General features: G+C 35.2%; 4 protein-coding genes and 1 long non-coding RNA gene across 5 annotated transcripts in view; 3 read left to right on the top strand and 2 right to left on the bottom strand.

Annotated features, from left to right (window-relative positions):
* LOC125654298 (serine protease 23-like) overlaps nucleotides 1–617 on the bottom strand; it is a 6,911-nt gene extending 6,294 nt beyond the window's left edge. Inside the window, exon 1 of the mRNA XM_048884174.2 lies at nucleotides 1–617. This exon is cut by the window's left edge and continues 300 nt beyond it. The gene's annotated coding sequence lies outside the window, so the exon portion shown is untranslated.
* An 11,686-nt stretch (nucleotides 618–12,303) lies between these two features.
* LOC125656400 (E3 ubiquitin-protein ligase MARCHF8-like) lies at nucleotides 12,304–22,647 on the top strand. Its single transcript, XM_048887004.2, has 4 exons — nucleotides 12,304–12,435; nucleotides 19,693–19,846; nucleotides 21,231–21,400; nucleotides 22,275–22,647. The coding sequence occupies exons 1-4, from the start codon at nucleotides 12,343–12,345 to the stop codon at nucleotides 22,632–22,634; spliced, it is 777 nt and encodes a 258-aa protein (XP_048742961.2). The 5' UTR covers nucleotides 12,304–12,342; the 3' UTR covers nucleotides 22,635–22,647.
* Nucleotides 22,648–32,720: 10,073 nt separating this feature from the next.
* Nucleotides 32,721–55,795, bottom strand: LOC125654299 (probable glutathione S-transferase 9). Its single transcript, XM_048884175.2, has 5 exons — nucleotides 54,377–55,795; nucleotides 51,060–51,152; nucleotides 42,852–42,967; nucleotides 35,569–35,673; nucleotides 32,721–34,417 (listed from the first exon to the last, which is right to left on the bottom strand). The coding sequence occupies exons 1-5, from the start codon at nucleotides 54,516–54,518 to the stop codon at nucleotides 34,253–34,255; spliced, it is 621 nt and encodes a 206-aa protein (XP_048740132.1). The 5' UTR covers nucleotides 54,519–55,795; the 3' UTR covers nucleotides 32,721–34,252.
* LOC130048277 (uncharacterized) lies at nucleotides 39,031–40,017 on the top strand. The gene is made up of 2 exons (XR_008797124.1): nucleotides 39,031–39,584; nucleotides 39,680–40,017. It is a non-coding gene; the product is annotated as an uncharacterized LOC130048277 (long non-coding RNA).
* A 797-nt stretch (nucleotides 55,796–56,592) lies between the features above and the next one.
* On the top strand, nucleotides 56,593–57,066 carry LOC130048722 (uncharacterized). Its single transcript, XM_056145762.1, has one exon. The coding sequence runs from the start codon at nucleotides 56,593–56,595 to the stop codon at nucleotides 57,064–57,066; it is 474 nt and encodes a 157-aa protein (XP_056001737.1).
* Nucleotides 57,067–72,089: the final 15,023 nt, after the last annotated feature.

The following is a 72,089-nucleotide window of genomic DNA, read 5'->3' as shown; positions in this document are numbered from 1 at the left end:
CAATTCTCAATACAATATCATATATACGTAGTAATGCAAAAGAGTTGATGCAGCATCATGGGCAAACAGTCTGTAAGTGGGTTTTTTAAAATGTAAAATATAAAACCTTATTAATATGAATGAGAGCAATATTGCATAAAATGTTAAGCACTAGATATTCTACTTTATTCAAATAGATTTTTCAATTTCTTTTAAAACGGTTTTTAAAAAATTAGACGTCTATAGTCATGAAAATGCCGAGAATAAACGTAATTAGTTGATATTAAACGTAAACAGCCGATGATAAACGTAAATAGTTGATATTAAACGTAAAATGCCGAGAATAAACGTAAATAGTTTATATTAAACGTAACTAGCCGAGAATAAACGTAAATAGTTGATAATAAAGGTAAATAGTTGATATTAAAAGTAAATAGTTGATGTTAAACGTAAATAGCAATCGAAATTGATGTTTTCTTATCCTTGCTATCTGCAGACCAAAAATTAGTTTTAGCTTTCACACGAAAGATTTTTTTTTAAAGGTTGAAAACGAGAAAATTGGGGGTTTGCATGAATTCATTGTAAGACTGACTTTTTCTTTTTTACAGTATTCATGTTCGAGACTTTGAATGACCGTGGTTAAACAATAATTTATTCATAAATAAGTGAATGGTAATAAGGCAGCAGGCACAGCCTATTATAGCCCTCTCCCTGCTTATCGGATGCTGTGAACTTGATATCTATTGATTAACCTGTTAATACTAAAGTTATACACGTACCCTCAAGTATAAATACATTTCCAATTTATGACAGCCATTTCCTCGTGAATTCGCTGCCGTTGTAAACACAATGTGCGTATGAATATATATATATATCCGACACTTTAAGAAAGTAGGGTGTTGTTGGGTTTTTGTGCTTTTATATATATATATATATATATATATATATATATATATATATAAAGCACTAAATAATCACAACTAGGTACTGAAAATTTTCGCCCCAGTCCGGGGTCGAACCAGCGACCTGCGGCACCCACCGCCTAGCAAGACTCAAACCAGTGCGTAAGTCCACTCGGCGACAACGACTTCCCTAAAAAAGGAAGTTTTGTTATGCTCCTAAAGCGCTACTTATACACACTGATGCAATCTCACACAGTCGCTGTGTCATTCAGTGTTTAAGATATTTTATAAGGAGAGTGGATCTCTCGATGCAATTCTATAGAATATTTAATGTAAAGCACAAACAAACAATTATAACACCCAACCTTACGTTTACCCCTAGGATCTAAGCGATACATGTGATAATCAATTAATTAATATATAAAGCACTAAATAATCACAACTAGGTACTGAAAATCCTCAGGTGAATGCAAATATTGAATACCATTAACCAATATTAGCATTCATCTGATTCTGGATGTTAAAATCCAGAAAGCGCTAGTGATTTAAATATATTTTGGAACTGCATATTTTCCTGCTTTTTTATTGAATTATATATATATATATATATATATATATATATATATATATATATATATATATATATATATATGCATATAGTATGTATATATATATAAAAATAAATTTTATTTCTGAAAATACATTAACTAAGGTATGAACTGCTCTGCACGCCGGTATCTTTCATGAAGCGCTAACGTGCATCAAGAATCAAGAATAGTGCATCAGCGTGAAGCGTTACAATTCATAATCTCAAGTATTTTCAAAAACGAAATTAATTTCTTAATTATACCTTCTCTTACCAAGTATCCATACCATATTTAGCCTGCGACTTTTGGTTCAAATTTTCTTTTCCTAAGTCGCTAAGGAAATACATTACTCACTGAGAATGATTTATGAAATGATTAAGGCAAAATTTCTTACATCAAAATACTATGATTTCTTAACATTTGTGGCATAACATTTCAATTTCGTAATTGACGTGTGATATACATATTTTGAAATTATGTGAAGAAACTACAAACAATTCTGCATTTTATGATAGCATATCCATAGAAATAATTTTGCAAATAATGTTACATTTATTTATATATTTTTTTCAAAGTGACATCATTTTATTGAAATACGTGTATATAGTGAAAAATGAAATGATAACTCACTTATATCCAAGTACTATATATCAAAAATTTAATTGTTGCTCAAGAAAATGAATATTCATATTCGTAACACATTTTCAGTTCAACAAATACAAACGTTTTTAAAAATCGGTGTCCTATTTGACAAAAATATCAACCAAATTGATAAATTCACAATATCTGAATTAGTTTCAAGTCTCTAGATCTACGATTGTATCATAGATTACCAAACTGAAATACATGTATGTGTCTTGGGTAAAAATACATGTATTGATAAAATATCAGGAAAAAAATTGAGAATGGTAAAATCGTGCAGATTTATAGCTTTTTTATGCCCCCCTTTGAAAAAGAGGGAGCATATTGTTTTGCAACTGTCGGTCGGTCGGTCTGTAGACCATGTGTTGTCCGCTCAATATCTTGAGAACCGTTCACTTGATGATAATGATATTTCATATGTGGGTTGGTTATGAGTAGAAGATGACCCCTAGTGTTTTTCAGGTCCAAAGGTCAAGGGTCAATCTACTCTGGACATAGGAATATAATGTCCGCTCAATATCTTGAGAACCCTTTGCTTGAAAAACATCAAACTTAGCACACTGGTACATCCTGAGGAGTAGATGACCCCTATTGATTTTGAGGTCATATGGTCAAGGGTCAAACTGGGCATAGGAATATACTGACCATTCAATGTCTAGAGAACCCTTTGCTTGACAAACATCAAACTTGGCAGACCAGTACATCTTCAGAAAAAAAAATGACCCCTATTGATTTTGAGGTCACATGGTCAAGGGTCAAACTGGACATAGGAATATACTGTCCGTTCAATATCTTGAGAACCCTTTGCTTGACAGACATCAAACTTGGTACACTGGTACAACTTCAGGAGAAGATGACTCCTATTGATTTTGAGGTCACATGGTCAAAGGTCAAGAGTCAAACAGGACATTGGAATATACTGTCTGCTCAATATCTTGAGAACCCTTTGCTTGAGAGACATCAAACTTGGTACACTGGTACGTATTTAGGAAAAGATGACCCCTATTGATTTTGAAGTCACATGGTCAAAGGTCAAGGGTCAACCTGGACATTGGAATATACTGTCCGCTCAATATCTTGAGAACCGTTTGTTTTACAGACATCAAACTTAGTACAGTGGTGTATATTCAGGAGGAGATGACTCCTATTGATTTTGAGGTCACATGGTCAAAGGTCAAACTGAACATAGTAATATGCTGTCCACTCAATATCTTGATAACCCTTTTGCTTGACAGACATCAAACTTAGTACACTGGTACATCTTCAGGAGATGATGACCCATATTGTTTTTGAGGTCAAAAGTCAATTGTTGAACTGGACATAGTGATATGCTGTCTCCTATATTTTAAGAATTATTTGCTTGATTGACACCAAACTTGGTAAACTGGTACAGCATAAGGAGTAGATGACCCCTATTGATTGTTAGGTTACATGGTCAATTCACTCTTAACATAGGAAGATATTGCCTGCTCAATATTTTGAATTGATGATACTACTATCAATTAAATGATGTGTATGTATAACCCTTTTCAATTTTGCACCATGGGGGGCATATGTGTTTTACAAACATCTCTTGTTTCATCAAAAAATTCTTTTATCACAAAATATAGCCCTTTCAAAGCCTTTTCTAGATTTGAATTGACACAAAAGTTTACAAGTAGATAAAATTAGTAGCAAATATTGTATTATGATGATGATAAGATATTGTATTGTGGTGATGATAAGATATTGTATTGTGATGATGATAAGATATTGTATTGTGATGATGATAAGATATTGTATTGTGATGATAAGATATTGTATTATGATAATGTGATGATGATAAGATATTGTATTGTGGTGATGATAAGATATTGTATTGTGATGATGATAAGATATTGTATTGTGATGATAATAAGATATTGTATTGTGATGATGTGATGATGATAAGATATTGTATTATGATGATGATAAGATATTGTATTGTGATGATGATGATAAGATATTGTATTGTGATGATGATAAGATATAGTATTGTGATGATGATAAGATATTGTATTGTGATGATGATAAGATGTTGTATTGTGATGATGATGATAAGATATTGTATTATGATGATGATAAGATATTGTATTGTGATGATGTGATGATGATGATAATATATTGTATTGTGATGATGATAAGATGTTGTATTGTGATGATGATGATAAGATATTGTATTGTGATGATGATAAGATATTGTATTGTGATGATCTGATGATGATAAGATATTGTATTGTGATGATCTAATGATGATAAGATATTGTATTGTGATGATGATAAGATGTTGTATTGTGTTGATGATAAGATATTGTATTGTGATGATCTGATGATGATAAGATATTGTATTGTGATGATGATAAGATGTTGTATTGTGATGATGATAAGATATTGTGTTGTGATGATGTGATGATGATAAGATATTGTATTGTGATGATCTGATGATGATAAGATATTGTATTGTGATGATGTGATGATGATAAGATATTGTATTGTGATGATCTGATGATGATAAGATATTGTATTGTGATGATGATAAGATATTGTATTGTGATGATCTGATGATGATAAGATATTGTATTGTGATGATGATAAGATATTGTATTTTGATGATGATAAGATGTTGTATTGTGAGGATGATAAGATATTGTATTGTGATGATGTGATGATGATAAGATATTGTGTTGTGATGATGTGATGATGATAAGATATTGTATTGTGATGATGTGATGATGATAAGATATTGTATTGTGATGATGTGATGATGATAAGATGTTGTATTGTGATGATGATAAGATATTGTATTGTGATGATCTGATGATGATAAGATATTGTATTATGATGATGATAAGATATTGTATTGTGATGATAATAAGATATTGTATTGTGATGATGATAAGATATTGTATTGTGATGATGATAAGATATTGTATTGTGATGATGATGATGATAAGATATTGTATTGTGATGATGATGATGATGATGTGATGATGATAAGATGTTGTATTGTGATGATGATAAGATATTGTATTGTGATGATGATGATGATAAGATATTGTATTGTGATGATGATGATGATGATGATGATAAGATATTGTATTGTGATGATGATAAGATATTGTATTGTGATGATCTGATGATGATAAGATATTGTATTATGATGATGATAAGATATTGTATTGTGATGATAATAAGATATTGTATTGTGATGATGTGATGATGATAAGATATTGTATTGTGATGATGATGATGATAAAATATTGTATTGTGATGATGATGATGATGATGATGATGATGATGATGATGATGATGATGATGATAAGATATTGTATTGTGATGATGATGATAAGATATTGTATTGTGATGATCTGATGAGGATCAGATATTAGTAGCTACTAACTACTCAGTTTCATCATCTTGGACAGCTCTAAAGCTGAGGAGACAATTTCTGTAAAGCGCACAGTAGCTTTGAAGAGCTTATCCGTGATATTGATTTACAGTTCTTTGTAATAAATATCTTAATTTTGTTCTTTTTTGTATTGAAATAGATTTTATTTCCCAGACCTAGTGTACATCAAGATTAACACCTGTACAGGGTATTACAGTTGCTGACTAAACTCCCTCTAAAACAAACATATTGGTTCGAAAACACTACGCAGGGTGTCATTTTGTAAATGTAAAAGTATTTATTTAGTCAGAATGAAAAAGCGATTTTCGTGAGCTAAATACATATTGTATGACTGTTGTTTTGTATAATATTGACTGGAATGGATAAAATAACGACACTCAGATAATCTTTACATTATTTAGAGTTGCAGATATCCCCAATTATACTTCAAGATATCCCCAATGAATTAGATTTAGCGCTTTAATATACAGTTAGCTGAAGAGAACACAAATCATAACTCCAATCTAATTAAAATCAGACTTCTTAGATCCGCGCCGTATATTCTGCGTAGGAAGATCTTACATAACCCTATTGTAGCGATTGTGAGCGTATTCTAGGATCTGATTTTAATTAGATTGATCATAACCCCATTGCAATGATACTAAAATAACTCTCTCTCTCTCTCTCTCTCTCTCTCTCTCTCTCTCTCTCTCTCTCTCTCTCTCTCTCTCTCATATAGCACTAATATCTTTGATTAGCAAACAAACACTCTCAAACTTCGCTATTGATAATCCGATAGCAATACCCGTATTCTGCAAAACATAACGACACGTAAATACATGTAGCCATGCGTATAGATTACCAAAAAAACAACAACAACAGAAGTTCAGATTTGTATAGAAAGAGTTTAATTTCTTATCAAACGATAGGTATCATCGTAATCATGGAGTATTTTATGTAATTAAGAAATGTAGAAGAGCCTATTTGCATTGAATTCGGCATCTTTGAGTAACCTTGTAATTTTCAATTTGAATACCATTGTGGTATAGGATGATGAATAGAATTCCCATGACAAGGATACAGCGAGGGACTGTTTATTTCTTAAGATGGGAGTTTCCTTACTCGAGTCCTTGGGTGTGTGGTTATCGTTCATATGATATACTGCACTGCTAGAAAATAACTTGTGTTCGCGAATACTTTAACCTGAGGATAATTCTGGTCACAACTCATCGTATTCAGAAACCATTAGCATTCACAGACCGGATCGTGATCTATATTCCTCAATAAGAGGTAGCAGCGAATCTTCGGATTTTTTGGCATGTAAATGAATAATACATGTAGTTGGTTGACTTGAGTAGATTTTGAAAATGGTCACCCATTGTTTGGGGAAAGGCAGGTTCACCGAGAGCAAAATGAAAATAACACTAAAAGTAAGAATGAAGATAAATGATAATGAAATACAAGGACCCACTGGCTGCACAAGGAAAAGGCGGCACTTTTGGTTGATTGGGATGTACGTTCATGAAATCTGAACAGTTGAAATCATGAATTTGAAATTTTTGTATAGGGAATCAGGCGGCGAGGATTTCTTGTACTATGTTTGCTCGAGGCTAACTAATTTAATTCAAATGAATTCAAAATGAGTTTTCAAAAAGTTTTTGTTAGTTTCTCATGAGTGTCTATTTCCTTTAGACGCCTATAAATGGCGTTTTATGTGCGTGCATCTCTAACCAATAAAAAAAATCCCTGTGAACTTTAAATACCAGTCTCTCAAAGATGCTTTTTAAACAAAATAGTATGGCTTGTTTGTTGAAATACTGAAATTGTCAGCATTTCAAAATTTAAATTCGATTTTAATACTTCTGGATATTCAATACTTTGAAATATATCTCTACAGCATAGTATGGTGTGGCAATGGTTCAGCAAAATGTACTGTAACTAGTTTTGAAAAATTCATTTATGAAAAAGATTTTTAATCGTAAAGCTATATCTTTTTAAAAAAAAAGATTTTATAATACCTTATAGGCAAATCTTTTATCCTAAAACAATTTTCTTGGAAATAAGACCTGGAGTCGTAATATTTTCATTCGTGAATTAGGCCCCAATTTCGTATTGTTAGCCTTTTTGCTGTTCATCAACTCTAGTCCCGTGGGGATCCGGGTTAGAATAGGTCTTCCGTATCCCTTGCTTATCGTAAGAGGCGACTAAATGGGACGATACTTCGGATGGGACCGTAAAAACAGCATGAGGCCCCGTGTCACAGCAGGTGTGGAAGATAAAGATCCCTCCCTGTTCAAAGGCCTAAAATTTGCAAGCCTTCACCGGCAATGGTGACGTCTCCATATGAGTGAAATATTCTCGTTAATGTTCATACTCTGAGTTAGTCTGAATGAATATATTCTAGTTTATAATAAAGTACAACTTTACATGAACAAGATGAACTGGTGCACTTATCACCATAAATGTTATCAAGCTTTAGTTTTATTAGTTTTTATTCACCAATTTTATATAATGTAACATCTATTTTTAAACATATTACAATTTAGAGATAAGGAAACATATATTAATCCTGCTTCTCATCAACTTTAAGTTTTGAATGAGGATTTTGCCCAGATGATGAGTGCTGAGTGCGTTAGAAATGAATTTTTTTCCAATATTTCAAAGATAAATGCTGAATACATGCACAATTTTTTAAAGCAGTTTTCATAAGTTACATTCCTTTAAAAATGATTTGCGTATTCATTGACCCAAACATTTCCAAAAGATCTTTTTAGTGCAATTTTGGCGATTTGATACCGATCCTCAACTTTATAGCTAGGAATAAGAAAGACTGACAGTCTTATATAGAGGTAAATTTACGAAAATAAGTACACCACTTAAGTATAGAAGGAACATTTTTGAGAAATGGATATCGTTCAGAATTGACAGTTAAAAGAGAAGGAAACTTAATAAGTGCGATATCCTGAATGGTATCTACGGTGATAGAGGGGTCAATTACGAATGAATCCAAAGGATAGGCCCGCCCTGGTGATTTTATCAATAACCTGGCGCGTAAATGTCCCGCGATAGTGTGTTGTAGTGTAGCCGGAAATTTCATTCATAAAATGATGCCATTTTATCTACTACTGTCTCCATTACACTCCGCATTGTGAGGTCGCTGCGGGCTTTCTTAATAAACGATGATTGATTGTGACATTATAGCACAAAATGCCGACACGGCATCAATAAACAGTATTTTGTGAAAGAGAGGATGTGTTTTTTCTTTAGAACATCTATACTGCCAGTAAGAAAAATTACTGCTGATGAATTCGAACGCGAGCTGCTTCAATGTACTGAATGCTCGATGCTGCATAACATGCATATTAACTTGCTGATCAAAGTTTTCTAAAATCGTGGGTGGTAGAAGGTAACAATCAAATTTTGTAGAACATCTTTTTAAAATCATTTATTTTCTTGTAAGTTTATGCAAAACACGCTTTTGAGTTTTGATATTTGAAACAACGTCAGATCATCCAAAGAACACCTAGCAAATGTGTAATTCTAAAGGTGTAAAATTACCCACTAGATTAAAGTACCATTGGTCTGGCACCAGGAAGTACTAGTAGTAGCGTCTGTTGCGTCATTATTTGTGTTCCTAATAGGAGGGGGATTTTCACAATCATTCTAATGTAAAACTTTAAATAACCCCATACTTGATACCTGATATTGTACCAAGAAATCGTTATGACCAACAACAACAACAAACAAAATAGCACGTGCATGTCCATACCCCACTAATGAGAAAATGTACTGTCTGCAAGTCTGACTGAGTAGAAGATGAATTCGATCCATTTTGTATTTGACTGTATAGTGTATAGCATATCAACACCTAAGAAAACCAATCATAGAGTCAATGAACATTATGTGCAAGAATTTTAGAAGCCTTTGTAATAGAGAGATGTTTATCTGGATTATGAGCAACAAATGTAACAATATTATATATATATATACATATATAGCTGTTCATTATTAAGAAAAGTTGATCTATCGTGAACTTGTAAGTTTTATTTCTTTATCTATCTTCTGGATAATCACTCTTTCTATATGATTTATATATATGAACTTTGTATTCTTTGTATGCCCTCTGGGCACAAAATTGGAAATAAATTACTTACTTACTTACCCCCCTTCCCACGATTAAATTCTTTCATTCACAATCATGTATACAATGAAAAATTTCGAAGTGAAATGTCCAAAGATAACCCCTTATTTATTTTTATTTTTTTTATTTATTTATTTATTTTTTTTATTTTTCATCTCTCAAAAACCATGGTCAAACTCGGTTGATAATGGTTTTCTGGAAGCGATTTTTTTCCGGAGGCAGCCAAGAATACCGATATAGTTGAACAAAATGGTGGCGCATATATGGCTTACAAAATTTTCTTTTGTCGATTTTGTCTTTTTTCCCCATACGTTTTACATATAGAGCCTTACTTCGCGGACTGGACATCTGGCCATCAAAGCTTTGCTCAGTATTAGCTTTTTCTCCAGAACTCGTATTAAAATTTCCATTGAAGGATTGACAAAGTTTCTGGAAAATCGTACCCTGTAGGCTACATGTATGTCAGACACGCATATAGGAGGGGGGGGGGGGGGTCTGAACCCACCACCCCAGGGTTAAGTAGAAAAATATCTGCCTATATGTATGCACTTCCTGTAAAATACTGAATGTTAGTCCATGGTTTCAAATGAACCCCATACCGGTAGCTCCATCAACATATCAGTAAATGAGTGAGATGAAAACAAAATGAATGCATTACTGTACTATTTAACTCCTGATCACGGGGTTTAATCCTGTTGTGGACGTTTTTATTTTCTCTGAAAATCGTCTTTGGAAAATTTCAATTGTGATCACATACTTTTAATCACACGAAAACTAGGCCTATCAGATTTTTTTTAAAAGTTTTTGTCAGATATATACATATGTACATGTAAGGGTTTCCATTCATAACGCTTCTAATTATACATATATTTATATTACAAATCGAATTTTCCTCTATAAACCAACCAATTCCAGCTGGCGACACAGTCCGTTCACATTGACTATGTCATGTCTATGTGTTGACGTACGTCACAATAACTACTGTAGCAGAGGCTAGGAGTTCGTTTTATGCAACAAAATAGAAGCAATGTATACAAACGGTGTTTTAGTAAATGAATATGAATATAAGAAATGAACATCACCTTTGAGCTGTTCATGGTCAATATGAACGGGTTTGGATTTGAGGCAAATTCTCTGTGAATCGCTAGCTCAAAAGTGATGTTCATTTCTTAAATATTTATATTACAAATCGCATTTTCTTCTATGAACCAGTCAATTTTAGCACAATCCGTTCATATTGACTATGAACGGATTATGAACTGATACCTTCACATTCACGGATTTTTCTTACGGATCCTTACGTATTCCACGAATCCGTAAAAGTACACGGATTGTTACGATTTAGACAGGGATACCGACGAGTGATTTACGAATACTTGCGCTCGTAATGACACTGAACAATCCGTAAAGCGATTGTAACCCGACGTGAATGAAATCGTAAATATCACTTAGGCATTCGTAATAATCCGTAAACAATTCGTAAACTATCCGTAACATATCGTAAACTAACTGCAAAGATTCGTAAAAAAAAAAACAAAAAAAAAACTTTTTACGAGTGTTTTACGGATTCTTACGAGCAGTTTACGTGTTCTTGCGATCAGTTTACGATACTTACGGATTGCTACATGTAAAGCTACTAAAGCACTCGTAATGACTTTGAACAATCCGTAAAGCGATTGTAACCCGACGTGAATGAAATAGTAAATATCACTTAGGCATTCGTAATAATCTGTAAACTATCCGTAACATAATTTACGGGTTATTTACGGAAAATGAAATCCGTGGACAATCGTGTTACAAACATCTCGCAAAGTTACACCCCGGATTAAGATTGTGAACTTACGTGGATCATCATCCCAATCTTGTGGTCTCCTAGCTCCAAAATACAGTTCACCGTGCAATGTTGATAAAAGGAAGGGTAAATGTGACATCATGTCTATGTTTTGACGTACTTCACAATACGACTGTGACATAAGTGGATCTTAAGAGTTCGTTTTATGCAAAATATTTCCTGACTTATTCAAGCAATGTAAACAAATGGTGATTTAGTAAATGAATATAGATATAAGAAATGAACAGCATTGGATCTGAGTAAAATTCTCTGTGAATCGCTAGCACGATTCACAGATTTTGCCTCAAATCCAAATCCGTTCATACTGACCATGAACAGTTCAAAAGTGCTGTTCATTTCCTAAATACATATCGAATAGTGATGTTCTATAGTAAATGGTTTAATTCCATTATAGAGAAGCCGTGAAATTTTATATAATAGATTTGAAATAATCCGCAAGGAACTCCATATTTAGGGAAATATCACTCTCCCGTGCCACGCTCGTACGCACACAAGTGTAGCCGAAATGTAACGGAATCATCCGGTGATTGCCGATCGCTCCTATGCAACATCATCCAATATTTCAGCTCTGTCTCCGATCATCTGGTTAAATATAATAAAAAAGAATTTTAAATTGTCGTGTTTATATCTTACGAATACTTTGAGTTTTTGTCGTTACAGAATAGTTTATACTGCAATAACTTGCTTGTTCTCAGTGGAAAATATCCCGACAAATTGCAACAAGTAAAAACGTCATATGGCGCATACTGCGTATTGTGACGTCACAAAAATAAGCGTTGTAAACTTTGAATTACAACAAAACATATTTATGTTCAAGAGCAAAAATGGGTTAGATGCATTGCAATATGGCTGACTATAATTCTGTTTCCCATGAAGTAGACAGTGTAGAACAGAAACCGGATGAACAAAGCGTTTCATTTACACAGGTAGGACTATTTATAAGTGTAACAGTATCAGAATTTCATATATTCACAAATGATGCCAACGGGTTAAAATTGATCAATTCTTTTAGCACTTACTGCATGGAATTGAATAACTAGAGCTGTGTTTTACGCATTTTGTATTATTATGATTATTGATAATATTTTGTTTGTAACATTGACAAATCAGTATTTAGCAAATGAGTGCCAGTTATATATATATATATATAGTTATATATATATACATGTATATTGCATTGAAACACACAGCATAGTGCCATGAATGAGTCACCAATCACGTTTTATGCTATAGATATTCTTTGTTTAAAACAATCATTCTGAAGTCATTTTTGCACTAACTTTTATGAAATCTAAAACTTTACAAAACATCTGGATATAGATCTAAATTCTGTTTATGACTTTTAAAACTTTGACAAACAATCGTAGAAATATGACTAATGAAATTGTGTATCTTTTTTTTTTTTTTTGTAAGAGTGGAACGAAAACTTTGAGTATGGAATTCTTACAGTCATGTAATATGTATATGGATGCCAAGGGGAAAATATGACAGTGAGGCCATAAACTGCAAATATTTGAGCTGTTAATGTCTAAAAGTTACTATAAATTGAATCTTGATAAGTTTAGGAAATGATTTAAATTGTTTTCAATGAATTATATAGTAAAATAAATAGAAGTTGACTCATTTATGGCACTACACTGTACAGTATGATGCGATAAACAATTTTAACTATATTTTCCATGCAAAACCTTTTTTTTTTAAACAAACAATTTTGTGAATAGGCCTATATATTTCGGAACAAAATTTTCTGATTAACACAGCAAAATATATTCAATGCATATCTCATAAAACCGTCAATAAACGCAATTGTAATGAATATTCACTGATGTTTTCTTTTCTTCCAAATAACTGCAATCAAGCCAAAATTATGTGGAGATGTATTCATTGGTTATTTATTTCTCAGGGGGTGAAAATATGTCTGCTTTGGTGAATAATTGCCTTCTTAAAATTGCAAAATTGCTCATAAGCAGCCATGTTTCTACTTCATATGAAAATAAATGGACATATTAATACGAATTATATATCATTTAAGGTTCTAACTTCAATTTGATATAAAATGTGTATCACTTACCCCTTTTGTATAATTTTTAAACATTATCTAAAATACCTGTACCATTTATTACGGAAAGTCGACAAGAGGGGCTACTCTGACAACCGTAGCGTCACAATTTTCGTGAAAACCATACATGATACTTTCACAATGAGTTACAGATACTATCAACTACAAAATATGTAAAAATCAAAACAAACAAAAAAAAAATTCATAGATTCATTAATTTTCAATTACCCATTAGAAATCGACATTACTCGTAATTTGTCCTTTTTAACTTTAAAATTCGATATCGTATTTTTTTTTTCGTATATCAAATGCAAAAAGGTCATTGTTTATTTTCATTACTAATATTAAACTTCTTTTTTTTTAAGGAAAACATTATGTTATGTAGATCTATCTATTTTATGAAAGGTGAAGATAACGAACAGTGATCAATCTCATAACTCCTATAAACAAAACAAAATAGATAGTTGGGCAAACACGGACCCCTGGACACGCCAGAGGTGGGAAAAGGTGCCTAGGAGGAGTAAACATCCCCTGTCGACCGGTCACACCCGACGTGAGCCCTATATCCTGATGTTATCCTTATGTAATGATAAATTTGTGTTGCTTATATTCTGTTGACACCTACAGACAAATCAAGTTTAAACGAATAAATCTTGAGTAAATTTTAAGTGCAAAAGGGTCATGTTTAAAACACTGTAGCTCAATAATAAGCATTGTGACCTCAGTTTTTCTTTGCAATTTCCTAACTCTCCTTCAACGTAGAAATCAAATATACACTTCCCAAAAAAAAATGGACATTACTACAAATCTCAGGTGCGAACATCCTTAATGATATGAATATTGCGCGCATCAATTCATCTTTGAAGATATCTTCAATTTATTTTCAATGGATCTCACTCATCGTTCGAGAATTCTTAGCTCACCTGAGCCGAAGGCTCAAGAGAGCTTTTCTGATCAAAATTTGTCCGTTGTCTGTCGTAGGTGTAAACTTTTCACATTTTCATCTTCTCCACAACCAATGGACCAATTTCAACCAAACTTGCCACAAAGCATCCTTGGGTGAAGGGCCTTCAAGTTTGTTCAAATGAAGGGCCATGTCCCATTGAAAGGGGAGATAATCACCAAAATGCAAAAATAGGTTGGGATCATTTAAAGATCTTCTTCTCAAGAACCACTGGGCCAGAGGAGCTGAAATTCACATGACAGCTCCCTGACATACTGCAGATTCAAGTTTTTAAAATCATGGCCCCGGGTTTAGGATGGGGCTACAATATGGGGATCAAAATTTTACATGCTAATATATAGAAAAAAATCTTTAAAAATCTTCTCAAGAACCATTGAGCCAAAGAAGTTTACATTTACGTGAACGCTTCCTGACATAGTGCAGATTCAAGTTCGTAAAACTCATTGCCCCCGGAGATGTAGGATGGGGCCACAATAGGGGATCAAAGTTTTACATGTAACTATATAAGGAAAACCTTTTAAAATCTTCTTCTCAAGACTCACTGGGCCTGGAAAGTAGAAATTTACATGAAAGCGTCTTGACATTGTGCAGATTCAAGTTTGTTTAAATGGGGTATGTTGGGGCCATAATAGGGGATCAAAGTATTACATATATAGATCTATATGGGAAATCTTTAAAAATCTTCTGAAGAATCACTGGGCCAGAAAAGATTACATTTACATGAAAGCTTAGTAACATAGTGCAGATTCAAGTTTGTTAATCATGGCCTCAAGGGGTAGGATGGGGCCACAATAGGGGATCAAAGTTTTACCTGCTAATATATAGAGAAAATCTTAACATAGGGGACCAAAGCGAATATATATGGAAAATCTTTAGATATGTGCCAAGGTGACTCAGGTGAGCGATGTGGCCCATGGGCCTCTTGTTCATTCATGTACCGAGACGTCAGCACTTATAGGTGAAGTGCCACAACGTTTGATCCATGCATGGCGCTTACGTCGGTAGCAGTGTGGCCGACGCCTATTGTAACACGGGGACTTCGTTTTAAAAGTCAAATTCATAGGACAGCAGTCCCGTGGGGATCCGGGTTAGAATAGATCCTCAGTATCCCTTACTTGTCGTAAGAGTCGACTAGATGGGGCGCTCCTTTGGATGAAACCGCAAAAACCGAGGTCCCATGTCACAACAAGTGTGTCACGATAAAGATCCCCTCCTTTTCAAGCGCTGAGCATAGGCCTAAATTTTGCAGCCCTTCACCGGTAATGGTGACGTCTCCATATGAGTGAAAAATTCTCGAGCAACAGCAGCTTTCACTTTTAATGTCAGACGCTGACGAAGGAGTTACCTTCATGTTAAGCGTCTTAGGTTTGAGGCGGCGCTAAGATCAAAAACCAACCACTGGGCTACCACGGCTGGTTCAAGGAAATAAAAATATTAAATTGAAAATGATTTTATTTCAGTTGTGACACACTATATTTTTAGATTGGTTGCTTGGCTTTCATCAAACTAATTGATATTGAATAAAGTGGTCGGCTGCTTTTCCGCGCCATATGACGACAGCTAACGACGTCACAAAACAAATTTCCAGACTGTTGCTGTATAGAGATATTTAACTTTAGGAAGGTGTATATTCATTCTATATAGATATACTATAACACCACAAGGGAAGGCATTCAAAACACCCACTTTAGCTTTAGGCGCTTTATTTCTATGTTAATGGATTCAGTAATTATTTAGAAAATGAACGTTATATAACAATTCCGCATTGTTACCTCGGGTCAGCGGTCAATCGGCGTTTAAACTTGGTCAAATGTCAGGCATATGACTTGCTTCAGTGACAATGCAGGAAAAGTCCAGAGATACTTGAATTGCTCTACTACTTTAATTAAAATTCAAAAGCGAGAACATTCTCTTACCAGAAGGCGCGTCATGCTAGCTTCCCCATCTCTGTCAACGCCTGAAAAACAATCGACAATCATTGGATGTTATGTGTACATAAATGTAACAAAGACGTTACAGTATCGGGGGCCTATTTAAAACAAATGCAGCTAAGATATACATGGCTAAGATATTCTACCACTATCAATTTCCATTTGTATTTTTAGTATCAGATTAGTAAGCCTTGAATGGTAACAACATTGAATTTGGTATGAAAATTAATCTGAAAATAAACACATACAAGGATTTGGTTGTAACCTTTTTACTCCATCCATATGCACGCATCCGGCGAATGATGCATCGATTCGATGCCATCTTTACCTTCGATACACTTAATATCCCAGTCAATGTGTCGAATGAATATGAGTTACCGTACCCATACTGGATTCCTAAGCTACACAAAAACCCTTACAAACAATGATACATTGCTGGATCCAGTAAGTGCTCTACCAAGCCCCTATCTTTGCTCCTCACGAAAATATTAACAGCTGTGAAGGAGAAATTTCAAACTTACTGTGCGACTACATATGCCAGAAGTAGTGTTAATTAAATGTGGATTCTAAAAAATTCTAAAGAACTTTTTAAAAACTTGAAATCGCAAAACTTTTCCCAAATCAATAACATCAAAACCTATGACTTTTCAACACTATACACGACCATTCCTCACGATGAATTAAAGACTAGACTTTTTGACATCATAGACAGTTGCTTCTTCAACAAAAATGGAAAAAGGAAATATTAATATCTAGTGATCAGTCATCCAAAAACTTTCTTTGTTAAACACCACTCTGATTCCACGCACAAGTACTCTGAAGTTGAAGCAAAACATATGCTAGAGTTCCTCATTGACAATATCTTCGTGGTCTTTGGTGATCAGGCCTTCCAACAGTCTGTTGGAATTCCCATAGGCACGAATTGTGCTTCTTTGTTAGCTGACCTGTTTCTATATTTATATGAAGCAGAATTTATTCAAAACCTTCTACGTGAGAAGAAAAAATCTCTTGCTGTGGCCTTCAATTCGACATTTCGATATATTGATAACGTTTTGTCTATTAACAATAATAACTTTCATTCATATGTTGATTTGATATAGGTAGCAGGGGGACAGTTTCGCACTATAGGCCCGGTCAACTTTTTCAAAAAATGGAATTACCCCGTATTTGAAGTGATATTACATGTGTAAAAATGTATACAATAATTTTAGGATGCATGTCAAATGTAGCTGAGTGCTTAGTAAAAATGTTGATATACAACATGTAGGTGTCACCATGATTCCTAGCATATAGATGGGTGCAAATACGAAACTAAGACACGTGGTCAGTTGCTGAAGAAATTCCGGTGAAAACATGCAGGGTCTAGCAAAAGGTCTGTAGCTGTGAGGGAAGGTGGATGGCCCCATATGAGAGGTAGATTTTTGAGAAGGGCAGATAGGGTTCTTGATTGTGCACAGTGTCTAAATCCCCATGTTTGGTACTGTGATGGTGTGGGGGTGGTTCGGATTAGCCCAAATGAGGGAAAATCAAAGCAAAAAAGGGGAACTTGCTCAGAGCATGTTTTGTGCACCAGCACCAGTATTTATAGATTACATGTAATTTAGGGTCATAATTTATTAACTACACTAATATGAAATACAAGTATTGACATAAAAGGGAAATATGATTTTTCATTAGTCTGTCATAATCTGACTTTGGTGTATACCCCCTATCCACATGTTTCAAAACCAAAGAAACTGTCCCCTGCCACCATATCCCTGTGAGCTCGAAATAAAGGACACCATAGAGTCGTTCACTTCTGCTTCATATTTAGATATTTTATTGAAAGTAGACATTAACAGCAAACTGACAACTCAACTGTATGACAATCGGGATGATTTCAGCTTCTCCATCGTCAACTTCCCATATTTATGTAGCAATATTCCATTATCACCTTCATATGGTGTTTATATATCTCAACTGATTCGATATGCAAGAACTTGTTCTGCGTATAGTGAGTTTTTAAATCGAGGTAAGCTACTGACAAACAAGTTGATGGTACAGGGGTTTCAACAGTCTCGATTGAAGTCAGCATTTCGCAAATTCTATGGTCGTTATAACGATCTAATACGTCAATACAACCTATCATTGGGTCAAATGCTGTCTGACGTGTTTCATACCGATTGTTAAGCCGTTCTTGGCACACTGATTTTCACTGCGGATAACTCCGTTTACCTGATCAGGATATGGGGCTCATGGCGGGTGTGACCGGTCGACAGGGGATGCTTACTCCTCCTAGGCACCTGATCCCACCTCTGGTGTGTCCAGGGGTCCGTGTTTGCCCAACTATCTATAACTCCTATATCTTATAGGAGTTATGAGATTGATCACTGTTCGTTATCTTCACCTTTCATCCATATGGAAATGCAGTACCTAGAATCCTGATCCAATGATCTTCTCGCTGTCTACGAAAAAGGGTACTTAAAGTTGGATTGTTTGTATGATAGTAATTTTTTTCTAGAATCCTGACCCTCATGAACAAGATGGTTGGTTGGTTGGTTGGATATTGTTTAAGATAATTTTTAACTCATATGGAGACGTCACCATTGCCGGTGAAGGTTTGCAAAATTTAGGCCTATGCTCGGCGCTTGGGAGAGATCTTTATCGTGCCACACCTGCTGTGACAGAGGACCTCGGTTTTTGCGGTCTCATCTGAAGGACCGCCCCATTTAGTCGCCCCAAACGACAAGCCAGGGGCACTGAGGACCTATTCTAACCCGGATCTGCACGTACAATAGAAGAAGAGAACACTGACACATTTTTTTGTTTTCAGTTAAAAACTCTCCGACCGCCAAAAAACTTTGTCAGTGTACTCTGTCGAAACAAAACCGGAATTTGTTAAAGTCATTATTAAAAGTTATAATTCAAGGACTTTGTACAAAGGCATTGACAGAGGTGTAAATGAAGCTTGTGTAACGCACCCTCTGGTGGGAGAATGAAGCAAGACTATTGACTGTTCTTTCACTAAATACGTCACTGTTCTACTGGGTCTCACATTTGACGGACTTATATATTGTAACCCTAATCACTCACCCGAATCTTCAGCATCATTAAAAATGCATAGCGACAACATTGACGTCATCGATTTGAAGATGTACTTTGATTTCCTGAGACCGGCAAAGTGACATACTACTAGCGACATGTATGTGCTTATTTCATTGTGGATAAATGTATAAAATATCTTTTTTAGGTTGGACTGTCGTCTTCCTTGACCTCCACAGCATCCGGTCCATTGCCCAATTTCATATCATCGGACAGCCAAGTCAATGTGTGTGCCGTTAGATCTTCCTCATCCTGTAGCGAAAATGTATGCAGAATTTGTCAATTATCCAACAAGAGTTCAGGTAGTCCATCAAATAATAAATACTCACCTGAGAATCTTGAGAACGTTGATTTTGGATTAGAAATGACGGATCATAAAACAATTTTTACCGTAAAAGTTCAATATTTACAAAACAGCATGCATTGGATTGTCGTACATACTTAGGACAGTGTGAGATATGAGAAGTCATTTGTTTCCCTTCCCTGGCAGTAGTGTGATGTGAATATATTTGAATCTACTCGTGTACAAGGTGAAACTTGGACATAATGTGTCCTTGTGGTTCTTTATAAGATTTAAAAATATTTTCCTTGACAAGGGATGCTTACTCCTCCTAGGCACCTGATCCCACCTCTGGTATATTCAGAGGTCCGTGTTTGCCCAACTCTCTATTTTGTATTGCTTATAAGAGTTATGAGATTGATCACTGTTCGTTATCTTCACCTTTCATTCCTATGTAAAACTGTAAACGTTTTTTAATTGTGATTTTAAATTGTGGCAACATCATGTGAACATACTTGAATCTACACTAAAATAGGGTACTTTTAATAATTAGACATTTCGTACCTCATCGGAAACCCACGGTCGGTCGCACTCCGTTAACCTCCCGTGGGACACAACGCCGATCTTTTCGCATAACTCATTAAAATGCATGCCCTTACGTGACCTATCGAGGACCAATTGGAATCGCCGTAAATATTCCCGGAACTCAAAGTGTCAGCATTATAAATGGCGGCGCCCATGAAAGTGTGTATGTTTTGTTGTATTCCACTACCAAAGCTAAATAGATGAAAACTCCAGATTTGGCACCCAAATTGGCTTATTATTTTGGCTATTCCTTCACTTTCACATGTGCCCCCCCCCCTTCGTCCAATTTTACACAGTCGATTTCTTCCGCAAATTTGCGCTCTTACCTTTTACCGTCACTTTAAAAAATTTCGCGGCAACTATGTTCACTTTCAATGTTTTGTTGCTATTCATTTTTAATCGTTTTTCTTTTCTCTCCTCCTCAGACTTAAAAGGTTTGAGCGAATCTCTTCGTCAACAAATCCAAGAAATGTCTGAAGCAGACAAAACAAATCTGACGTTACTCAAATGGCCGTTACTCTAATTCCAAAATAAATTTCTGTTAAAGTAAAGAGGCTGTCTCTCAGACTCTGTTGGTTATGTTTCGTTTTTCTTAGGTCTCGTCCCTGTTGCCGTAATTATAATCATTGAAATATAGTCGGTAATCACATCACTTTTAAACCACTGAAAAGGCATATCGGTCCGAGGGAAAATAAAAGAGATTTATCATATGAAATTATTGAAAATCATTTTAGGAAGCAAGTAGTTATTGTGATATAAAACGGTGTCAATATCCAAAATATTTAATGCAAAATTCTATATAAATTGTTGTTATTTTCTAGATGCTGATTTGCAATCCACTGAGTGCGATTGTCGTGGTAATTTATCAAAAGTGCACCATTCCTGCCTGAAAGAGTGGGTGCGATATAAAGGTTCAAATAAATGTGAAATCTGCAATAGTCATTTTGCCTGCGTCACGCCGCCTGTCCATCCCGGTATCTTCCAACTTGAGGTAATTCTCTTTATCTGATGTCAAGACTAATCCTGGCCTGGAGGTTATAAAATGTTTTGAGTACTCGGTACTGAAATCCATAATACATGCGACGAAGCCATACTCGTACTCAAAGTTATACATGACTTAGAGTGGGATCTTGAGTATAAGTATGGTTTAGAGTACGGAGTTTGAGTATGTATTCAAAGAGTTTTATAATCCGTCATCATGGAAACAAAGATTTTCACGGCTGAGAGAGTACATCATAATAGCTAATACGTCATCTAATTCAATTAACTGATAGAGATTGATTGATCGTTTGTTTTTTTTCACGTCGGGATTTTTTCACTCATACTGAGACATCACCAGCTGTAGGTAAAGTACCATAAATTTAGACCTATACTTGGCGCTAAGGGCCGTGGCAGTGAGGGTTCTTTAATGTGCTGGAACGCCTGTCGCAACACGGGACCTCCGTTTTTAAGATCATATCCGAAAGACCCGTGATTCTCATTTCTAAATGTCGAGCGTTTAGCAAAGGGACAATCATTACATATATGTTAACGTCTTAGGCATGGCTGCCATGGCAAGAGCGGGGCTCGAACTCACGACCTCCCGGTTTCGAAGCAAACGCTCTTCCACTGAGCTACCGCGACAGTAATAGTCTGAGTACACGTTTTTAAAATAAAGACACCAGAAAAATGCATTGTTAAAGAAAAAATGACATGTTGGTTATTGTGATATATTTCATCAGCAGTCAAATTCAATGGAATCACTAGTTTAGAGTTATCGCTCTGAACGGTGAACCATTAAGATCATATTTGAGTTGCAATTTAACTTTGACAAACTATAATCTTCATCCTTCTTAATAGACACAAACTTATCATTTTTGGGAAAGGCTTTTCATCAACTTGCCTGGCATCTGGAGCGGAATCGACCCTTTAACAGGCGAAAGAGAGCTATGCTTGGTACCGCCCTGATCGTTCTTCTCCTCGTGACCTGTGTGATGTCACTGCTGACCGTCGGCGCAGACAGAGAATATGAGAACGCAGCCGGCGATCCATGGATATCTAAGAAGAATCTGAACGAGTCCAATGTTATATTCTCTGTGTGCATTGCCTTTGCATTTTTCTGTGCCACTTTAACCGTTGGCCTGTTGTTGATATGGTTTGGGGTAGAATGTTGCTTTACAATACATCGTCGAGGAGTTTTGCGTCGAGCAACGGTTCAGTTATTACACAATGAAAATAGAGCATAATTATAAATTTCTAAAGTCACAGAGTCAACTTTATTTCTAGAATCAAAAGAATCAGATAATCAGATATATAGATATGAAAATCAGAGTGCAAGAAGTTGTATTTGATTTAAACTTGGCAAAGGTGTTCGCCATTTCACAGTAAACATTATTCATGTGCATCAAATTACATCCAATCTAATTAGAATAAATCTTTTGATTCGCTCGCATACGATCTTGTGCAGCGATCGTAGATAAGCAGATCAAAAGATCCAATTTTAATTAGATTTAATTACATGCAATCAAAAGTGACAAAGACACATTTATTTTTGTGAATAATGGTTGATAACGTTCAATCTTTTCGTAATTAAGTACTGCATGCCGGCCGGTCACCATCCAGCTATTCCGAGAGGCAGTGACGTAAGTACTGCATGCCGGCCGGTCACCATCCAGCTATTCCGAGAGGCAGCGGAGATGCAAAATAACATTTTATATGAACATTTTCACTCGATTTACCCCCACAACCATTACTATTTGAGAGTTGAACTTTGTTCAACTTCCCTCGGTCGTCACGCACTGCGCGCATGAATATATTGCACAGAACTTTGGGCCTCTTTACATCCTTGTTTAGTTTGAAATTAAATAGGAACGATGTCTATTTGTTTCCTGAGGTTAACACACAGTCATCTGAAACAAAAGTAACTGGTGTTTAAGTACTATAAACTTGAAATCATTCTATGATGAACTAAACGAAATCAATTACAGTAACGTACATACCTAGCACATATCCATGATAGAATAAAAATGAAACCGATAGTAATACAACATGTAAATTCTGGATTGATCGTTACCCTCTATCTCCCCTCAAGTCTTTTTGACTGATACATTAAAAAATAATACCGATAGGAATGGGAAAAAGACTGATGAATAAAGACTAAAAAATGAAGTTCATGTATGAATTTCATAATCAGCATGTCATTTCGGGCATGAGTGGTGCGTCCGGAACGGCGAGGAGTCATCTTATCTGCAGGAGGAGCACGATCTGGTGCAAGTTGATTTTCATTTTGGGGCTCCCTGTTGTTGCCATCGGAGAGCAAACGACGACGTTCTAAGGGGGTCTGCTCCTGTCTGTCATGTTTGTCTTTTGGAATATGTTGTGCAGGTGTTTTGGTTGATGGTGAGGCAACTTCCCTGTTAACGGGGGTTTTTGGTAAGTCAGATGTGAGGGAGTTAGGTCTTGGGGATTCCTGGACAGACACTGGTGGTATGTCAGTTTGATTAAAGAATGGCTTTGCATATGGCTCCCTGTCATGGTTTTGAGGAAGTTTCATAAATGGATCCTGAGGAGACTTGCATATTCCTTTGTGGAGCAAGTCAGCGTCTATGGTCTTTGTAGGCACGTGTGGTTTTACAGGTATGAATTTTCTAAGAAACTTCCTATCTCGTATGGTAACCCTGCCTGAGCCGTCCATTTTAACGACGTATTGGTCAAACTGACGAACTTCGATGATGATGCCCGTCTTGTCCCACTTCAAGGGATGAGGTCCTGTTTAGTTCTGAATTCTGAATTCGGACATGGTCACCAGTGATCAATGGTGGGAGGCGCCTGGTATGTTCATCCAGCGTTCTGCTGAATTCATGTGGCGGATGCGGAAAGCCTCTTCTCTGGCAAATGCAGTCTCCTGCCAAGTACTATGGGGTTTGTATTTGCCTAGTGGGATTGGTATGAAGTCACGGATAGGGTGGTTGAACACACACATAGCGGGATACAACTTGGTGTCCCTGTCAGGGGTAATCCTGTATTAGAGCATCGCGCGTTGGAACAGGTCAGTGTCGTTGTCGTCGTTTGCGGCAGTGTTGTTTGTGATGAGGTGCTTCACTGTTTTTACCCCACCTTCGCTCGGCAATTGCTGTGTGAGAATGCAACTGACGATAATCGGTGATGTACACCCCAGTCTTTCAGAAATTGGCGTGTGGCTGTTGCTGTGAATTCTGGTCCGCCGTCAGATGCGAGTTCGTCTGGGATGCCAAAAGTGACGAATGTACGTCTAAGGCAATTTATCAAACCAGATGTTCCCTGTGATGATTTCTCAACAATTGGCCAGTTTGAATATCTGTCAACAATGACGAGATAATTTGTACCTTTGTAGTGAAGAAATAAACACACAGGCATTGGAATGGATAGTCCGGAGAGATAAGAGAGGTTGGTGGAGCGCTGGGGTTGGAAGGTGAAATGCGATTACATTGAATGCACTGCGTGAGCACAAAAGTGATAGCCGGTGTAATTCCTGGCCAGAAAACGGAGGTTTCAGCTCTCGAAATCATGGCAGTCACCCCTTGATGGGCAGAGTGTTGGACGGAAAGAACCTTGTCCTAAGTGAGGAAGGTATAACAATACGATCCTTATATAGGACAAAGTATCTAGCCTTATCTAGAGCATCTGCAACAGCAAGGGCTTGACCCTCTATGGGAGCTTATCCTGATTCGGCTGGGTGGTTGACTATACTCCCAACGAGGGTTATTTTCCAGCCTGATGTGCAACAGAATGGTTCTTGCCCAGGACAAGTGCAATGTGTTTGGAATAGCCAAAATTCAATACCTATTTTTGACAAATCTGTTGCTAAGCAAGTAGGTTTGCTGCGGTCAAATATTTTCACCCCATGCTCGATTTCTCTGATGATGGCATCTTTAGACATTAGGAAAAGATATTCCAGCTCAGTAGTCCATTCAAATGGTGCATTATGCTTGAGTAGTTGTCTGAAAGGGATCATCTTCTCTGCCATGCTGAATACATCTGAAACTTGATTGACGAGTCCGAACCAAGAGCGTGCATCAGTTATGTTTTGAGGGGTTGGGAAATCCATAATGGCATTAAAGTATTTTGCACGTGAACGGACAGTGATTTCAAACCTTGCAAATTCAACACTGTCCTGTCCAAATAGGAATTTCTCTGGGTTGGGGGTGATACCATTTCGTCCACATATATCTAGCCACTGTGTAACCTGAAAGAAGTTATCCTCTAGAGAATCCGCCCAAAGGAGGACGTCGTCAATACATTTAGTCTTGTTCTGGATGTGTGCAACAATCTCATCATATCGCCTAGTGTAGCCATCACCGGATGCAATGTATGCCTGTGGAGCTGTCTTTTAGCGATATCTGCCCCATGGAGTTATGAACGTTGTGAAATGGCGATCATCTTGATCGATGGGAACACTGTGGTATTCATTCCAGGCATCTAAGACAGATTTCTTTTTGCTATGGGGGACAAGTCTGGCTTGATGAAGTGGTGAGGGGATGTGATGGGTTTCACGGGTATCATGTGCGTTGAGAGGTTGAAAGTCAACAGTGCGTCGAGGTTTGCCATTTTTATTTGCACACACAACCATTCTATGGAACCATGTAACATGTTCGCCGATAGGCAAAGGCTCTATGACTCCAAGATGTACATATTGATCCAGTCCTGCCTTGACTTCCTCCTGCCAATGGATTGGTACAGGAACAGGTGTATGGTGAGCCACAGGTTTAGCACCGGATTCCACCATCAGACGCATTGGAGGGCTCCTCATTAGTGGTAGTGATTGGTGTTCACAGGTGTTGAAAGTGCTAGACCCGTAATATCACGGAGTTTAATTCGATTGTCATCTGTTGCTGCAAACAGGAGTTTTGTTAGGAGTGGCCACCAGCTGACGTGTCGGGCATTAGCAGTTCTGTGTCTCCTGATGTGTATCTACTGTGATCATGTTTTCACTACTGTTACCAATTGTGGGAAAGGTGGCAGGAATGATTTCGAATACAACACAAGTTTCTCTGCTAACGAATAGTTTATCAGAATTGTCAGTCACATATGTCATTTGCCTGGTTTCAACTGACTTGCCATGGTTATCTAGTCCAGATATGCGAAGGATGATGGCGCCGAGGATTGTAATACCATCATTATTGGTAGGATGCATCTTCATTGTTACTGGAAGGAGGTCCGATTTTGTAAGTCAAGTCTGTTGATGACCTTAATTCCTGCAAGGCAGTTTTGGCATCCTGTGTCGGCCATAGCTGAAAGTTTGATGGTTCTTTGTGTTGCATTCATGGAGAAACCCAGTGTTGTGTGATCCTCAGGTAAGAGTTTGATGGTAAGGCTGATAAACGGTTGAGGTTTGGAACACTTCTTAATCCAAGTGTCAGATAGATGGTCATATAAATGATGGTCTATTGCAATGGTTTTGTTTGAATGGTGTTTGGAAGTAATATAAGATAAGACACAAAGGGATTCGAACACGGCGCCATCATAGTTGTGAACATCTGGAGAGACTGCAGGTTTTTTCCTTATCTTTACTTCGACAAACCATCTCTAAGTGATGATCCTTATTGCAATTTCCACACTTACGACCATAGACCATTCTGGTTAGCGGTATCGAGCTGGTGCATTTCTGCCATGACTTTTCCCCCACAGTAGTAGCATGTTTCATGCTTCTCCTTCAGTGCTGTTTGCTTTGTCCTTTTGTAAGAACTTTTAGCTGCTTCCACTGCATGTATGTCTAGTAGTTGAGAGGCGGATCGTTTTCCTGATTCTTTTGCTTCGACAAATTTTGTGACTTCCTCCAAAGTAATGTTTTGATTTTTGTCCCCAAGGAGATCAAGTTGAATGTCAGGGTCAGCTATGCCTCTTGCAAGTACATCGCGAACTATTGTGTTAGTATGATTTATTCATGATTGCAGTTAGACACGCGATTACAAATTTGCAGACTCCTGCTTGCTCACGAAGCTTAGCACTAAAATTGCGAACTGGTTCATCCCTGTCTTGGCGCATGTTATGAAGCGTGACCCTAGCTACCATGGTGTTTTCTTCACGTGCAGCAAGCTTTTTGATGGCTGCAAGTACATTTTCCTCTGTTTTATCTGTTAAGCTATATCCAGTGGACCGTGTGAGGTCCTTCCTTAGTGGTTCGTCACAGCATTCCAAGAGTTGAATGACTGTCACAGCCTTTGATTTTGGTGGTGCTGACGTATTCTGACAATCTCGAAGTGAAGTATGACCATTCCTCAATAGATCCAACTGCTTTCTCTATCTTATCAGCAGGTGCGTTTCTAAGTGAGTGGATGGTGTTGTGAACCGTGAGTAAAGAAGCCCCGATAGCTGCATCGAGGTCCGCTGTTTCCTATTCGCAGTCGGGGATGGGACACTTAATTACTGGCATTGTTATTGGTGAAAGTGAAAGGAGTGAAGGACTTCGCTTGTTTGCTTCCGGTGCCGATGAGACTGTTCATAAATAAGAACGATATCTATTTTTTTCCTGAGGCTTTAATTCACAATGAACACAGTCATCTGAACAAAAGTAACTGGTGTTTAAGTAATATAAACTTGAGGTCACTACATGATGAACTAAACGAAATCAATTACAGTAACGTACATACCTAGGATATCACATGTCCATGATAAATTAAAAATGGAACCAATAGTAATACAACATTGATATTTACCCTCTAGAAATTAGTTATATCACAGAATACGTTCTCCAAGCAATCTTTGCTGGGATAAAAAAAAAATCCACGAAACAATATGTGACCAAAGCCATCCCTCTGTCTATTGTGACAGAGCAGCTCAATATAAGTCGCAAAGTTTCTCTATAGCGCAACAGCAGACACCCTCAGCTCGATCAGAACAAACGACCCCAGTTCAGTATAAGCAGAAGCCTTTTCGTTAATACACTCAGCAACATAAGGAGTTTAGGTTGGTCACCAGTTAATTTGTCTGCTTTGAATGATTTGGTTGCAGTTTATCCTGATAGGGATATAGCTCATTTAATTAGAGATAGTTTTGAAAAGGGGTTTTCATTGAATTATTCTGGTCCAAGGCAGTTCTTAATTTAAAAAAAAAAATGAAGTCTGCTGTAGATCACAAAGAACAACTTGCTTCTAAGATTGCAAAAGAAATTCAACTTGCTCGAATTGCGGGTCCTTTCAGTAGTCCTCCAATTAGCAGTCTACACTGCAGTCCTATAGGAGTAATGCCCACGAAAAATGGTGGATGGAGGATGATTTGTAATTTGTCGACTCCGAAAGGAAATATTATTAATGAATTCATTAATCCAGAATTATGTACTGTACATTATTCAACTTTTGACCAGGCTGTGAATTTGATTAAGAATTTAGGTCAATGTGCACTTTTAGCGAAATCAGACATGCTTTTATATTGCGAACAGTTAATCCAAAGGATTTTAGTTTGCTAGGCTTTACTTTTGAAGGCAAATTCTATGTTGACAAATGCTTACCAATGGGTTGTTCTATATCATGTTCACTGTTTGAAAAGATTTCAACCTTTTTACATTGGTCATTGCGCAGAAGAACACAACTTTCTTCCATAATTCACTATTTGGATGATTTTTTATTCGTTGGTAGGCAAAATACAAGTGAATGTTTGTATCTTATGGATCAATTTCAGTAAATGTGTAGGGAATTGGCAGTACCATTGTTTAAGTATAAAACTGAAGGTCCCACAACTTGTCTGATATTTTAGGCCTAGGTATTGATAGTGTCAGTTAGACAATTTTATACCACAAGACAAAGTGAATGAGTTGAGAAATCATATTTTAGATGTGATAAAGAGGGCTAAAGTTACTTTAGATTTTCATGCGACCAACCTGCTGGGAAGTTTCAAACAAAAAGGGGGAAGCATGCGCAAAGGAATGCTTACGTCATTTTGAAAGATTCAATGTAAAATTAAAACCCAGTACTACAAGCTTTCCGAAATATAAGCAATATTGACATGATAAATTAGTACTCCGGACATTTTACTCACAAACTGAATAAAAGTGCGAAGCACTTTTATGTTAAGTTTGTGAGTAAAATGTCCGGAGTTTACATATCGATAAATTCTTCAAAAAGAAGGTTTGATTCTTATAATTCCAATTCATTCACTTTATTAACAATTGCAAAAATTTGAATAGTTTCCCCGCACTATGTTATTTGTTTTCAGGCGTGTATGAATACATCGCGTTTTCGGATTTATTGATGTGTAAACTCTTGTTCAGCTTTATTTTTGTCCAATCAAAACAATTGTAATAAATAACATTGGAATTATATATATATTAAAGTTTATCCATTTAGACAATCTGGTTGTTCATGTCGTTTGTCATTTTAATGCTTTGTATAATTTTTATGTTCCGCAAACACAGTTTGGGAACATATTGCATTTACTTTGTTTCTTATTATTGTAGTGATTCTCATGTTTCTTTTCCTTTTTTATAATTAGTTTAGCTCATCTGAGACAAAGGCTCAAGTGAGCTTTTCTGATAAAAAATTGTCTGTTGTCTGTCGGCGTAAACTTTTCATATTTTCATCTAATTCTCCAGAACCTGGTTGAGCAATGTGGCCAATGGGCCTCTTGTTATTTTTCTTACAAATTTTGTAATAGATTTCTATTGAAAATATATTTCAATATAGACAAAATAGACAATCTATTTCAATAGATTGAAATATTTCACGAATGACGCATCATCAAATGAACTAAATGTGCTTTTTTCTTTTTGCCAATTTCACTTCCGGTCGCGAATTACGGTCGAATTGTCATTTTTAAAATGACATTTTGTCCGGGTTTTTTCTCATAAACGGTTATAGATTGAGTACATTCAGGGATGATAGATAGTGACTTGTAGCTCTGTAAGAAATTTTTATCACTGTCATCCGTCACTTCTGGCCGTCACCGGAAGTGAACAAAAGAAACGTCAAATTTCAAATGAATGCTTTTGAAAGAAAACTTGCATATAATAATTGGGTCTCTTTCGGAGTTTCAGAAAATGCTAGACTTATCGGAAGCTTAAACAGCAACTTCCTGTTTTTAGAGAAAAATTTCGAAAAATTGGTCTCTCTTAGTCCTCGTATATCTCGCTTATAAATCAAGTTCTTACAACGATTTTAACATACCGGTATATTATTGACATTATCCATCTCTAGAATACCATCGAATACTTTTTCAAAATTCACTTCCGTTCGTGGGATATGTCCAATTTCCATTTTTAGCTCATCTGAGCATTCCTGATCACCTGTTGTCTGTCGTCTGCCTGTATACTTTTTACATTTTCGACTTCTTCTCCAGAACCACTGGGTCAATTTCAACCAAACTTAGCAAAAAGCATCCTTGGGTAAAGGGCTTTCAAGTTTATTCAAATAAAGGGCCATAACCCCTTTAAAAGGGAAATAATCACAAAAATACAAAAATAGGGTAGGGTCATTTAAAAATCTTCTCAAGAACCACTGGGCCAGAAGAGCTGAGATATACATGAAAGCTTCCTGACACAGTGGAGATTCAAGTTAAAATCATGACGCCTGGGGTTAGGATAAGGCCATAATAGGGGATCAAAGTTTTACATACAAATATATTGGGGAAATCTTTGAAAATCTTCTCAAGAATCACTGGGCCAGGAAAGCTGAAATTTACATGAAAGCTTTCTGGCATAGTACAGATTCAAGTTTGTTAAAATCATGGCCCCCGGGGTTAGGATGGGGCCATAATAGGGAATCAAAGTTTTACATACAAATATATAGGGAAAATCTTTAATAATATTCATCCCAAGAACCACTGGGCTAGGAAAGTGATGGTGATTTGTACCTTTGTAACAAGGTTTATCGCTGTCATCCGTCACTTCCTGCCATCACCGGAAATGAAAGAAACGTCAAATTTCAAATTAATGCTTTTGAAACAAAACTTACACGGAATAATCAGGTCTCTTTCGGAGTTTCAGAAAATGTGAGACTTACTGGAAGTTCAAACAGCAATTTCCTGTTTAGGGAAAAACTTCACCGGTAAAATTGGTCTTTCTTTGTCCTCATATATCTCGCTTATAGAAGTTTTTTATATGATTTTCACATATATTATTGACATTATCTAGAGTACAATTACTTTTTCAACATTTTCTTCCATTCGTGAATATATAGATATAAAGTCTCTTTTTTCGAAATGAAATATTCAGTCATGTTTATCTCTCATAGCAACGTAACGCAAAACTCTACAAAGTGTTGAGAGTTATTTATATATATATATATATATATATATATATATATATGTAAGACTCTAAATTGCGATGGTTGCCCAAAAGTGCGATGGTCACGCCAAAGTGCGATGGTTTGGGCCAAAGTGCGACGGTCTGTGCCAAAGTGCGACGGTCTGTGCCAAAGTGCGATGGTCTGTGCCAAAGTGCGATGGTTTGATAACGTTACGGACGCCAAAGTGCGATGGTCACGCCAAAGTTCGATGGTGTTTGGTTCAGTAACATTTTTGACGCCACGTCATTGTGACGTCATTCTTAACGTCTTTCAAAATAAAACAGAAAAACTTCAGTTTGCACCAACGAAGTTTCTTTCTGCCGCAGTGCTGACACCAACTTCTTCGGGATATATTGGAGGAAGGCACGGGTGACATGGACGGCAAGGTTTACATTGTTGACCATTGCGAGTACATTTGTTGTCGAACTATCTACTTCGCCCAAACATTCTTTAATTCATGATCATTTATTACTTGCGATGTACACATAATAAATTCCTGGGGGTATGCTATAATGCAAAACATTCTATACAATTTCGCGTTGGAAAAGTTTGTGTTTAATAACACAACTTATTGGTAATGAAATAATTTCTTATTCTTAATTCTTGTGCATGGATTTTGCACTGACATATTTGTTGAAACAACACATGGTTTATACAGTCTGTACCAAAACACTGTGTCGTTTACAACCCAACGGTCTTTGGCGTGTCACTCTATGACACTTTGGCTCATTATTATGTACCATCGGATATTGTCGTGTCGACACCATCGCATTATGGCGCATTTGTCTCACACCATCGCACTTTCGCGCATGAGTGTGGACCATCGCACTTTGGCGTTACATTGGAGTTTGGCGAAGACCATCGCACTTTGGAGTCCCATCGCACTATGGGGTATTTACATATATATGTATACAGTAAGATACACTTTCTATGATACACATCACCAGCGTAGTGAAATATTGATATTTGCAGTACTATCTCAGTCAAGCCGTATAATACACTCCATAATAACGATCACCAGGGTAGTAAACAAGCGAATGATATTGTAAAAAAAAAAAAACTACAGTTAAGGCATAATTGTATTTGAGGAATTTATTTAGAAAATTTACATTTTATGAAATGACAAATAAACATTTTCTCGAGTTTTGATTTTCTAAAATAATGTATACTAATTACAAATGTACAATATACATGTAATGGGATTACAGCATCTGATATATGTAACATAGAATCATTCATTGTCAATAAAATTAATTCAGGATGATGACAATGAAGACATATACTGTAAAACTTCGATAAAAAAAGAAGTGCAATTTAGTCAATATACTTTTAAAAATATGAAAAGTTAAAACAAAAATAGAAAAATGCATTAAATGTTGCAAACATTTCAACATATTGGCATCCAAAGAATCTTAAAAGTTTAAAAATGTATGGGAGCCTCCAATAAGTAAGTATTTCACAAAATTGTTCAAAATACATGCAGTGAAAATATTATAGTCTTCCCCAAAGAGAAAGTATAAAGGTTCCTATCATGTTTGCTATTTGCAACAAATAAAAAGAACTGGTAGATGTAGACAATAATTTTGATAGATTTCATCCCTTAATGATCAATACCACACTTTCCATAGCATATTTCTTTTCTACTTTGCATAACATTTGATATTTTCTACATGCATTTCATCACGCCAAATGAAGAGCTATCTTGTTTTATTTGTTTCAACACTTTCTACGAAATTCTTGAGGAAATATTCATTTTAAATTTCATTTCACTTCGAAAAGCAACAAAGTATTTCAATGAATATGAAAAAATATATTATGCAAAATGTATAAACTATTCACTTGAAAATAAATGGTTAAAATTTTAAAATTTGGACAGACATCTATAATAAGAAAATCGTCAATATTGTAGAATCCCCTATAAAAGATAAAACAGAAAACAACAATGCATTCTGAATATGCAATGATCGACAATAACATAACAAAAAATAAATAATAATGATAATAATAATAAAAATAAAAATATAGAAATAACGACTAAAGTACAAAACGGCTACTGAGTATTTTACTCATATCATAGCATGCAATGTATAAAAAGATCTCCTGTAATATTAAACCCCATTAGTGATGCTAATTCAACTTTCATAACGATGTTAAGAAATGCTACGTGATGAGGTATTTAATCTCATATTCCTTAATATGAGTGTATTTCATTGTACTGATAACATAAAAAAAAAAGGTTTGAACACAAGTTTAACAACTTACTAGGTACTCGCCTTACATTGTTGCATATACATACACAAAGTCCATCATATACATACACAAAGTCCATCATATACATACACAAAGTCCATCATATACATACACAAAGTCCATCATTTTTCATTTATCAACAGCTGGTGATGCTACATAAAATGATTAATATTACGTCTAAAAAAAACCGACTCGGTGGATGGTTTTATCTTGATATGTCGTTAAAGAAATTCAATGTCTGTGATTATTCCAGGCACGTATTGGTTCCTATCATCGGATTCCAGATTTTATAGCATGGCCCTACAAACACAACATTCTTGGCCTATGCCATTGATATCACTATGTGAACTTGTAAACTGTTACACGACAGAGTAAGGTCGGTTTAAGATATATTCACGAAGGTTTGGATGTTGTTCCACCAACCGTCGGTGTTCTGTTAGGCTGTTGTGTTCATCCAGAATAGAGGGATCATTCTGAAGGAAAGTCGTGAACACTTCGTGTACCGCTAGATCCGCCAGTGTGATCTAAAGAAAGGATCAAGAGGTGCTAGGTCACTACGTTCAATCCGAAATGTTGTAGATATTGCACATGACAGGTAGCACGTTGTGAAGGAATCTTAAATATAATACAGATGCCCTCATTGCTATTTTGAAATTTTGGCTTTATTGTTTGTGAATTGAAGAATTACTTCTATATTTTAATTTATGCCTCTATTGTGGCCATACCCTATTAATTCTAGACCCGTGGATACTTTAAAAGGGTACTAGTTGCCAAAGTCACGTTTGCCGATCAATACTAAACTGACTAAAACAATCTAAATTACATAAAATCACTGCTAACATTAAAATTTATACAGTCTACAAATATTTTTGTAATTTTGATATAAAATCTATTTATTTTTTTTTATTATAGAAACAATGTCCATAAGAAATGGAAGTGAATAATGTTTACATAATTTTTACAAAATTCGATCAAAGCTAGCATTTTGGACTCTGGGATTTTAATTTTCTTCCATTCAAAATATTCCAGCAACTGTAATTCTGAATTTAAAAAGTTTTGTTCAAAGCTACTGCCCATTAAATATTACTTTGATAAATTGAAGCCTATGTTAAATTTTGCATGTCCGCATGAGCAATGGTTTAAACATTTGCATTTACTATGACAAATTATAGGTTATTTGTTTATAGATTTTTCAAATACATATTCCTTTACATATGCCTATGCAATATTCTGACCCCATATTTGCTCATGGGAACATGTGGTAACTCCTATTTAAATTTTGACGTTTTTCAACTGATTGAGCAAATCTGAAAAGACATAAATGGCCCATCGTATTTCTCCGTTTGGAAAGAGCGTAGTATTTTGTCTGGAAACAAGTGTTCATGGTTTTTGTCACGCTTAGTTGAAAATTTTCCATTGAATTAAAAATATAAGAGAAGCCAAAATGACAGCAGACGACTGACGAGGTGAGAAAAAAGTTCATTTGAGATTTTAACTCAGTTAAGCTAAACTTACAGAGAAATAAACTATATCATTTATCACGAAGACAAGTAATGCATGTATAAAGATAGTGACATGAGAACCAAAGGAAGCTAAATAAAACGTATCAATATCGTGGTGTTTAGAGAGTCAATCATGTAAGCAGACAACAGATGCTGTCTTTGGTGTTGATTACCTTCGATCCAACAAAGTATCTGTCACCATGCTGTTGTAGAAATCTGGTGAGTCTATTTTGGAACTTCGGTAAGACTTCTTCTGTCATCTTTGATTTAAGGTATTTCTGTAAAACAGCAATACCACAAAACTAAACATGGCTAACCTGTCTGTAATGTGCACGATGTGGGAAACCTTGCTACTGTATCAAATGTTACAGGCGGATTACTGAAGTATTACAAAGGCATGTATGTTCAGTATGCTCTGTATCCTGCTCTGCGTGACTTGTTCTATTCAGTTTGGACTGTCAATCACATCTTTTATGTCCCCAGTTTTCTAATTTGTTCTGTGTGGATTGTCCTAAATTATTACAACTGTATTTCAAACGAACTTGGCTTTAATTCCACATTTGGTAATCCAACTTATACTCAAAATTCCCTTTTCAAAGACGTTAACTTGCACTTCAGTTTTAAACACATTTGATACCCCCAGTCAATGGTTTATTGATTGTATATTGTTTAACGTTCTTCTCGAGAAATTTGCACTCAAATGGAGACGTCACCATTGCCGGAGAAGGACTGCAAAATTTAGGCCTATGCTCGGCGCTTATAGCCTTTGAGCAGGGAGAGTTCTTTAACGTACCACACCTGCTGTGACACGGGTCCTTGGTTTTTGCGTTCTCATTCGAAGGACCGCCCCATTTAGTCGCCTCTTACGACAAGCAAAGGATTCCCAGTCAATGAAATGAATTAATATGAATTGTCGTACATATACTGGATTCCAAAACTACACATAGAATTTTACAGAGATACATTGCAGGATCCAAGTCCCTATTCTTACTCCTCACAGAAAGCTGCTAGAAGGAGAAACTTCAGACGTATTGTACCACAATATTTGCGAGAAGTGGTGTAAATCAAATGTGGATTCTAAACCATTCCAATTTTTTTTTTAGTAAATTACTGAACTTCTTTCAAATGAATAGGATCAAAATGTATGACTTTCAAACACTATGTACTACCATTCCTCACGATGAATTAAATACTACCTTTTTGACATCATGGACAATTAGTTTTTCAATCAAAATAGAATACTGAAAATTCATATTTTGTGATTAGTCATTCAAAAAATTACATTGTTAAACGCCACTCAGATTATACGCAAAGGTACTCTGAAGTTGATAGGAGAAAAAATGTAGGAGTTTCTCATAGACAATGTCTAAGTGGTCTTGGAAGATCAGGTCTTCCAACAATCTGTTGGAATTTCCATGGGCTCCTTTTTTAGCCGATCTGTTTTCATATCCTTTATGAGGAAGAATGTATTCATCAACTTCTACATGAGAAGAAAAATTTCTTACTGTGGCCTTCAACTCAACATTTAGATATATCGACGTCATTTTATCTATCAACAATGTTCATTTTCATTCATATGTTGATTAGATATATTCCAGTAAACTCAAAATAAAAGATACCACAGATAGTCTGTAGGTAAAATGTGAGAAAAATAATCCTTCATTATTTACTTGTGTGGGATAGGGAAATTCCACCTCTGGAACAAGATTCGCTGTCTAGGACTCGGTAAAGCCTCGTCCTAGACTGCGAATATTGTCCCCTTGGTGGAATTTTCCTATTCCACACTCGTACTAATGAAGGATTCTATTATTCTCACACTGCTGCAACGTCATTTGATTGTGACGTCATAAATATTCTACGATTTACATAACACGGTGAAGATTTACGTTACACGGTGAAGTAAAAATAATTTTGCAATGTTATCTTTAAATTTCAATGTAGTATAGCTTTCTGGTTTACAGTGTAAACCATTATCGGATATGCTCTTTCTGTCTATCTAATTACTAGTAGTTTTTGCATCGAAGTTCAAATAAGGATTTTGATAATTTAGAATTTTCTCAAAGCTCCTAAATTTATGCACTAAACTGTAAGTAACATGTGAGAAAAATGATTCTTCATTATTTACTAGTGTAGGATAGGGACATTCCACATCTGGAACACAATCGTACTAATTAAGGATTCTTTTAGTCTCACACTGCTGCGAAGTCATTTAAGGTAGGTAAATCCTATTAGAAATTTCTGTCAATCAAATTTTTTTTCCATTTAAATAACTTTAACAACTCATAAACTAACTAAAAAACCCATATTAGACATACCTTTGCAGGTTTATTTTTATACTATGTGCTACAGAGCATATATACCCCCAAATGCAAAAGCCAAATTTTAACACAAGAATGCATGATCTCATGTTTTATTAAAAATATGCACCAAAGCACATCATATTAAGCTATAATATATAAAAACCAATAGCTATTCATTTATTGAGAGAATTTTTAAAGATATTCAATTGAAAACATACACAATTGCTGTTTAATCTGCTCACATCCTTCAGAAAAAAATCACAGAATATCGCAATTTTGAAAAATTCTCAAAATCTAAATTGTTTACATGCCAGTTTTTCTTTAAAAATATTTAGAATTATATCTAAGGTTAACAAAAAAACATATTTTACCATAGTTGACCAGAGATATTTTGCAAAATGGTCTCTTGAATACGCAAACCCCCATTTTTGAATTTAAGTTTTACAATTATTCTTTGCACACTTTGAAAATAGAAAATTGTAACAGCAAATACAATCTTAAAATCAAGATTAACAGAATATGACAATATATATATATGTAAAACATACTGAAAATTTTGTCCTACCAGACAATTAGAACACAAGGAGGGAGATGGGGGGGGGGGGCGCACCCCCTCCCCTTCCTTTTTCTCACATTTTTTTTTGGTGTGTGTGTTATTCTTTTTTTGTTTGGCTATCAATCATATCATACTTAAAAATACCTACATGCTATCTCATACTTATAGAAAAAATAAATATAATGTAACATATGTGTAGATTCTAGCAACTACAGCTCATGTACAAATAATTTTGTTTCTTGTGAAGAAGAGTTCAAATATTCAACAACTTTGCTGATGATTTTCTGAGGATTTATAATTCTGGGTTTCTTTGAACCAAACACAAACTCACTAAAAACAGTTTGAATTCCACTGTGAGGGTCACGCCTATGTATGATTTTTAACTTGTTCAGGCTTAGATTGCAAGCTATGAGCCTTTTAGAGATCAATGTAGATATTAAATTGCTTTGTACCATTGGAGCTAGTGAGGACTTGATACTATAATAATTTATGGTAAATATATCTAAGATTCACATTTGAATGCTAAATTTGACTCGTACAGTTCTCGTAAACTACAAACATCAAACAAAGAAGTTATAACTGGAACTTTCTAGTCGGTGTTTAAAATTTAAAACCGGATACGTAAAAGCACGGACTTTCCTTAAGAAATAAAATATAATTTTTGAATGTTATTGGGATATGACATGAATTTGGTCACGTGATCAAATCCTATAACGCCCGAAGGGCGTTATAGTAGATTTGATTACGTACCAACTTCATGTCATATCCCAATAACACTCAAAAATGATATTTTCTTTCTTACATTCATATTTTCTATTTTGATTTGTGTTCTTACCGAGCTTCCATGATTATGTAACATATGACCGAAATAACGATCATAGAACACAAAATATAGTTCGTTAGAGTTCTATCGAATAAAAAATTAGGAACAATATCAAAAATAATATAAGATATAGATATTTAATTAAAAAGGTTAACAAAACAAAAAACACGAAACAGGTGTAAAATAAAGGTAATTTAGAGTGGAAAGTTAACTTAAATGAAGACACGAAGAGCGGAGTAAACTACATCCGTGTTGTGATTTTGTCGCCATCAGCGAAGGAGAAACTAGCGTTGGTCTTGCCTACTAAGTTGAAAACGCAATTGTTGAATACAGATTTCGACAAAAATTCAAAGGATCTGAGAGAATTGCTGGAGGATATGTTGCGTCAAGTTAACGTTATGCTCTTAGTCAGGTTTTTGGAAAGAAACAACGGCATGTTCATCATTAGGACTCGCGATTGTAGCCATGCAGACGATTCGAGACAGTAGAACAGATTTAGACAAAGTGCAGGTAGATTGCATCTTTTATTTACTTTCAGTGTGTGTACAAGAACATAAAAAACGAACTGACGGAGTTTCTGTTCACTTGAGAGATTTCTGTTGTAGGATTTTAATGAAGACTCGCACCGAAACCCTCACATAAACATATAAATTTTACGAGCCTCGAAACCAGCCTCGTTTATGATCATGCCGAGTCATAGCCGTGATGGTTGCCAGGAAACAACAGGTTAACTTATCATCATAAAGTAAATAGGCTTATAACTCTGCCTACATTTTTTCGCTTCCAATATCATAGAACTTTATTTTATAATTCGTCATGCAGAAGTTGCAGACGGTATTTAAAACTGTACAAAATGAAACAATAGAATGATATGTTTAATGTTTCTCTTTTATAAATTGATGAAATTCTTGTTTGTTTACAAAATAAACTCTGTATAAATATCCTGCTGCGTTTGTTTCTGTTATGATGTCATTGCAGTGGCGGATCCAGGGTTTACGAAAGGGTGTGTGTTAAAGTCAAGTATTAGCCAAAATATTCAGCCATTTTGGGTGCCAATCTGGAATTTTACTTACATTATTTCTTTTATTTAAATTTGTGGCGAAAGGGGAGGGGTCTAAATCCCCCACTGCATTGCATAAGCAAGAAGTACAGGAACTGACTTTTGAAGAGGTGATTGTATTCATACGCAAGAACAAACTGATCACGTGACCAAATTCATGTTACACGAAATTGAACATCGATTTCATTAGTACTGTCATACATGTATTGGTAAATGTGAATATTTGATTGTGGCGTCATATATTATCGTTACACGTAGAAGTAAAAAAAAAATTGCATTCTTTTCTTTAGATTTAAATGTGATATAGTTTTCTGGGTGGATAACCTTGGGTTTTTAAGTTTACACTTACAGTGTAAACTATTTGAGATCGACTTTATCCATGTGAGACAGGCATGTGATATAAAGAGCGTTTATCGGATACGCTCTTTCTGCCTGTCTAATTAGTTTTTGCACTGAAGTACAAATGAGGATTTTGATAATTTTGAATTTTCTCAAAACTCCTGAATTTATGCACTAAACTCTAAGTAAAATGTGAGAAAAATAATCTTTTATTATTTACTCGTGTGGGATTGGGAAATTCCACCTCTGGAACAAGATTCACAGTCTAGGATGAGGATTTGCCCCCTCAGTGGAATTTCCTTATTCCATGCTCGTACTAATAAAACATTGTATTAGTCACCTGAGAATGTTTGCTTTATATCTATGCATGATAGAGTTGAAAATACAATTAATAGTCTACTACTCATACATAAAATCATTAATCTATGAGGGCAGTCCAAAATATGAGTGGAAAGAGTCATTTCTGACGTCTTAAATGGTTTTAGATCTACATTTGTTATGAAATTCCAAATCAAAATAAGCTGATTTTGGATGTTTTTACTTTAGTTAAATGAAAAAAAATTGTGGTCTTATAAGGGCGCGCATGGCCAAGTGTATCAATGTTACAAATTTCGTAATCAAGGTTTAAATTCAAATAGTTTTCATAGAATACATCAAACTGGATAAAATCAAATTGAGACGTAAGAAACACAACTGACGTCATTTTCTGGTGTTGTTAATATAAGTTAAGGAGGGATCAAGAAAACATCGCTCTGAAAACGCGACGTCAGCGTGACGTAATGAATTATGTGTTGACTGGGAAAACGTGACGTTAACGTGGCGTAATTAATTCTAAATTGACTAGGGAAAACGCAACGTCAGCGTAGTGTAATAAATTCTGTATTGACTAGGGAAAACGCGACGTCAGCATGGCGTAATAAATTCTATGTTGACTAGGGAAAATATGACGTTAGCGTGGCGTAATAAATTTTGTGTTGACTAGGGAAAACGTGACGTTAGCGTGGCGTAATAATTTCTGTGTTGACTGGGAAAACACAATGTCAGCATGGCGTAATAAATTCTATGTTGACTAGGGGAAATATGACGTTAGCGTGCCGAAATGAATTCTGTGTTGACTAGGGAAAACGTGACGTCAACGTGGCGTAATAAATGTTGTGCTGAACAGGGAAAACCACTCGGATCACCTCGGTCGATTCCATCTAAGCTCGGATGTATGGTGTTTTCCGCCATAGTATACAGTGACGTATAACAACATGTTTAGCGTCACTGATCAACTGGAAATACTGACAGCTCTTGCGAAATACAATCCATTATAACCTTTAAAAAAATGATAACACTCTCAATGTTAGTAACTATTTCTCTTTGAGAATTATGGTTTTTTTCTCGAAATAGAGGGCAGTTTTCTGAGTAAAACTCGATTAACTCATTTTTTTAAAAAAAATACATATTTTGATCACTACTTTCTGAAAGTGAAAGTTCTCCGGGAGAGTAAATAGACTACCGCATTGCAAATATTAGGCGTAGCTGCATATCACTTACCGTCATACATCCGAGGCTAGATGTAGGGTACCGAAGGCTACCGGAATATGCCGAAGTTTGCTGAATGTAGGGAAAACGCAACGTCAGCGTGGCTTAATAAATTCTGTGTTGACTAGGGAAAACGCGACGTCAGCGTGGCGTAATAAATTCTTTGTTGACTAGGAAGAAAACACTGATACATACTAACGAAATTGATAAAAGTATCAGGGAATAATTAAAATACCCATATCCAGAACGTTGATTTACAAGTGGCATAAACGGTTTTCTGATGGTGTGTTCGATGTGAGAGATGCCGCAAAAAGTGGAATTATGCAATGAAAATAGAAATTTTCCAACTCATGACATTATACATGTAGTAAGCCTTACAGTGAGAGAAATCGTGTCTCTTTGTGGTGTTAACAAATATTTCAATTTCACCAAGGACAGTAAATAGTATTCTGGTCTATTTGACTATTTGGCTAATGATGTGTGCAGCATCTCCGTCGAAAAGCAAGATATACTGATGATAACAACGTTACAGACACGTCAAATATGGCTTGCCACCGGACCATGCGGCTTACATATAAAAAGCATGCTGATAACGAACTAAAGTATTCTGCATTGCTCCAATTTTTTTTACATTACCATGGTGTATACTAAACTATTATTTCACACAATTACCACATTCGTAATTATTATAAAGAGAAAAAAGTATGCATCCACGAACTTTTTGGACAGCCCTGGTTCGGTAATAACTGAGTATAAGCCATACAAAAAATGATCATGCGGATTCTTCCCTAATTCAACCCCAGAAATTATATATATATATATATATATATATAAATTATAAACATCGTTACCAGTTTGCTTTCGTCTCTTTCGTGGATGATTTTGGCGTTTTCCGCTCTCAGGTCGTCACATGTGTCCACAATCTGTTCCACTAGTGCCTGCTCCCAGTTTGTATCTCCGGCCAACCCTTATTAAAATCAACACATAATTCTGGGATATTTGCCAATTATGAAAGGTGAAGATAACGAACAGTGATCAATCTCATAACTCCTATAAGCAATACAAAATAGAGAGTTGGACAAACACAGACCCCTGGATATATCAAAGATGGGATCAGGTGACTGTGTCTCGGATGAGTAAGTACCCCTTGTCGACCGGTTACATCCACCATGAACCCTATATCTTGATCAGGTAAACGGAGTTACCCGTAGATAAAATCAGTGTGCTAAGAACGGTCTAACAATCGGTCTGAAACAAGTCAGACAGCATTTGACCCAATGATAGGATGTATTGGCCAACTAGATTCTTACAACGACCATAGTATTTGCGAAATGCTGACTTTAAACGCGACGGTTCAAAACCCTGCACCATCAACTTTTTGTCAGTAGCCTGCCTCGATTTAAAAACTGATCATACGCAGAATAAGATCTTGCTTATCGAATCAGTTGAGAGATATAAACACCTTATGCAGGTGGTATGGAATAATCGTTCCGTTTATCATAAAGTTGACTTGTTAGTTTGTTGTTAATATCTATTTTCAATAAATTGATATTCGTGCTAATCAAAACAATGCAGATCCATAACTCTGGTATTCTTTTGGGCTTTTTGACACGATAAGAATGGTTTCGGTCACTTAATCTTTTTAATACAATTTAGATGTTTCTATAATCTGTTAAAGTTTTTTTTATACAATGTGTATACTTTCTATAAAGTTTTAAATATTCTTGATAGAATTTATGTCCAGATATTTTGTACATATACCAAATGCTGTCGATGTTATGATGATTAAAGCAAAATTTGCTTCATAATAAAACAAAAGGTATTTTTTAATAGAATATATAGCGTAAAACATGAAAGTTCACTCATTTTTGGCACCATGCTGTAGAATGTGGATGTTTTATATAATTTGTTGAAGATTTATACTATATGAATATTTTCTATAATATGTTAAACGTTTATACAATGTGGATGCTTTTTTTTTTTATAATAAATGTATGCTAAATATATATATATATATATATATATATATATATATATATATATGCAATGTGGTTGTTTTCTATAATCTGTTAAATGTTTATTATCACATTCTCATTGTATTCTTGTCTCTTACTGATCAAACACAAACTAGAATATGCAATTCAATTTGTATAATATGGTTTGGTATGAGGCAACCAGCATACGAAACTACTTTTTTTTCTTGATTTACTTCACAATAATGCTGTGGGCCTTCTATGAAATAGAAAGTCCACGTATACAATTCTACTGCGTACTAGACAGATTGTTTTCTTGTTGTTATACAATACTACTGCGTACTAGACAGATTGTTTTCTTGTTGTTATACAATTCTACTGCGTACTAGACAGTTTGTTTTCTTGTTGTTATACAATTCTACTGTGTACTAGACAGATTGTTTTCTTGTTGTTATACAATTCTACTGTGTACTAGACAGATTGTTTTCTTGTTGTTATAAAGCAAGACGTAACACTAGAATCTACTTACAATACTTTTAAAATCACTGTGGTAAAAATCAAAACATTCTCTGTTTGAATTTGAACAATAGCTCAAAACAAAGATATCATATTCGAACTAATGATATATCAAACATTTGTAAATTTTGCACTGTTCATTTTGAAATACGTTTCTTACTACACATTGTGGATATTCTCTATAATCAATTTTTTAAAAAGTTTTCTACAATGTAGATGTTTTCTGTGAAATATTTAAATGATATCGATGTGTATTATAGTCTGTTAAATGCTTACACAATGTGGATGTTTTCTATTACGTGTTAAATACTTACACAATGTGGATATTTTCTATTACGTGTTAAATACTTACACAATGTGGATGCTTTCTATTACGTGTTAAATGCTTACACAATGTGGATGTTTTCTATTACGTGTTAAATACTTACACAATGTGGATGTTTTCTATTACGTGTTAAATACTTACACAATGTGGATGTTTTCTATTACGTGTTAAATACTTACACAATGTGGAAGTTTTCTATTACGTGTTAAATACTTACACAATGTGGGTGTTTTCTATTACGTGTTAAATACTTACACAATGTGGGTGTTTTCTATTACATGTACTTGTTAAATACTTACACAATGTGGATGTTTTCTATTACTTGTTAAATACTTACACAATGTGGGTGTTTTCTATTACTTGTTAAATACTTACACAATGTGGATGTTTTCTATTACTTGTTAAATACTTACACAATGTGGGCGTTTTCTGTATAATATATCAATGATGTGGTTGTTTTCTATAATCTGTTCAATATTCATACAGTACAGTGTAGATGTTTTATATAATCTGTTGGATATTCACACAGTGTAGATGTTTTCTATAATCTGTTCAATATTCATACAGTGTAGATGTTTTATATAATATGTTGGATATTCACACAGTGTAGATGTTTTCTATAATCTGTTGAATATTCATACAGTGTAGATGTTTTATATAATCTATTGAATATTCATGCAGTGTAGATGTTTTCTATAATCTGTTGATTATTCATACAGTGTAGATGTTTTCTATAATCTGTTGAATATTCATACAGTGTAGATGTTTTATATAATCTGTTGAATATTCATGCAGTGTAGATGTTTTATACATGTATAATCTGTTGGATATTCATACAGTGTACATGTTTTATATAATCTGTTGAATAACATTCATACAGTGTACATGTTTTATATAATCTGTTGAATAACATTCATGCAGTGTAGATGTTTTCTATAATCTGTTGAATATATATACAATGTGGATGTTTTATATAATCTGCTGAATATTTATACAGTGTAGATGTATATATTCAATATTCATACTATGTAAATGTTTTATATAATATTTTGGATATTCACACAATGTAGATGTTTTTTGTTACTCTGTTGAATATTCATACAGTATCGATGTTTTATATAATCTGTTGAATATTCATACAGTGTCGATGTTGTTGTTTTTGTTTTTTTTTATAATTTTTTCAATGTTTTCTATAGTTTGTGAATATATATACAATGTAGATGTTTTATATAATCTGTTGAATATTCATACAGTGTAGATGTTTTATTTAATCTGTTTAATATTTATACAATGTAGATGTTTTATATATTGTTGCTAGTGTATGATATTGCTTACCTACATATCATTCGCAAATAAACAATACAAATAGATATAATAAGTAAACACGGTTTTAGCCGAATTTCCTTCCGCCATCTTGGGATGATAGTAACGATCGTTACTATCATCAGTTTAATACCAGTGGTAAACGAAATAGCAGCTTATATTGACGTTAACTAGATCTCACCCCGTGGTTTGAAGAAAGACGAATCGTAGAGCTAGACGTTTCGTCCAAAGTCATGTATAATATTTACATGTATATTTAAAAAAGATTAAAATTTTAATTTGCTTTCATTAACTCAAATTTTGTTCCATAATCATGAAAATTCTAAATATTACAATAGGTTCAAAACAAATATAGTTCCTAACAATGTATTCCAAAACAGGCACAAAGAATTAGGCTGCCCCCCCCCCCCCCCTTGACAGTGAGCAATTTTTTAAAAAAAATTGTAGTGCAAATAAATTGAGACTGTCCCCTCCCCCATTACTTTTAACACTATCAATGGGACACGTCTCCTTCCCCTCAATGGGGCACGTCTCCTCTCTCTCAATGGGACACGTCTCCACCCTCTCACTGGGACGCGTATCCTCCCTCTCAATATGACACGTCTGCTCTCTCTCTCTCAATGGGACACGTATATTCCCTATCAATGGGACACGTCTCCTTCCCCTCAATGGGACACGTCTCCTCTCTCTCAATGGGGCACGTCTCCTCCTTTTCAATGGAACACGTTTCCTCACTTTCATTTGGGCATGTCTATTCCCCCTCAATGGGGCACGTCTCCTCTCTCTCAATGGGGCACGTCTCCTTCCTCTCAATGGGACATGTCTCCTCCCTCTCACTGGGACACGTTTATTCCCTATCAATGGGACACGTCTCCTTCCCCTCAATGGGACACGTCTCCTCTCTCTCAATGGGGCACGTCTCCACTCTCTCACTGGGACGCGTATCCTCCCTATCAATGGGACACATCTCTCTCTCTCTCACTGGGACACGTCTATTCCCTATCAATGGGACACGTCTCCTTCCCCTCAATGGGGCACGTCTCCTCTCTCTCAATGGGGCACGTCTCCACCCTCTCAATGGGGCACGTCTCCACCCTCTCACTGGGACGCGTATCCTCCCTCTCAATATGACACGTCTGCTCTCTCTCTCTCTCTCTCAATGGGACACGTATATTCCCTATCAATGGGACACGTCTCCTTCCCCTCAATGGGGTACGTCTCCTACCTGTCAATGGGGCATGTCTCCTCCTTTTCAATGGAACACGTTTCCTTACTTTCATTTGGGCATGCCTATTCCCCCTCAATGGGGCACGTCTCCTCCCTCTCAATGGGACACGTCTCCTTCCTCTCAATGGGACACGTCTCCTCCCTCTTACTGGGGCACGTCTCCTCCCTCTCAATGGGGCACGTCTCCTCCCTCTCACTGGGACACGTCTCATCCATGTCAATGGGGCACGTCTCCTCCCCCTCAATGGGGCACCTCTCCTTCCTCTCAATGGGACACGTTTCCTCCCTCTCAATGGGGCACGTATCCTCCCTCTCAGCGGGGCACGTCTCCTTCCTCTAAATGGGGCATGTCTCCTCTCTCTCAATGGGGCACGTCTCCTCCCTCTCAGTGGGGCACGTCTCCTTCCTCTCAATGGGACACGTCTCCTCCCTTTTACTGGGACACATTTCCTCCCTATCATTTGGTCACGTCTCATCCATGTCAATGGGGCACGTCTCCTCCCTTTCCTCCCTCTCAATGGGGCACTCTCCTCCCTATCAATGGGGCACGTCTCTTCCCTCTCAATGGGACGCGTCTCCTCCCTCTCAATGGGACGCGTCTCCTCCCTTTCAATAGGATGCGTCCCCTCCCTCTCAATGGGAGAGGCAGAAATATCATGTAACTGTCGCATCCAAAACTTTCCCCACTAGAATTTTTGAATTCTCCAACAAGTCTTTTTCCTTTACAGTTCTATGATCCCACCATTTTTGTATGAATTCCATACGGTACCGGAACAGCTAATTGTCCATGATAATAACATGTACTTAGAGAATTCATGATGGGAAAAATAAGTTGCAAAGGATAGAAAATAGGATGTCCGATTATTTTACACTACACTCAAAAATCCATTCTAGACTAGTTCGGTGTGAATATTGAACAATATGTCTAGTCGTCTACATCTTTTACGGTATACACATGTAGATGCACTGAAATCGTAAATTTGTCAGAGAAAAATCGGGCTAATGTTTGAAAGTCAGTCAAAAGTCTACAGGATTTCTATAAAGTTATTTATGGAAGTAGGATGCCTTTTCTCGTTGTAAATTATCATACAGGTGACTTAAATTGTTTCGTATGGTTCCAAACTCTCCCATTATAAATAAACTGTGGGTTACCTCGCTTCAATGAATCACATGGCATCTCAGATAGTTGGAAGAGAAAAAAATATTAGCAAAATCAACTTTCACTCAATATAGGAGTCTGGGGTTGATATGCAAGGAGAAATACAAAAAAGTGTGTCCGTTTGGTATCAATATCCGACATATATCCGGAAATTAATGAGTATTTACATAATGTGTTTGATAAGTGGGCAATGCGAATACGCTGTAAAATCGCTGAGCTGTCATAAAAACCTACTTGTGTTCAACAAGGTGTTTTCAGTGGAAATGAATGATTACATGTTTTGTGTGAATAGTCTGAAGCGTCAGACTGAGTGTAGAATTATCTTTGACCTTCAGTATTTACCTCAGTATTATCAAGAAACAGGAGTGTCTGGTATGCAACAGAAGACAGTCGTGATTTGAAAAAGAATGCAAATAATGATAATAAGAATCCTTGAATACATTGTAGTGACTACTGACAGCATGAATATAAACGCCGGTAGTATAAGTATTATCTTAAATCGTTTAGTATGGTTCCAACCTTTGCTTTCCTTTTTGTCAACGTGATTGTACAGATAATTTAAAAACTATGTTTGGCGATAAATGTAAAATTGATCAGTCCCATCACTCTACAATCCTTACTATTGATACTGAGCGTAGTAGATGATATGACTAAAACTATACTTATCAAATATTCAACTTTATGTTAGAAATTCAATCACCATCGTCTTTCATTTATTTCTAATCTCAGTTTTGGATATTGATGACGAGCACTCATTGGTCCAATGGTCAGTGGTCTCTCTTGACCATCGAAAACCGCTATTTAAACGTTTTCTTTTCCATGTTCCGTTTGAATTTCATGAAGTCTTCAGCTATTGAATGACCAACCCATTCTTGGAAAATAAAGAGTTTGTTTATTCCTTATGTTGGCGATTGACATGAACAAATTTATGTAGCTTTCTAAATAAATCAATTTCCGAAATATCTCACGTAACTTGATTTCAAAGGAACTCTTTATAACAGTGCATAAGAAATTCATTCACAAATACACAGAAGTAAAGAAGACAAATTTTGAAGATTAAATGCATTTATACTATATATCTGTCCCTGCCCTAAAGTCTGAACCTCTGACCCAGCGGTCAAATAATTTTGATAAAAGTCTCCATCTAGCTGGTCAGGAAAAAAGAAAACTTAAAAATATGCAATTTTACTATATGAATCATAAAGCCTTCCCTAGCACCCGGATCCGGGGGCCATGAATTCCACAAATTTGGTAAAAGCATCCTATCAGGGGTTTGTGTAGGGGTGTCTTTGTCATTTGATAACCGGAAATGGTGTCCATTAACCCGAAGTCCCTCTGATATTGTAAATAAAGCCATATAGGTCTGTAAACGTAAATAATTTGTCCGAATAACAATCTCTCATAGCAAAACGAATTTCAATCAATTAGTTAATTTCCCCATCTTATTATTAAAAATTCCCCATCACTTGTATTAAAGACTGTTCATTTATTATAATCACTGCCTGCCTTTGTTTAAAAGTGCCCTGGCACATAAGATATAACTGTGCTACTGCACATTACATTTGTTACAGTGTCTGTTATTAATACCTCATAAGTTAATATCTGTAATCAAACATGTAGCTACTGTTTTGATGGTGTTCATTTGCACATTTAATTTTTTGTGCCACCGCATATTTTAAACCTTTACAGTGACATTGCTGGTATCATTTTTGTGATTATAAATGATTGTCTTGTACACACTTTTTTTTGACAAAGACATGAAATATAAAAATATGTACGGAGGAATGTGGCACATACTTATAAGTAAACTAGTTTTTGTATTATACGGATTATTGTTGTTGTTTCAATTATTTGGATTATTGTTGGTATTGGTTTTTATTATTATTATTAAAATCTAAGAAATTGTCCATGAAAAAGAACAAAATATAAAATGTTCTAAAGTTTCTAAAATACATGTATATAAAATTGTTAAAATGGTGAATGTGTCTATATGATACTTCCTTATAATGACAATACAGGTAGTTTGTCTACAAGATACCCTTGAGTATAAAAGATGTTTAAAAATAACATTATTTTTTCAAGTTTGACCTCCAACCCTCAGGCCCAAGTAAACATGAAATTCACAATTCTAGTTCCCAAAGGTATTCCATACCAATTTTGATGAAAAATTGCTCTGCAATTTCAGAGAAGTTGATTGCGTTCAAACGTACTATGAAAGAAAGAAAACCGAGAACGACGGATGCCAAATCGGAATTAGTCACCTGATAAACTATATTGACCTAAAATATCGTATTGAACAAATGATTTCACGTCTTTTTATTTTTCGCTAAAACAGACAGGAAACAATCGAAATTTCTTATAAATTCCAAAAATGGTTACTCTTCCAAAATTGCATATTATAAAGGCAGGTTTACACTGTTTCCGTTCGTGCTGTATTGCATGAATTAAAGGATACCCTAACTTCATAACATTCAAAAAATGGTACAAAAAGAATGATCACAAAAGCTCACAAGAATTCAGAAAATGTCGTCCTTACCAAACTTGCGCGCTAAATATCGTGCTATGGTGAGACTTTGCGTCAGCTGTTTTCCATCGACCTCCAGGAAAGGAAGCTCACCTGTTGGGGTGCCTGAAATCAAGTAAAAAATGTTATCACGTCACTGATGGAAAGTCCAGTCTTCGGCAAGACATCAGGGGGTGCAGCTATTGATCTTTGACAACCAGAATATGCTTTATTATGCAAGATATTTGCATATTCCGGGTCCTGTCGAATAAGTTCAAAGTCTGTTCTGACAGCCATCTGGGCAATCAGCAGTCATATTTTTATTCTATGCTATTATGTATATGTATATTTTAAAAAATTATATTTTTATGATTTTATCTTTATCTTAATCTATATTTCTAAATGTTTTTGATATGGTAATACGTAATGAGCTATATAAGTAATATACGGGCGATACGTGTAGGAATATTATACATGAAGTTAAAAAAGTCCATGTTTTGTCAGAAAGAAACCTCTGTTGTTTCAATGTATCTTATTTCTCAGAAAAAAGAAGACACGTTGCTGTACAACAAACAAAATTAATATTACACAATTTAATTAAAATCAGACTTCTTAGATCCGCGCCGTATACTCTGCGATTGTGATCGTATCTTAGGATCTCTACATCGTCATAATGGCTGACTTCCTTTAAAATCATGGATGAAAAAAATCGATATTAGCAATATTTGACTTTTCCTTTTCCATTTAAATACCTTGTCGAGTAGCTCAGTAGGTTAGAATACCGACTGGTGACCTGTAGGTCGCAGGTTTGAGTCCAGCAGGGGTTTTTAATTTTTTTTTTTCAGATTTCCTTCCACTAAAACTGTATTTTTTGACAAAATAAAGTAAATTTGAAAATTTTCAACTTCAAAATATTGTTGTACATATCCTCCACTTTTCATCTACGTCAAATTTATCTGGTGTAGCATACCTCCTTAATTCGATTGTCATGCGGACGTGAACTTCTATGGGGTTATGTCAGATCCTATTATAGCGATAGTGAGCGTATTTTAGGATCTGATTTTAATTAGATTGTGATATTACACATCCTATACGTACTGTAATAGTACTAAGTTTTGACAATCCATTGCTGACAAATATATGTTTTTATATTCATTCATATTTAGATCTTAGATCCACTCCTTTATTTACACCACTATACAAAGGTACACTTACAATTTATATACCTTGAGGGCTTTGGTCATGGATCTGACTGTGTTCATTTTGTGTGAAGGGTTTTTATTGGTCAGTGATTGTCAAGTTGCATTTGGTTGGTTTTCTCGGTTCTATAGTTTTACCGCCAGTTTTGAGCAGTATTAATGTTATTCAGAAGCTAGGTAGACATTTGAATTGACATGATTTTTAGAGAGAGTTTAATACTGACAGCAGACTGCAAAATCCTTGATTTCTGGTGAGTAACATAATCATACTAATTCCTATTGCTACTAGTTAATTAAAAGTCTATTCTGTATATTTGCAATATAAATTTCCCATTTGCACTTGTACTAAATGACTGAAAGAATGAGTCAAATTATTCCTTAGATTGATTAAAGAATTCAGTTATATATATATATTGCTGTATTGTAAGGTGATATAAAAGTGATTTTACATTGTACATACATGGTACTTTATTGAATTATAGAGTCAATCCTGATATATTGTCCAAGCTGTAAATTTACTGAGGTCCTATAGAAGGGTATGACAATATTGTTGTTTTATTTCATTAATTACTTTTTATTAATATTTACGGGAGAAATACTATTTTGCAAAATGATGTATCTTTAGAGTTATCTCCCTTAAATGATAAACATATCTTGATGGAAATCAGTAAGATTAAATATCGTTTAGCATAGGCTTGGATTGTTCAGTTAATATTATATCATTGTTTTATAATATTTCAGGGCTATCTTTAGAGATATATTGTCTATTCCATCACTGTGTCCGAATAAATAGATTGAGACCTGAACCCTACAGGCGTTTCCTCAGTCCTTCTTGTTGGAAGAACCCTGTTACAGCACTTTTGCTAATCAAAAGACCTACAAAGTGTAAAATACATCAACATACATGTATTAAAGAGAGAATGATAAAATCACAAGCAATACTTATAAGGAACATGCTGTGCTTAGAGTCGTACTAAACAGTATTTTTCAAGAATCCCTATGCAACTCGGTTGTTATTGAGTTGATCAATTTGACGTAGAAACGAAATCATGACGTCATAAATTTTTTAAAGCAAGACCGGAAGGATTTTTAAAAAAAAATCAAATAGCTATGAATCTGCATGATTTTAGCATTCATATTGTCCACATTTATACCCCTACACATGTATTTCGATTTCGTAATCTACAAATAACAGAGACTTGGAACTAATTAAAGTGTTGAAAACTCATGAAATTGGTTGATACTTTCTCCGAACACTGATTAAACATTTACATTCATTAATCCGATATTCTGTTTGAAAAATATAGTTTCTTCTGAATATATTATTTCTGCATTTTTAGTTCCATCCTAGTTTTTGGAGCAAGGCATTCCAATTTATGTGCAATATTTGAAAAATGACAGGACTTTTAAATATTAAAATTCTATTTGATGAATTTTAACGAATCAAAACAACTATTATTAAACTTTTTTCCAGATCTATATTGTTAGAAGACATGAGATTGCGTTAATTTTTAAAATTTAATGATTGTTTTGTGTTACTTGTGTTTTGTTGACAAATTTAGCATATAAATAAAAAAGGTCAAGTTTAACACACTTTAGCTCAATGACAAACACAACGACCCCAATTCATAATCGCCCTTCAGAATAATTGACAATACTACAAAACTAAGGTTTTCTCTTTACCTACAAAATTGTTATTTTTAAAAAGAATGATTTCACTCGGGTTTTGAAATTTTGTCGGTATCCGTGTCGTCATTTCCTCGACCTTTATAAAATTTTATTAATATTCTTGCAGTCTCAGTTTTAAAAGAGCAAAGAGTGGTTGTTTAACTATAATATATCGATCTACCAAGATTTTTAATGTAGATTTTCCAAGACTGCCATACAGGTCTTAAAATGTAAAAGGACGCCAAAAATTGCGTGTGAGTAATGCTTCATAATAATTACACGTGTAGGTATGACCTCATAATAATTACACGTGTAGGTATGACCTCATAATAATTACACGTGTAGGTATGACCTCATAATAATTACACGTGTAGGTATGACCACCCCCTTTCCTTCGTCAGATACGAGTTAAAGGTCCGGATTCAGCTCACTTTAGCCTGCGTCAAAAGCTATTTAAAAAGTGCATGCAAAATCCAACCTTACCGTGCCTATACTCCTCCCATTCATCCACACCGCCTTCGTTTACGCGAATGTCCTGAAAATCCACTTTGGCGAGTATGAACAACATTCTGATCAGTTCCCCCCGTCCCCTCACGGCAAAGTAGTGTAACTTATAGCAGGCCATCTACGCTCCGACTCCGGCGGCACGCTGTTTAGCGTTCATTTATAATGCACGGTTTGGGTATACGATTTCAGGTCCGTGCTTGATTGAACCCTACAATATATACATGTACTATTTATCCGGGAATTTCAGATGATGAAGCGATTTCTCTTTCATAACATTCATTTGTCGTGTTAGCAGGTGCAATCGAGCGAGTATTTAACAGAATTGACATCGGGTCGTTTTAATTATAGAAAGTTATTTAGTGCATGAAGGTTAATATATTGTAGAAGACCAGAAACCAAACCCCAAGTCGCTCCGTGTAGTTTTAATTAAAGACTTTTAACACCCTAGTTTACATGAACCTGAATACCTTCATTATGATTCAAAAAATGGCACGGAGATCTCTCATTCAGCTGCTGCAAGTAACATGTAGTGGAATAAGATAGGTATGTGGACCTTAAAGACCTCATATAGGTATATAATACACAACGATAAAGTGTCACACTAACCGGTGGAAGGGTTGCACTTGGTAGTCCCGTCACAATCCGCTATCTGGGTACTCGTCCTTGCCTGTTTTTATTTATTCTAAAGCGCTTGATAATCTTTCGAAAACTTTTATTTAAAAAAGTGGCCTAAATAATATAAAACTATAATGTACCAAAAAGTGGCCTAAATAATATACAGCTATAATGTACCAAAAAGAATTTCATTCTGTAACACATCAGGAAAATTTCATTCCACAATATATTCTGTTACAACCCAAAACAATATCATTCCGCACACATACATCCTAAATCCACCAAAAAATAAAAAATTAAAAAAAATAAAAATCACTTCCGGTCATGCAACAGATTGATTGTATCTTGTTTAACGTCACTAAGACCTATGCTCGGCGCTTACGGCCATTGAGCAGTGAGGGTTCTTTAGCATGCTCTACCTGCTGTGACACGGGACATCCGTTTTTAATGTCCTCTCCGAGGACCCGTGACATTCACACCTGATGCCGAACGTTTGGCGATGGAACTGTCACTACCTATTTTAGGTCTGTCGCGGCCGGGATTCGAACCCCGACCTTCCGCATGCGGGGCGAACGCTCTATCTCTAGACCACCGCGGCGGTCAGACGTATTAACAAACAAAGACGCAGATATACAATAAACCAACGGAACTAGAGTCATTGGTAAATAACAAGCATGTTCCCGATCGCTTTGGTCAATCGATTACTTGAAGAACAGGTCAATGTGGACAATTCGCGGATTATAAAGCGTAAACTGACCCAAACCAGGTTATACTCGTATAATTTGCCCCTGAATTAAAGTGATTCCTTAAATGTTTAGGAAATGGAACATGGTAAAATCCAATAAGTCGTCTTCTTGTCCATAGAATACCATCAATATGATGTGAAGGCTCTCGATTCGATTTTCGACCCAGGGGCTGCACCATACCAAAGACGTTTATGATAGGTAGTGACCTTTAGAAAGAAGCATACGAGTTACTGTAGGCATTGTTACTCATTGCTGCAGCCTAAACACCATGATATGTACGTGTACATGATACAGAATTCTAGTAAAACAGCATGATATGTACGTGTACGTGATACATAATTCTAGTAAAACAGCATGATATGTACGTGTACATGATACAGAATTCTAGTAAAACAGCATGATATGTACGTGTACATGATACAGAATTCTAGTAAAAACAGCACGATACGTACGTGTACATGATACGGAATTCTAGTAAATGATACGTGTACATGATATGGAATTCTAGTAAATGATACGTACGTGTACATAATACAGAATTCTAGTAAATGATACGTACGTGTACATAATACGGAATTCTAGTAAATGATACGTACGTGTACATGATACGGAATTCTAGTAAATAATATGTACGTGTAAATGATATGGAATTCTAGTAAAACCGTATGATATGTACGTGAACATGATACGGAATTCTAGTAACTGATACGTATGTGTACATGATACGAAATTCTAGTAAAACATCATGATATGTTCATGTACATGATACGGAATTCTAGTAAATGATACGTACGTGTTCATAATACGGAATTCTAGTAAATGATTAAAGAGATGTACAATGGTAGTAGTAGCTGTGTCATCAACAATGGACAGTCATCAGAATGGTTTTCAGTCAAAACTGGAGTCAGACAGGGATGTGTGATGTCAGGTTTCCTTTTTATAATTGCTGTGGACTGGGTTATGAAGAATACCAGCAACGGAAAGAGAACAGGCATCAGATGGAAGTTTATCAACCAGCTAGAACACCTTGATTACGCTGATGATATTGCCCTCTTATCTACTAAGCACCAACACCTGCAGGAAAAGACCGAAAGATTGTGTAAACATGCTGAAAGTATTGGTCTCCGGATCAACACGAACAAGACCAAGGTGTTGAGAATTAAAAACAAGGAAACAAATCATATCACAATCAAGGGAAGAAACGTTGAGGATGTGGACACTTTCACATACCTTAATGCTATTGTCAACAACAGAAGACATCAAGCACAGACTGAGTTTAGCCAGGAATGCATTTGCAATGCTTAATCCTCTTTGAAAGTCCACCAAATACAGCAGAGCAACAAAGATCAGAGTATTTAACAGCAATGGAGCAGAAATGTGAAAATTAATGAAAGTGATGTCACCAGATTGGAAACTTTTCAGAGAAAATGTCTACGAAGGGTACTCCGCATCTTCTGGCCCATGAAAGTCAGTAACGATGAACTATACTGTAGGACAAGGACATGCCCAGTAGGGGAAATTGTTAAATGCCGAAGATGGAGATGGATAGGACATACTCTGAGGAAACCACATGACAACAACTCCAGAGTAGCCCTGACATGGGCCCCAGAGGGTAAGAGAAAGAGAGGTCGCCCAAAAACAACATGGCGAAGAAGTGCAGAGGCAGAACGCGAACAACTAGGATGGCAAACTTGGAGCGAAGCAGTTACAGTAGCAAATGACAGAGCGAAATGGCGGAAGATGTTGTAAAGCCTTATGAGCCGATCATGGCTCGAAGAGGATAGGTAGGTAGATAGTAAATGATATGTACATGTACATGATATGGAATTCTAGTAAAACAGCATGATACATACATGTATATTATACGGAATTCTAGTAAATGATACGTATGTGTACATGATACAGATACTAGTAAAACATCAATATGCGTACATGTACAGAATTCTAGTAAAACATCATGATACGTACGTGTACATGATACGGAATTCTTGTAAAATATCATGATACGTACATGTACATTATTCAGAATTCTAGTTAATGATACGTAGTTGTACATGATTCAAAATACAAGTAAAACATCAATATGCGTACATGTACATGATACAGAATTCTAGTAAAACATCATGATACGTACGTGCACATGATACGGAATTCTAGTAAATGATATGTACGTGTACACGATACAGAATTCTAGTAAATGATACATACGTGTACATGATATGGAATTCAAGTAAAACATCATAATACTTACATGCATATGATACAGAATTCTAGTAAATGATATGTACGTGTACATGATATGGAATTCTAGTACAACATCATGATACTTACATGCATATGATAGGGAATTCTAGTAAATGATATGTACGTGTACATGGTACGGAATTCTAGTAAATGATATGTACGTGTACATGATATGGAATTCTAGTAAAACCGCATGATACTTACATGCATATGATACGGAATTCTAGTAAATGATAAGTACGTGTACATGATACGTATGTGTACATAATATGGAATTCTAGTAAAACAGCATGATATGTACGTGTACATGATACGGAATGCTAATTTTCATATTTATCTTTCCAGTAAATACATATGTGATGGAACAACTCTACCTGGCCAGAGCTGCGCTTTCTGTTTTTTGAAAGAAAAATGTACACAAAAATTAACACTTTGTATAATTGTTTGTAGAATTGAGAAATTAATGCTGTGTAATAATCTAAATAACTGTAAATATCAGAGACAAATTATGTGGAAACTGCACTAAACAAGGTCTCTATGATGAAATAAAAGAAGATTTAGTCTCCTTTTAAAGCTTTAAGATTGAGTTTACAGGGATTTAGAAAGTCCGTTATCATATAAAATGTACATGTACATGTATAGTCCTATCTTAGAATTTGGTGTTACAGTAACACTGTCAAACTGTTACAAGTAAACAGAATGTAAATATATATACGGTGATTGAACACTTTAAAAATTATGTGGAATAAATGTCGCCTGTTTTGCAAACGTTTTTTTTTTCATGCCCACTATCCATGCGGCATTTATATCAACACGAGTTTTAAAATAATCCTGATAATATAATCAATGAAATGTCATATTTAGAATTCCTTACCACGATTTTATAGTAAACCTAATATATCAAAATCAGACCACAATCACGAGTCGTGTCTAAGATAAAGTGAACCCCACTGTACCTGTGTATCCAATGATTATATGAAACCAAATCAAGTAAAACGTATGAAATTGCAATAAGGCATATGGACTATTTTGACATTTTGTTAACCCTTTTCGGTGCTTCAGGTCAAATGACTGAATCTGTTACCTGTGAACCTTTTCAGCTCACATTATAAACTTCAGTTTTTTATTATTTTATTTATTTATTTTATCATTTTTTTCTTTACATTTTTCATTTATCACACTGGATATATTTAATGAAAACATATTCGATGGAGGGATGGGGGTACTGACGAAATTTCGACATGATATGAGTGTAAATTGCAGCTCTATAATTAACAATGCACTAGTTTCGGTCTCGGTGACAGATTGGAATAGCCAAGAAAATAAACACATAATTACGGATCCCGGAACATGCACTGAGTCTCTCAAGCAGGAAGTTTCTGAGTGAAGTATTTAGGACAAACTTTGCACTGGATGACTGGTTGCGACTTCTCTAATCAAGGTATCATCCTTTTCATGTCTAATTTTTGAACCAGATTGACTCTTTTCCCCGCCATAGAATAGTGATATTTGTTTGAGGTTATTGAGTTTTCTTATCACCAATTCATAGATTTACATACCCCAGTTCAAAGGCCAGCGGAGACATTTAAGAAGTGATTCTCCAAATCATTTATATTCCTATAAAATGTTGAAGTTACGCTCCGTGGAACACGAATTAGTAGGCGAATCACCGATACTACTTGAAAGTTTGGATATATCAAGTAAAAAAAAGAATTAAATCTCTTATTTTGATAATTGGCGTCTTTAAAATTTTAAGACTTTGAACTTTTTAACTAAACTCTTAATCTTTGATGATTTAAAAGTTTCTAAACGCTCATTAATCAAATTTATATTACGAGTTGAGAAATTTATGTTTCCAATTCAAGAATTAAAAAATTTGAAAATAATACTCACAGATGAATATTAAATAAATTCAAATTTAAAGTTCTACAGCATCTGCAATGACGGTTCAAACTGGTGCAAGAGAAAGCTCGTTATCGCAAAACTACACATTAGCCAGACATTTTTATGTATCGCTTTATCAAACGAAGTGTGTTACTAGCTGCTTTAGAGATTGTATAGTTATTACAACGTACCGAAATGCTCGTAACAATGAATTACCATGATAATTGCTTTTCTGTGCCTCAATAAGCTATTCGTATCTTTTGATATTAATTTGTATCCCACAACTATTGATATTCTCAATTGATGTTCTGGTTTAAAGAGTTGATATATTTAGATTTAAGTAGTTTACACATGCACTCACAGACACAGATATATATATATATATATATATATATATATATATATATATATATATATATATATATAAAGCACTAAATAATCACAACTAGGTACTGAAATTTTTCGCCCCAGCCCGGGGTCGAACAAGCAACGTACGGCACCCACCGCCTAGCAAAATGGGTGCCGTACGTCGCTGGTAAACGTAAGGTTGGGTGTTATAATTGTTTGTTTGTTTGTGCTTTATATATATATATATATATAATAATAATAATAATAATACCATATTTATATAGCACCCTTTTCATACACTATGTACGCTCAAAGGTATATATATATATAGTTGTGATTATTTATACGTACGTACGTACGTACATATATATATATATATATATATATATATATATATATATATATATAATGTTTACATTACATGAACCCGTAAAACTGTGCACTTTCCTTCATCACGGTCATTTGGACCAGTGCCTCTAATTTATGGAAAGCCAAAGGGTTCAATATTCTATCTTTGTAATTATATATTTGTTGTTCCTAAATGCGCCATCGGTTCAATGTAAATAGAAAAATGTTAATCGTTATCTTGACATTTGTAGTGCATAACGGTCTATTCGTCATTTGAATTGCGTAAGATGTAAATGGAATATATGTTTGTGTAGATGCGTAGCAAGTGAATGCATTATTTATTTAATGTAAATTTGAAATTGGATCTTCGTCTTCCGTAGTTGAGCATTTGCACATTGTAATTTGTTAAGCCTATGCGAGTTGTGGTAAATGTGTTTTGGTAATCTGTCCGATGTTAGTTCGACATTCGCATTTGCGCAATTCAACATTTGTAAATTGTTCTACCATTATGACGACAGAGGGCGCGCGCTACATCGTATCTTTTGGGAAACAGACTATAGAATCATATAGGAGGACCAGTTAACACTCGGTCTAGCACACTCAACATTAACCGGTTGGCACTAAAAGTCGTTGAAAATGTTCTGCTGAAGTAGTTTGATCAGAGTCTTGATGTAGAACATTGTTGTAAGTATCAATATAGATGACTGGACTGTTTTTTTCCCCATGAGTTTACTTTCAACAAACAGTGTATGCCATTTAGTAACCATATACCACCAGGGACGTTACATTTAGTTGTGCGAGACCAAAAACTCTTGTACATATTTGATTTGATTGGGATTGATTTTCGTGTTCGCGCCCCTTCCCCACCATTTTTGCATTGCTGTCACTGAAATACGTAATTCACAATATCAAATAGTTAATAAGTACATTGGGTAAGAATTCTAGAACACGCAAAACCTATAATTCTGGTTTCATATAGGCGTCGGAAAGGGGGGGGGGGGCTAAACCAACAAAAAAGTTTCTACGTCGTTTGGGGGTGGGGGGTGGGGGTTATTATGTCTATCTTTGCAAAAAAAAGTGGGGGGGGGGGTAAGCCCCTCCCTACCCCCCCCCCCCGGTTCCGACGCCTATGGGTTTTATATTTGTAAACAAAGTGAATCAGTTATCATTTACCAGTTGTTTTCATTAAATGACAGCCAACCTTGAATGTAACATATTTAAACATTTTATGTAATAGACCAGTCGGGCTATTTTTCCATAATTTTTACTAGACCAGGCCATAAAACCAGTAGCCTGAGCCGTGGCCTAGATTTGAATTTTACATTATTTCCACAAGCACTTGTTTCGTATCTGATCATCCCCTTCTTTTTCTCTCCACAAGATAGCTAACTCAATTTCAGACACCCCAATTTCAAAACTTCTATTTTTGTTAAAAATGTATCATTAATCAACATTACCGGGGGTATTTTGATATAGTTTAATTTGAGATACTTTTCTCTTGTCAAAAAAATTGTTCCAGTTGTCCTCTGTCAAGCCTCTTTATTGTAAACCACTCATTTTGTCTGTTTAAAGCAGAGAAAGAAACATCTTTTTATTTGATAGTCTAGCTGTTAGAGGTTATTTATAAACCTTGTTGGCCACATACAGAGTCCTTGTACATATATGTAAATATACACTTCCTAGACTCTAAAGATTTAGAGGATATGGAAGTATTCTTGCACTTAATTTTTTACTCAAAGCAAACACGAGAATAGATGGGAAACAACTGAAAATCCCAATGATACAATTAATTACACTAAAAAAGAGTAGCAATTCCATTTTTAGTGTAACAATTGCCCTGTTAGGGAATTGTGTTCAACCTTTTAAACAGTCGTAGTGATGAACTATCGGAATATTTTTTCATGATTGATTATCAGTATAATCGGACACACTATAATTGATTAATAATCGATTAATTTCAAGTATTCAATTTGTTTATTATTGAATGAAGAATGAATTGGTAAAAAATTTGGGATGATTTCTGAAATGCATTTTTGATGTATTTTTTATCATTGGATTCATTTATCAAATTAATACTTATGAATTAGTTATATTCACAGAAAATAAATCAAGAAAGCATAAGAATAAATAAGTTATATTTTGATTGATCGATTATCAAAATTTTTAATAGATTATCATTCTATAATCGGGGGCCATTTCGATTAGATAATCGAATTTTTCTATTAATCAGTACATCGGAGGAGGAGAAACTCTACTTATGATAAACAGAAGGAATGAAACTCATAGTAAAAATATGGTATGAATTTGCTTATCAAAATATCTTCCTTGCACAAAATAAAATAATTTACCTCGGACTTCGAAAGGCCGGGAAAATAATAGCTCCGAGGGAATGTCAAATAAACTGGTCCTCCAATATGATTCTATAGTCTGTTTCCCAAAAGATTCGATGTAGCGCGTGCCATCTGTCGTCATAATGGTAAAACAACGAACAAATGTTGAAATGCAGTAAACGAATGAGCAAATTCGAAAGTCGAACTATCATCGGACGGATTATCAATTTTTTTTTTACTATAACTCGCAACTGCAATGTGCAAATACTCAAATACGGATGACGAAGATCTAATTTCAAATTTACATTGAATAAATAATACATTCATTTGTTACGCATCTACACAGACATTACATTCCTTTACATCTTACGCCATTCAAATAACGAATATACCGTTATGTACTACACATGTCAAGATAACGATTAACATTTTTCTATTTTACATAGAACCAATGGCGCATTTAGTAACAACAAATACATAATTACAAAGATAGAATATTGAACTCTTTGGCTCTCCATACTAATTCACCAAATGAACTTTATTATCATAAAATGTCAAGCACCTGACGTGATACGTGTTACGTGGTTTGGATGAAGCTAGATATAATTATAGGAGAGTATCTTTATAAAGACCCGTTATTAGCAAGATTGATTAATTTATGTACTATATTGAATTAATATTTTTATTTATCACATGTGTACTCCTTTATCCGACACTGTGTTTTCCTACGCCATTTGTGACGTCATAAACAAACGTCAATTTTACATTATTATTTTGTTTACAAAATGTCAGGAAGCAAAATTCCCAACAATATAGTAGCGTAAAATGAATAAAGGAAAAGTGGGTGTTAACATGTGATGTAAAAAGAATCTCCCATGGTTTGTGATATGATATGATATATATATACGACTGAAGAAGACCGGTAACACGGTCGAAATATTTCAACAAAGTGTTTAGAGTTTTTTCTATATTTTACTTCCAAAACAGAGACTTTATATATATATATATATATATATATATATATATATATATATATATATATATATATATATATATATATATATATATACATGTATATATATATATCCAACGCCAAAGCTCGAGAATAGAAAACACACAACTCGTTGAATATTAATGATATTAAATTACAAACCATGGGAGATCCTATATACAAACTGTATATATATATATATATATATTTACATTGTGAGGTTTTTAAAAAAAATAGTTCTGGGTCCTTATGTCAGAGGAAACGGTTAAAAGGATCGTGATAAGTGAAAGTGTAGACAGTTTAACAATTTGCAGTCACTTTGAACTATTACGTAATTCAGTTTATGAATTGAACTAGAAATTCACCTATTTTTAAAATGATATTTGATATTGCACATTCTATGCAATTGCTTGTTGCAATTCACAAACATTCTGTTTAATGGTACATTCCAGGGCCTAGGTAACTAATAGGCATTTTTCTGAATTGATATCTGCATATCTTGGGAATTATTTGGAAATTCGGGATCAACTTTGGTAGTGAATTAGATTGATTATAATTATATGAATATATCAGAATACAGAGTAGAATTTAATATCATTTGCTTTATCACTTTTTTTTTTTATCGGCGAACTCAGATACCCTATATGTACAGAGTTGTATACCTTTTCTCTTTATAGTAAATTCGAACTTTAGCAAGATATAATTGCCTGAGGATAGATACTAAGTACTTGTACAAGGTTTAGATGAAAATTACATAAAGCACGGGTAAGAAAATGACACAACGACGCGATCAATGAAAATTGTCAAATTTACGGTACAACCCATCCATTTTTCAGGACAAAGAAGTTAATTAAATATAAAAAGAAACAAACCAATTGTAATATAGAAAAGGAGAAAATTTATGGTTGGGCCTGGAATGGAACCTGGGACTCCTACAAGAGCACTATTTTTACGCTAAACTAAGAGTATTGTCTTCAATGAACCACATGCTTTTTAAAACGCTACGCATAGCTGAGTCCTATGAGGATACGGGTTAGAATAGGTCCTCAGTACCCCTTGCTTGTTGTAAGAGGCGAATAAATGGGGCGGTCATTTGGATGAGACCGCAAAAATCACGATAAAGATTCCTCCCTGTTCAATGACCATAAGCCTAAATTCTGCAGCTCTTCATCGGCAATGGTGGCGTCTCCATATGATTGAAAATATACAATCAATCCACTCTGATTAAAATAAGATCTTTGATCCGCTCCGGTAGCAACATAACAATAACGGAGCGGATCAAAGATCTTATTTTAATCAGATTGACAATCAATCACACATCGGTCGCGATAGCTCAGTGGTAGTATGTTCGCTTTGTAACCGGGAGGTCGTGAGTTTGAGTGCCGCTCGTGCCATGGTCGCGTCAAATCTAAGACGTTAACATTGGTAGTGATTGCTCCTTCGCCAAACACTCGGCATTTAGAAGTGAGAATTACGGGTTTTTCGGATATGACCTTAGGTCACGTGTCGCGGCAGGCATTGACACGCTAAAGAACCCTCACTGCTACAGTCCTGAGCGCTAAGCATAGATCTAATTTTGTGGTACTTCACTTACAACTGGTGACGTCTCAATATGAGTGAAAAATTCTCGACGGGACGTAAGAAACCAAACAATCAATTAATCAAAGTTGAGCGCTTTTGTATTTTCGTTTTACGCCTTTCCGGATAACCGCCACCTATCGGCTGACTTAATCTGTGTCTGCCTTTTCTGCATTCTCTCTGTTAGGGAACCAGTCAAGATTATTTGCAGGGTGAAGATTCATTTCCGCATAGGTTATTTAAGCAGTAGTGCGGAAATATGATTCGTTTATCATGGATACAATTTAGTAATATTTATGCAAAATAAGTCGAATGTGATCAACTATGTTTTTTAATGTCTAAAAGATAAAATCTTCATATCTGTGATATCGGAATCACGTCATAATCACTAAATATCAGAACCTACCTGTTACAGTAAATGTGAAATTCAAAGTAGAAGCTTGAAACATATTTTGAGGAAAACAGTAAAGCTTGATCATACATGTACGTGTATATAAAAAAATATAAAGATACACAGAAAATGTGACAAATGAAAACTTGTACTAGATATTTTTCTTTGATGAGACTGATATTATTACATGAGAAAACATCACAGCTTTGTTTTAATGTGAAAAATTGTTATACACACAAATTGATGAGTACAATGTACTTATGTACAAACTCTTATTTGTTGGTTTGTTTTTGTTGTTTATTTTTATTTACAAATCACTAACAATCACTACAGTGCATGATAGTAAATTCATGTACAAGTATATGTATATCTTGTATTATCTCAGTTTTGAAGTTATATATGTATTATCATTCATGTTTAATGAAACTTGTAGAAGATTGGAGTATGATTTATGTAGATAATAGTTCTGTTTTTGTGTGAAATGTTTTTGTTGAATTTTTTAGTATATGCTTTTTTATGTTGTTGGTACATCCCCTTGCACTTGTAACATGAACTCTACAACTTTCATGTCAACAAAAGGGTTCTTTCCACTCTTGTTGATAAGCAGCATTCACTTTTAAAGTTATCAATTTTGCACAAGTATGATGGACATCTTTTTAAATAACCTCCTAAATTTTGCTTTTATTATACATGTATTTCTTTGGCTTGTTTGAATCCACATTCTCTCCAACATTCGCTCCACATTCTCTCAAATCAAAACCTGATTTTGATTTGAAATCAACCTCATTATTGATTACAAAAAATTAACTTCATGTTTTGATTGCTACCGGTAATCGCATCATGAAAGATAACGAACATTGATCAATCTCATAACTCCTATAAGCAACACAAAATAGAGAGTTGGGCAAACACGGACCCCTGGATATACCAGAGGTGGGATCAGGTGCCTAGGAGGAGTAAGCATCCCCTGTCTACCGGTCACACCCGCCGTGAGCCCTATATCTTGATCAGGTAAATGGAGTTATCCGTAGTCAAAGTCAGTGTGCCAAGAACGGCCTAACAATCGGCATGAAACACGTCAGACAGCATTTGACCCAATCTCTACCCAGAGTTATCGTTCCTTACACTCACATATATATGGAGCGCCAAATTAACATAAACTCAAATAATTGAAGATATCTTCAATTATTTGAAGATATCATCAATTCAATTATTGCTCTCTTTAATTGAATTAATGCGCGCATTAAATCAATTATTGCTCTCATCAAATGAATTAATGCGCGCTTCAATTCAATTATTACTCTCATTAATTGAGTTAATGCGCGCATCAAATGAATTAATGAGAGCAATAATTGATTTAATGCGCGCATTAATTCAATTATTGCTCTCTTCAATTCATTTGATGAGAGCATCAATTTAGTAGAAATATTGCTCGCAATAATTAATTTAGAGCTCGGTTTAAATAATTTGATGATCTCTTTAATTCAATTGAAGATATCTTTAAATCATTTACAATGCTTTTGTATAAGGAATTAATGCGCGCATCAATTCTTTTAAAGAGAGCAACAATTCAATTAAAGATATCATTAATTCAATTGTGGATATGTTGAATTGAAGATATCTTTAATTATATAGTTGCTCTCTCTAAAAGAATTATCGCTCTCTTCAAATGAATTAAAGATATCATTAATTCAATTGAAGAGAGCAATAATTGAATTAATGAGCGCATTAAATCAATTATTGCTCTCATCAAATAAATTAATGCGCGCATCAATTCAATTATTGCTCTCATCAATTGATTTAATGCGCGTATTATATCAATTATTGCTCTCTTCAATTGAATTGTAGCGCGCATCAATTCAATTGTTGATATCATTAATTCAATTAAAGCGCGCATCAAATCAGCTGAAGAATTAATGCTCTCATCAATTCAATTAATGCGCGCAATAATTCAGAATTGAAGATATCATTAATTATTTGAAGAGATCTTTAATTCAATTGTTGCACGCATCAAATGAATTGATGATATCTTCAAATAATTGAAGATATCTTCAATTATTTGAGTTTATGTTAATTTGGCGCTCCATACATATACCTCTGTCAACGTCTCAAAATAAGCAATGTTATTCCACATGTAAATCCACTTTTTTTATTTACGGCTAATAAAACTAAGAACAACTTTATAGAATATCGGGAAAATGTAGGACAAGCAACTTGTAGTTTTTCCCATTACTATGCATTCTTCATGTACCTATGAATAGGTCTGGTGCAATAGAACAACTCAATATCCACGTTTCAACCCAAATCAATGCTTCTTGTGTCACAAAAAGACTTGACATCTGCTCAGTATTTACTTTTATTATATAGCTAATAAAAAGTATATTATAAAATCTGCGTAAAATCTAGAGAATGTTAGTGTTCAATATCCTGAGATTTCATTGAACGCTAACTTTGCCTTGCAAAAATTGTGTGCGCCCGAGACCTACCGTAACGACGTAAACAAGCCAAAATCAGGGGCGGATCCAGGAATTGCGGTTACGAGGGGCGCCACTTTAAAATATGAGGCAGTGGGTCCAAGGCGAAGCCCTCGTGGGGGTCCAGGGGGCGAAGCCCCCGGAAGCTTCTGGATTTTACAGGTTTTATGAGACTTGAAATATTTCTCCTATTTAGTCATTTGTACTATTTTCTATCATTTTTTAAAGGTGAAATTAATAAAATGACACAAATAAAGTAATTCGAGAAATCAAAAGATTTTGTAATTTATTTCTGCGGGAGTGGAGAAATTATTGCTTCTTTTATCGTTTAGTACATTTTCCGAAACAAGATACCGCGATTTACCTTAAATTTGAAAATTTTATGGAGGGGGGGGGGGGGCGGCTGCGCCCCCTCTGGTCGTCAAATTTAGGCTAGTAGAGTGTGAAATTGTGAATAAATTCAGTATTTATTGCACTAAAAACAAATATTCATTTTATTTACTTAAACAAAATATTTTACTGTACATAAATTATGGTGTCCCCATTCACAAAATCAGTTTGCTTGCTTCATGCATCAATGACGGGTTTATAAGTGAACAGTTAAATGCATGCTGATATTGCACACTTTCACCTTAGATGCCAATATTGATGAATGCTTGTCTATTTTTGGAGTATTTTGAGTGAAAAGGGATATAATTTAACAACTAAATACTTTAGCTATATAATAAAAGGGTTATTGAACTTATATTGGTGAATATTGGTACTCGTTGGCTGTAAAACGCACTCGCAAGCTCGTGCAGTTTTACGGCCAACTCGTACCAATATTCACCAATATAAGTTCAACAACCCTATAATATTTTTGTAACTGAAGTCGAAGCCATACTTTATTTGAGCATCTTGGATCCAGATGGAGGTGGCCATACACAGGTCTACTTTCTTCTATTACATGTATTGGTTTAGGAGGCACAAATTCCTCATTACTCTGGTTAACACCCGGTAAGAGAGTCAATTCCACCGGAGGTTCTACTTCTGGTTGTGGTACTTTGGGCAGGTCACAATTACCAATAGTGAAGACCTATTGTTAGGAAGTGGTGATAACAGGTCTGGTGTTTTGAAGAGAACCACACATGATTTAGGGGATGGCGTGAGAGGACGTCCATCACGAACTGGTGTTGGTTCTCTGGTGTTTTTGTGGTGAATATTTGGATTCATATTAGGTCATCCGTGGAGTCATAGTTACACTTGGCTTCGTGAGCCATCAACTGACTCTTTCTGGATCTAGACATGACTATTACACATCCGAAAGAGGCATCTTAAAGGTAAGTGGTTATGTATCATGTCTGTCTCTGATGTGCCGACTCAGCATGCGCCAGGTAGGGTACACATGAAAGCAAGTTGTACATTTGAACATTCCGAACTGAAATAAAGTTATTGTCACCGTCTATTCACTATTAAACTTTTGTTGGTTACATTGGCTATGTTGTAAGGGATATTACGTTTAGTGTGCGACTTTAAAATCCGGGAAAATATTGAAAGTCAATACCATCATGATCTGCAAATCTGAGAATCTTATTTACAGTGCCACTTGCCCAACTTGTGGAGAAAACTACATAGGACAAACGAACAAACTTAATGCGTGAGTGAGGGTGTATAAACAACAAATTAAAGATCCTAGTGTGCGGAACACCCCATGTAGTGAACATTTTGCGGAATGCGGGGGTGGTAAATTTAAAGTGTTCCCGTTCTTTAAAATGTGGACTGAAAATGAAATAACTCGCTAAGCCAAAGAGGACTATTTCATTAAACTTTTTAATCCAATCCTTAATAGAAAATAATTATTTGAACAATTGAACTCAGTGTATCACTCTTGTTACCAATGTAGATTATTGATACTTGTCGTTTTTTCGTGTTATTTGTTTATGTAATATATGTATCTTGATAAAGACGCGGGTTGCGTCGAAAATTCGAGTTTTAGATAACCAACAGTGTCGTGGCCTTTTCAGTGCTTTTATAAATTTCTTTACTGGCCTTGTGTCTTCTCAGATCCGACACTTTCAGAAAGTAGGGTGTTGTTGGGTTTTTGTGCTTATCTATATCTATATCTATCTATCTATCTATCTATCTATCTATCTATCTATCTATCTATCTATCTATATATATATATATTGTAACGTGTTTTCTAAGGGTTCTTTTCAAAGGGTAAAAGGATCTCGTGAACTCTGAATATATACATGTATATATTTTCCTCGGGCTCTACTTGGGCCAAAAATACATAGAATCACTATCATTTACAAGGGTTATTCCGATTTACTGGGATACTTGTCCCGGGTTCTGTTTTCTTAAAAATACACTGGGACACAAGCCGAGGTTCTATTCACACGGTTCTGTAGAGATGGCTGGGCACTTTTCACCTGGTTCCGAAACTAAGTTCCTATTGCTTGAGTACTCGGTGCCTCACCCTTATTCAGAATTACTACACCTTGTATCTCACCACAATTCCTTAGTTTGTCTTTCACCAGTGACTTATGTTTCTACCCTAACCTTTCAAATTCTTTTTACTATTAATTCTTCGATAGTTTACCTTCTAAATTTTCTCTAAAGCGACGATAAATGTCATCTTTGTAAAGTTTCTATTATAGAATAATCGTCAATATTATGAGAATCTGTATAGAAATGAATAGCAACAGGGTCATCAGTTTCTCGTCTAATAAATGACAAGTTCAAAACATGCCTTTGGTATAAAGTTACCCAGTTTCTCCTACATATACAATTTTGTTGCATTATTTGCAAAACATTCCATAATCTACATGGCTGGATTTACAATATATATATATTGTGAGGTTTTTGTATTTTTATACATGTATGTACTTCCCCATGAAGTATTTTCTTACTTTTGTTGAAACGAGCACACAATGTAATGTACATAGATTTAAACTATTAAAGACAGCTCTGTAGATTATAACCTATTGAATGTAGCTAGCATTATATTTGTGAAATATTTCTAGTGATATATTAAGCATATTCATAATAATGCGTTTTTGTGTGTACATATCAACATCATGCAGTTTGTAACGTATTTCCTTATACGCAAGAAGGCTATCAAAGTCCGTGCCTTGTCAATTCAAGGGTTCGAGGTGTAATTAGGATAGCAACTTTCATTGATAAAATAAGATTGGGAATGTTATTAGAAATTGGTCCTGCAGATATATACAAATATGGCCTAACCCTACCCAGGTTAATAATTACTATGAAATCAAGGAAAGTCAATCAACATACAAAGATCAGGGGTTCACCAAATGATTTATAATATCAAAATGATTTAACAATGGGTATGACCACCCTCAGTCAACGACTGGCTGACCTAGGACTAACGCTTGTACTGCAGCCTTATTCAGGACACACAGTACAAGTGACAGCCCTTCAACCGCTGCACACACTGTAGAGCCTTATTCAGGCAGACACTGTGAACAACAGCCTGGTCGTCAGTCAAGTCCAGTACACAGGACAGATGAATTATGTGGCTAGCCTTTATCTGGTCGACCTCGACAGTGGCAGGCCTCTTACTACTAAGGTCAGCCTATTAAAAGGACAGCCTCAATGCCTCCACTCTGACACCGTTACAACGTACGGAATCAAACACTGGCTTTCTCAGTAAATCACTTTATTGTTTGCAACTTACTCTTAATCTTGTCCACCACGTCTTCTCGCTCTGGGCTTCGACAATAACTAACGACAACTGT

This window comes from Ostrea edulis, chromosome 7, assembly GCF_947568905.1.
Source record: "Ostrea edulis chromosome 7, xbOstEdul1.1, whole genome shotgun sequence".
Classification (NCBI taxonomy): Eukaryota; Metazoa; Mollusca; class Bivalvia; order Ostreida; family Ostreidae; genus Ostrea; species Ostrea edulis.
Note: the sequence above shows the minus strand (reverse complement) of the source record. Positions and strands in the feature narration are given on the sequence as shown.

Bases quoted from the DNA above. Each gene is read 5' to 3' on its own strand.
- LOC125656400 (XM_048887004.2), top strand. From the start codon at position 12,343: ATGCATTGCAATATGGCTGACTATAATTCTGTTTCCCATGAAGTAGAC. The intron at 12,436-19,692 runs GTAGGACTATTT...TATCTTTTTTAG, and splicing joins AAAGCGTTTCATTTACACAG to GTTGGACTGTCGTCTTCCTT. The intron at 19,847-21,230 runs GTAGTCCATCAA...GTTATTTTCTAG, and splicing joins ATTATCCAACAAGAGTTCAG to ATGCTGATTTGCAATCCACT.
- LOC130048722 (XM_056145762.1), top strand. From the start codon at position 56,593: ATGTACAATGGTAGTAGTAGCTGTGTCATCAACAATGGACAGTCATCA.
- LOC125654299 (XM_048884175.2), bottom strand. From the start codon at position 54,518: ATGGCCTGCTATAAGTTACACTACTTTGCCGTGAGGGGACGGGGGGAA. The intron at 42,968-51,059 runs GTAAGGACGACA...GATTTTAATAAG, and splicing joins ATATTTAGCGCGCAAGTTTG to GGTTGGCCGGAGATACAAAC. The intron at 35,674-42,851 runs GTAACGATGTTT...GCTGTTTTACAG, and splicing joins AAAGAGACGAAAGCAAACTG to AAATACCTTAAATCAAAGAT.